At 50.2% G+C, this 70,652-nt stretch overlaps 1 protein-coding gene across 1 annotated transcript; it reads right to left on the bottom strand.

Annotated features, from left to right (window-relative positions):
• Positions 1–19,038: 19,038 nt before the first annotated feature.
• Positions 19,039–57,815, bottom strand: LOC103767752 (gamma-aminobutyric acid receptor subunit gamma-4). The gene is made up of 11 exons (XM_029959173.1): positions 57,807–57,815; positions 57,690–57,722; positions 54,808–55,271; positions 49,330–49,478; positions 49,057–49,124; positions 30,804–31,024; positions 30,136–30,218; positions 28,389–28,526; positions 26,768–26,920; positions 23,481–23,683; positions 19,039–22,337 (listed from the first exon to the last, which is right to left on the bottom strand). Exons 1-11 carry the CDS (start codon positions 57,813–57,815, stop codon positions 22,044–22,046), a joined length of 1,815 nt encoding a protein of 604 aa, XP_029815033.1. The 3' UTR covers positions 19,039–22,043.
• Between the last annotated feature and the right edge of the window lie 12,837 nt (positions 57,816–70,652).

Below are 70,652 nucleotides of genomic sequence, written 5' to 3'. Positions count from 1 at the left end.
AAAGGTGGCATCTAAGAGATGGTCATGGAGTGCCTGGGGGGGAAACCAGGCTTTAAACAGCTGCAAAGATGACCAAGGGCTGGGAGCCGAGCCCTGCTCCCTGTGTGTGTAGATCAGCATTGAATTAGACAGGGCATTGGCTTGTTTGCCTCTCTGAGCTGACGATACCAGATGACTCCTTGGCCCACTGCATCATCTGGAGGAAAACAGCTGAACAAATGGAGATGTGCAGGTGATCGGCAGTTCAGGGACTTGTTTTCTGTCTCGTGGTTTTTGGCAGGTTTTTTTATTTTGTTTTTCGCTGCTGAGCTCTGAGGAGATTTGGATGTTTGACTCTCCCCAGCCTGCTGGCCTTGGCGAGGAGGCTTCTCAGCACTCAATAAGGGAACTGTGAGAGTGCGAGTGTTTCAGGCTGCCTGGATGCAGAGCTGATTTATTACTCAATAGAGGCCATTGAGGAGCTAGAAATTGGATGTGATTTGTACTCAGGGCCAGTGCTGGCTTGCTGGGATGGATTCTGTTCAAGGCATCAAAGGCATCACCTGTGAGCGAAGCCTTCTCCCCCCTTCCCTTCCAGAGTGAGGGGTTTTACACAGTGATCTCCTCCTCCTCCCCTCTCCTCCCCCTCCGCAAGCCCGTCCAACAGTGGGATCCCCACTGCAGATCCCCACATTTTCTTCCCCCTGCCCACACAGGATTAGCCGGCCCAGATATAATCTCTTCATCCCTTCTGAACTGCTGAGAAATCCTGTGCCAGCTGTTTTTCAAAAAAAAAAAAAAAAAAAAAAAAAAAAAAAAAAAAGGCAGCTCTTTGCTAATTCACAAAACTTGGAGGGGGGTGAGGGGAATGTGGGGTGTGGAGGAACTAGGGAGAATAATTGGGCAATTCCCGACATCCTCGATGGCAGCTCTTAAGCAATTACGGGGACTCAGCAACACCCTTATCACAGCACGTTCTGGGAGATTAACCGGCTGCTCAGCTGGCAATTAGAGCCGGGTAAATGAGAAGCTGCCACTTAGCTTTGACTTTGTAGCGGCTGTTTTCCCTTCTCCAAGTCAGGCTCCAGGTACTGAAGGGAGGGGTGCGAGTATCTGTGGGGAGGATTAAGCGTGAGCAGCCTTTCCCGTGCTGGGAGAGAGGCTCGTGGACAGGGTGGCTGGAAGGGGATGAAAGCTGTGCTCTGTGTTCTTCTTCAGTGCCTCCCTGCTTTTTCTGTCAACCTGGAAAGCAAGGGCTGCTCCTGGTCCCGCGTTTCGTTCTGCTCTAACTTTCCCTCCATCTTTGGAAAACTTTGCTTGCTGATGGCATCAGTGAAAGCACCAGTGCTGTGCTGTGTGTTTGTGTGCTGGCTTCGTTTGCACGGGAAAAAACGCTCAGCTGAGACACAGGTTTGACTTTCTGTCTGGGCCACGGACCTCCTGTGAGATTCTGCTCAGGTCAGTAGGGTGCACTTTGTGGTTTCTTTGCTCCTGAGGAGGCTTATGGTATTCCTGCATCTCGTGCTGTGGTGCATCAGGGGACCTGAATGATGAAAAAAGGATAAAAAGTCCTTTAGCCTCAGTTGCTTTGGTGACTGCTGGTGTATTGCTTTCAGTGTAGACATGCTGGCCCAACTGAGAGGGTGGCAAGCCCTCATCTCTGGCCTTCACAGAGCTCTGTGAGGTTTAGCACTGCACTAAAGCAGTACAGAGACTCTCGCCCTGCTCCTTTGCTGGGGTTGAGAGTCTCAAATAATGTCCATGTAGGGAAAATGCTGGAGTAAAGAGGCAAAGACAAGTTCCTGCTGGTCTGCCTCAGCCCTGGTTGCATCCCACAAGGATGCAGAGGCGTGGCACGGCCCGGGTTGATGAGCCTGTGCTGCCAGCACAGTGCCTTGCAGATGGAACAGCTGCCCTGGTCCCACGAAACGGGTCCCCTGCTCATGGAGAAAACAACGTGTCCAGCTGCTTTTCCTTGGCTCCAAACCACCCCGTGTAAAGGGCTCTGGCAGCTGCCAGCCATGGCTGGGTGCTGGCCCCCTGAACGCCCAGGACTCACAGTGGGTGCTACAAGGTGCCTCTCTCCCGTGGGCTCAGCAGGAACTGCACACTTGGGAATTAGTTTTGGGGTTTTTTTTCCTTGCTGATTTATCTTTTGAGTTTTCTAGGCCAGCTGTCCTCCTTTATTATCCTCACACTACCTATTTATCTCATCTGCCCCCTCTTCCTCCCGCTCCCCTCCCCCTGGTTGCCTGGCCATTGCTGAGCTCTTGCCCGCCAGCAAAAACAATCCACAGTGGTGGAGCGTGACAGATCCTGCTGGAGACACATCAGGCCCGACAGCCGGGGCCGAGTCAGCAAAGCTGGTCCCTCTTGCTGTCCCCCAGCATCCATCCCACGTGTGGGAGGGAATGTCCAAGGTGCCCCGTGACCGTGAGCACCTCGATCCCTTTTGCCCGAGCTGCTCCTGCTCTGCCAGGGCAAACCCTGCCTGGAAGCTGCAGGGAGGAGGGCAGCTGCCATCCTCTCTACCTGTGTGGTGGGCTCAGCCCAGCTCCTTCCCTACCCCTCCTCTCACCCACACTCCCCCTGACAGCCCCAGGGGGACAGATTGAGGGGCAGATGCAGGGTGGTGCTGGCCAAAGAGACACTCACAGGCTGCAGATCATCCTCCCTGGAAGTCCTTGATTATGGTCTCTGGGCCTCCAGACGTGGCCTTGGTGGTGACAGTACAACCTGTTTGCACAAAACTTTAATAATAGAAAACTGCAGAATAGTAATATTCTGCAGTTTTATCTTCTGTTCTGGGCATCATTTTTTCAGAGAGACCAGCTGGAGGGGTGAGATTGAGGAGATGAAATTGTTTGTCTGACCCAGAGCGGCTGTGGATCCAAGGCAGAGTCCAGGAGCTGATCATCTGGCCAACCAACCAACCAACCAACCAAAAAAAGAGAAAAAATATCAATCCCCTGTAGCTGCAGATGCTATAAAAACAGCCTTTGCAGCACTCTGCTTTAACTTACCCCTTGCTTCTACTTTTGCTGACCTCCAGCCACCGTGCCCAGCCATGAACTGAACAGCAGGGACCCCTGAGTCAGAGAAGGACAGTGGAAGTGGGTGTAGGGAACCCTGCACCAAAATATCCTGTGTTTAGTTCTGCTCTTATCCCACACACCAGCTCTATCCCACAGCAGAGCTCTCATCTGAAGTCAGAGATGCTGAACAGAAATAGTCTGGTGCTTCAGAGATGTGCTTTCAGAGCCTGGAGAGGAGACTAACCCTTCGTTGCCCACAGCTGTAGGACACAGATGTGGCTCAGCCTGGCCCTTTCCAGACACATGTTGTGTCTGTGTTAGAGCTTTTGGGAAGCTTCAGGCTGGCACGTGTATTGTCTGCCAAGAGAAAACTCAGCACATGGAGGATCTGATCCCAGGGAAGGGCCAGAGGGCTGACTCAGGTAAACCTTGTGCTTTACCAGCTGATTTACAAGCTCCAGCCCTCTGGGGTGAACCTCCAGATGTTCAGAACATCATCAACCCCTCTGGCAAGAGCAGCAGGAACGACATTGAGACTGAACTGAACTTTCCCAGTCACACTGACTCCTTCTTTGTCATTCTGGCGCTGTCAAACTTTGTCAGGAACCTCCTGACAAGCTTTTTGGGGTAAAAGCAAGAAAAAGCAAGTAGTTAAATTTCTTTTAACTTCTGGAAGCAACAGGAAGGTGGCAGAGCCCTTGATGTCTTGTTCAGCTCAGCAGACAGAGCTGTTCCAAATGGCTCTGACTCAGCACAGCTGGAGCTCTGTATGAGCCACATCTGTGGTATTCAGTGGCCCCTTGATGGAGAGCATAAAGGGCTGTGTGCAGTGTCCCACCTGCCTGGAGTCTTAGAGGAGTAGATGAGGCTTAATCAGCATGAATCCCATTGGAAAAAAAAATAATCAACAAAGCTGTTTGGCAAAGACCTTGCCTGGTGGTGTGAAAATGCAGGTGCCTGCCTTGGATGGGCAGGGAGGGTGGGGGAACTCTTGAAGCATTTGGAGATACAAAATGTCCATCAATAAAAGGACAGACAAAGCCAAAAAGATCTGAAAGGGAAGTCGACCTCATTCTGCTGTACTTAAATTTGCAGGGCTGCTGGAATTAGAGATGTGCTAACTGTGCTCCTGCCTCCCAAACTAGAATTGAATTTGGGGTCTGGAGGTTCCCCTGGGAAAGAGAGCTGGAGAGGGATTTTTGACAAAGAATGACCTTGAGGTGGAGTATAGATGTAGATTAGATATTAGGAAGGAATTCTTTACTGTCAGGGTGGGGAGGCCCTGGCACAGGTTGCCCAGAGAAGCTGTGGCTGCTCCATCCCTGGAAGTGTTCAAGGCCACGCTGGATGGGCCTTGGAGCAACCTGGATTAATGAAAGGTGTCCCTGCCCATGGCAGGAGGGTTGGAGGTAGAGGAGCTTTATGGTCCCTTCCAACCCAAACCATTCAGTGGATCTGTAAATCCTTAAGTTAAATGGTTCACTGTAACTGCAGTGAACCATTCCACTGGGCAAACTATCCAGTGCTCCTGTGGGATCTGCTTTTGTCTGGGATGCTACACAGGAAAGGCAAAAGCTCAGGGGGAAAAAAGCCAACGAAAAGTGTCTCATGCAATACCGAAGGCAGGAGCTGGATCTTTGTGTTGATGGAGGAAGGTGCCTCCATCTGTGTTCTCAGGGCCTAGTTCCATCTCCAGAAAGGCTGAGTGCACCAAGGCAGACATCGTTTTGCAGGCCCCTTGCACATGATGGGCTGGGTCAACTACTGTTTTTAGGACAGCCAAACTTTTGCAGAGAGAGATGGCAGATTTTATTTTAGCAAGGCACTGCAGAGGCTGTGGGTGACTGCACTGCCTGATGCTATTGTGCTGGGCTCAGGGTTGGAAGGGGCTGGTAACCTTTTAGAAGGATTAGAGAGAACATGGAAAGGAAAACCCTGAGTTTGGATTAAAGATGTTTTAAAGTCTCTTGTATCAGCAAGCTCTTTTCTCTGGGAGAGATTAGGAGTGCAGCTTCTCTCGACTGTTCTGTTAATCTGGTCTCCATGGAAACAGGATGATGTTAGTGGTGACACACTCCCCTAAATGGCTTCTCAGCAGCCGTGTTAAGGGGAGAGACTGGCTTTAGTTTGTCACCCAAATGTGGTTAGCTCGTCCCCAGTCAGTCCCTGACAGCTGCTGCCGGGGGATTTTTGGCTGCTCATTCCGTGCTGGTGGAACCTGCACCAGTGCCCCTGTGCTGCAGGAATTTTTGCTGAAGAGTTCACAGACTCCAGCCTTCACACCTCGCTCGACCAGCCCAGAAAAAGCCCCGTACTTTCACACAATCCTGGTTTTAACTGGTGCTCCCAAAAAGGACAGGCTATGGCTGTTCTGCAAACGCCTCCCACCCTCCTGCACCCCCCAGGGTGACCGAGGTACCTCCTGATCATGAGACCAATATTCAGGAGGTCTCTGGGGTCTGCTGCAGTGACCACTCTTGGACTGATAGTGCCTGTGGGCAAGGCACTGAGCAAGAAGTCGGGAAACTTGCCTTGTCTTAAAGCAAATCCAGCCTTGCAACACCCAGCCAGCAGTAAACACCAGGGCAGACCCCACACAGCTTTGCTCTGTGCCTGTCTGTACTGGGGACAGAAGAAATGCCTGTCCCAGGGATTTGCCTTGAAATGTCAACTGGAGGTGCTAATGTGGCCATCCAGGCTGAGGGTGAAGCGGTGGGTGGCTTGTAAACGTTCCCTGCATCTTTCTAAATCCCTTTTCATCCTGAGTCACACGCAGAAGAGCGTGGGTGAGCGCGAGTAGGCAGAGGGAGAGGGGTGGTAGGGCTGCATGAATTTGGATATGCACATCAGCTATCAAACACAGTGCAAAATTGCTGTGAAAGCAATGAAAAAAAGATAAATTTCATGTCACAGTCTTCAGATGATGAGCTACTGCTGTTACTGCTTTCTGTGTTAGCAGAGTTAAAGTGGGACTTGGTTGTTGAGATTAGCAAGGAGTCTTCTGCACCTCTTATCTCCTCTTCCTAACTCTCCTCTCTTTTTCTCCCCACTGCTCCACAGTTGCATTTCCCAGTGGATCTCAGCCAGTTGTGTGGGACTGCTGCTGCCTCTAGCCCTTTCAGATTAGTCATAGGTTGGCTAAAAAAAGTTGAGCTCAACCCCAAGTCAGACCTCAGAGATTTTCATCCCAGAAGCTCCAGAGAGATCCAAGCTTCCCTTGCAGAGCAGCTCACTGACTTCCTGGGTCCATCTGGAATTGCACTGGAACAAGTGCTGGAGTGTTCCTGGTAAATCCCACTGCTTTTTCAGCCCCTGTGAAAGTTTTCACAGAAAGCATGTCTAGTCCAAACAGCCACTTCAGATTTAATGTGTGAGCAAAGACTTCAATAAATAACCAGCCACAGCAGCACAGTGTCACTGACACCAAGTAGCCTGTGAAAGAGGGGCCCAGCCCTGGTCTGGCTGTGAGTGAGAGACAGGGCTCTGCACACCTGCCCAGGTGGACCTTTCCCAGCTAGAGAGAGCCCTGTGAAAGGGTCCTGCAGCCTTATGTATCATTTAAAGAGTCATTCTGCTCTGGAAAGCAGGCAGCAGCTCCTGTGTGGACTATACCAGTGGTTGTAAATTGTGCCAGTTTATAAATAAGATGCTTTGCCTTGCCTGCCAGGTCCCAGTGACATCTACAAGGCAAGCTGTGATCTCCTTGGCCTGTGAATCATTGCTGATAATGGAGATCCTGCAGGCTGACCCCTGCTTTTGTCAGCTGTACAGCACCAGAGTTTGTGGATGCACCCAGAGAGAGCTGGCTGGCACTGTGGCAAGAGAAATGATCTCTTCCTTCTGCAGCACAGCCCGGGGGGAATCACCTGGGAGGGATGCTCTTATGGACAGAACAAGGCGGTACAGTTCACCTTTGCTGTCCCTGAAAGGTATTCCTACCTTTTCCAGCCTTTTCCTTCCTCTTCCTTCAGGTTCATGCCTTCTCCTAGCACAACAGCCAGGCAAAGTCTGAGCTTCCTCCCTCGGAACTGGTCACTGTCTGACCCCTGTGCAATAGTCTTGACCAATAAGGGGAAAATTTTGGCTGATTTTTTGGTCTCAACATCTACTTCTGCTTCTCCCTCTGGAGTATGAGCATTGTGGCCTCCATCTCCTGCTCGATTCAGAACCCAGGTGAGCCTTGGCTTAATCTGAGCATCAGTGTCCTCTCTACTGTGGTAATAAGAGCATCGCCCTTTATCAAAGAGAAGATGGTATCAAAAACTGTGGGGTTTAGTAGTGGACATGGGTAATGAACATTGGAGGGTGAGAGCATTTGTTGGGAAGAGCACTCAGGTGATCCTGGAGCCGGTGAGGTGTCTTGGGTCCTCTGCCTGCCTCAGTTACATCCGTCTGGAGCAGCTGAGGGTGTGTTATTTCCTCGCTCTGCATCTCCCTTCCAGCCAGGATAACAACACCTTTGGGGGTGAGAGTGGATGTTCATTGGCATTTGTCATCGACTCGGCTGCAAGCACCCTGGGGAGCCCTATAAATAAGTGAGGGGATGTGATTCAGCAGCCACTGGAGGAGAAGCAGCTGCCACTATGTCCATTTCATGATCACTTCAAAAGCCTGAACCCTTTACTTGGTTTGTGTTCTTGCATTAAATTTGCAAGAGGCCCCTCCACAAGTGGAGCAGGGGAGGGCAGCCTGCTGTGCCTCTGGGAAGGATGGTGTGGAAGGAACCACCGTGGAAACGATGCAGCCCCTGAGACTGATTGCAGGATCCACCACTGCACCCTCGGTCCTTATTGATGTGCACCTGCAACACCTTGTGTTTCTTGCTTCTGTTTGCTGTGGTGGGTTTTCCTGATGTCTGTTATTGCTGGGCAGAGAGAGGCAGTAAAAGAAAATGTTTAGGTCAGGCTTGTGGAGAAGCAGCCAGGTGTCTGGATGTGTTATCAAGGTAGCAGATGCTTTTGCATCCACAAACTCGGCGATGAGACTAATGTGAGACTGAGTGATCCGAGCAAAAAGCACAACTGTGTACACCTCGAGGCTCTGAGCAGCAAAACTGCAGCTTGGATTTAGGTTTGGATTGCCAAGTTCAGCTTTGCTCATTTAATTCACCCGGTGCTTTGGGACATTATTGACAGTCGTGCTTTTGTAAGGCTGTGTGGGCTTGCATCTGCTGAGACCTGCTGAAGTGAAGGTCCTTTTCTGTGTGCACATTGAGGGAAAAAGTGTCTGTGTGTGTAGGAACTTCTGTCTGTTCTCTGTAACATTTGTGTGGTCTGTCCTCTGCTAAAATAACCTTAGTGAAGACCTTGGCTTTGTCTCTGTTTGGGAGGAGGGATGTCTGTCTGTCCCTTGTGAAAGGTGTAAATGCCCCCACAGTTGGATGGGGTAAAGAGTGCTGAGCAGTTCACCATTTCCCCATTGATGAAGGTGGGAAGATGTTTTGTGGGAAGGGGAATCAGCCCTTCTGCTTTCGAGTCAGCAAATCACAAAAAAAAAAACAGGTAAAAAGAGGAGGAGAAAAAGACAGAATGATGTATTTTTGTGCACTCTCCCTTTCCTTCTTCATTCCTTTGAGCCATTTTTAACCCAAGCTAATTCAGCTGGAAATATTAATAACCCTATAAGGACACCACCTCCTTGTAATGAAGTGTAAAGGTCACTTCTGCTCAAATCACACAACTCTTTCATTTTGTTCTCTGCTAGGAACAGCTCCTCTCTTTAATTATTCAGTTTGCTTTTATATTGCAGTTGCTGGTCTCTTGTCTCTAATCTCTGACACTTCCCCCATTACACAAGACCCCAGGAGGCTGGGCAGTGTGGCCTGATGGGTCACAGAGGGGACCTGGATGTTGTGAGCAGCAGTCAGGATTTGCCTAGGGGATGAAGGAGAGGCTGGATGTAGAGAAGAAGAGTCGATTCTTGGGTTTCAGAGTTATTTCTTTGATGGTGTGAGTCTGCTGGTGTTTCTGCAGGGTGTGGGCATTGGAAAATATGTTAATTTTTTTGTTAAATCCCTATGCATGAGGTGCCACTTGATGTGATGGAAAGAAGTGGGGCTGGAGGGGACCTTTCCTCTGGGATCAGCTGATGGGTGGATGGAGGTGGGAGGCTGTGGCATGGGAAGTGAACTCTGTCGAGACACCCTCAGATGAAGCAAAACCTCTCACATCAGATCAAGGTCCTCAGTCCTCAGGTGCCTCTTGGCCCATGGTGTCCACAGCCAGGGAGAACAGAGGGAGAAATCCCAACTGCATGCTGTGAATGTGAGCACTCCTGGGACAGGCTGTGGGACTCACCAGAACAAAAAAAGGGGGATGAATTTAGGGAAAGCCATTCTCTAGGGATCAGTCTGGAGTCACATGCAAGTTCTTCCTGGAGAGATGCCCAAGAGAGGGCTGGAGAACAGGGCTAGCAGGAGCACCCCATAGATCCCCATTGCCCCCAGAGAGGCTTTGGTTTAGCAGGTCCCTTCCCACTCCATGCTGGCACCCAGAGTGTCTTCCCGGGAAAACTGCAGCATCCAAACCACCTGCTCCCTGCTACTGTCCCATGTGAGAGCAGCCCCCATTGCCCCCCACCCCGGGCCCTTGTTCATGTGTCTGGAGGGTGGGGGGCCCTGGCTGGGGTGGTCATTTCTCCCTGCTGGGACCACCAGCCTTCGCTTTCCCAAGGGTGCAGTGGGGACTCCCAGAGCACGGGCAGGGAGTCAAGGGACTGCACAGGAGTCTGTGAGGTCCTGTTGGATCTCCAGGGGAGGGAAGGGGATATTTTCTGTTGGAGCAAACACAGAGAAGGCTGTGAAGATGATGAGAGGGCTGGAGCACCTGTCCTGAGGCTGAGAGAGTTGGGATTGTTCAGCCTGGAGAAGAAAATGCTGCAGGGAGATCTTAGAGCCCCTTCCAGTGCCTGAAGAGCTGGAGAGGGACTTTGGACAAGGACATTTACAAATGGGACAAGGGGTAATGGCTTTGAACTGACAGAAAGCAGGTTTAGATCAGACCTTAGGAAGAAATTCTCCCCTGGAATGGGGGAGGCCCTGGAACAGGTTGCCCAGAGAAGCTGTGGCTGCTCCATCCCTGGAAGTGTCCAAGGCCAGGCTGGATGGGACTTTGAGCAACCTGGGCTAGTGGAAGGTGTCCCTGCCCATGGTAGTGGGGTTGGACTAGATGATCTTTAAGGTCCCTTCCAACCCAAATCATTCTGTGATTCTATGATTTCAGTGGCTGAGATGATTATAGCACTAATTATTACTGTAGCATCCTAAACAATTAATAACCATAATTAATTGTATGGACCCAAGAGAGCAGAAACAACTTTTGTGGTGGCCGTAACCCCTCCCTCCCTCGAGCACTGCTCACTCCAGAACCTCTCTGCAGTGTTTTATCTCCCTGAATGTTTAAATGACTTGAGCAATTTGGGGTTTCCTCTGTTTCCCCATGGGACTCCTCATTCTCTGTTCTAATTATAACACCACAGCAGCTGTTAATGCCCACAAACAAACACGGGTCCTCTGTAGCTGGAATGAGTTAAGGTTTATATAATCATGTGAAGATTTGAGAGCTGGAAAGCCTTTCACTGTGCGCTGCATTAATCATTTAAAAGGAGCCTGACTGATGATTTTTGCATGTGTGTGTGGTTGTTTTCTTTTTCCCCCACTCCCTGTGGAGTCCAGCTGTTGCTGGCTATACTTGGTGCACTCAGCACCAGCCAAGCCATTGCCAAAGCCAAAATGATTTCCCAAAAGTCATGTTCATATTCATCTGGTGGTGCACTCAGGCACGTCATGGGCTGTGCTGGTGGCAAAGAAACATAACCAGGACCTCTGATGAGGATGTGTGGAAGTTTTACTTGTTAAAGGTAAGACATTTTTTGTGGCAAACCCAGGTTGCTCTGGAGTGTCTCCTGCAGCTCCTGGGAGGTGTTGTTGGGGTATAAGAAGTCCTACACTGAAAGGACAGAACTGACAGGGTAATTTCCAATTATAGGTGAGGCAGCTGAGGCACAGGGACACAAAGCAACGCTGGCACAGACATGGGGAAGTCTAATCACAAGCATAGCACTGACCAGCTCTTTGGACAAGAATGGAGATGTCCTCTTCTAAGCTATGCTAGTCCCAGAGGTTTTCCCTCTCATTGCCCCTTTTGGGTGTGCTGTGGGAGCAGTGGCATCATGGTTAAGTCAAACTCCCAACTTGAATTTTGAATCTATTTTTTCTGGGCTTCAACAGCAGCCATCCTTCATACAACCAGCAGCAGAAGAAAGCTGTTGTCCGTAGCATGAGTTGTGTACCAGCATCATCCCTCACTCCTTTCCCTTCCCTGGCTGTTCCAGCAGACCATTAACAGCACTGCAATATGCAGGAGCACAGACCAGACTGGGGCACAGTTTGCTCTGTGCAGCTACAAATGTAGCTCTGTTCCAGCTGACAGGCTTATGCGACCTCATATCTATAAAACCTGATCTTAAACATGCACCAGTCATTCGTTTTAAAACCCCACACGGACATAAAACCCAGAGTCCAAAAGCTGCAACTTTTCAGAGACAGGGGAGGGGAAAAAATAGCTGTGAGTTTTTAGGTTAAAATCCAGAAACGCTGGACTGTGGTTTTGCAGATGCGATTTCCATGCTGCCACCATCAGTGGCAGGTGGAGTTCGACACCTCTGCTGCCACCATCCTCCTTCCAAGCCTCTAAGCATGGCTCAGGGTAATGAGATTTAAGGATATGAAACGTCCTGGAAGAGCTAAGGAAAGATAATCAGGGCTAGTGTGCTGACAAGGGGGGAAGAGGCTGAAAGGGGGGAGGCTGTGGACTGGGCGGCTGCAATTCCACTTCCCTGAGCCAACATTAAGGCAAATCCGGTCTTCTGGCTGCAGATGGGGACTGTTTCAATAATGAAAACATTTGAATTAGAAAGAGAAGCTGAGAAGACAAGGGGACTTGCTCAGGCCTATAGATAGCAATGCTCTGGGTAATTCATGTCCTAGACCTGTTTGTTTGAAAGCATCTCTGAAAGATATTGGCAGGTATTCCAAAGGTAGCTGCGTGTGCAGGTGCCTTCTGTCCCCAGCCAAAGGCACTGCAATTAAGGAAACAAATGTCAGCTTTTCTCCTGGCCTTTCTTAATCCCCCAGCTGTCTGGTGCAGTGCTGTCCTCTATGGTGGATGTCTGTGCTGCAGGGGGACAGCCCTCACCTGGGGGGAAGCACTAAGCTCTGGCATGCAGGGGCTGGCTTAGCTGTCTGTAACCCGGGGGAACAGATGGCACTGCCTGACAAACACAGACTGTCCCCCCACCCCCCTTCCCTGCTCCTTTCTTCTGGAAATTGAGGGCCTTAAAAAGGATTGATGGGGCCAACAACAACCTCATCTGGGCAGACTTTTGGGGGGATTAATGCCTGGTTGCTGGGGAAAGGTTTAATGGTCCAAAGAGATCAACAGCCTCAAGGCAGTTTATTAATCAGCTGGGGCTAAGGCCATTATCTCTTAAAGGCTCAGCCTGGGGGGGCACAGGAGGCAAGGGGTGACAGTGATCCATCTCTGCAGAGAACCAACCCAAAGCAAGTGAGGAGATCCCTGGAATCCAGCACACAAACTCACTGATCTCTCAGGGACTAAGATTTAGCAAGGAAATGCAAAGGGAAAAGGGAGTGATGGGCTTGTTTCATCTGCATCTGATACATCACAACCCCTCTCACTCCCTCCCGCCTGCAGCAGGTCCCAAACGAGCCCATGGGCTTCCAGCCAGCTTTTGTGCCTAGCAATGGCTACTGGACATCACCAAACCCTGTGCTGTGGCCTGGACAGCTGGGGACTACTGTAGGGAGAGGAGATTTATTTCTAACACCTTGTTCAGAGATCAGGTTTCTGCCCTGGAGCATGAAAACCGAGGTTCTTATTATTTTTATCACAGCAAGTCAAAGCACAGAAGCTATTCTTATTCATATAAGTGTCTAATCCTCCTCTGATTCCTTCTGAGCTGTTGCATTTGCTTTCATTACTTTTTCCAGTTTTGGCTAAAATAAATTTTGCAGTATAATAATCTGCCCTTACAATGAGCAGTCCCTGAGAGGAGGAGAGGAGGCACAGAGCAGGTCCTGCTATGGACCCTCTCCCACCTCAGGGCCCAGGAAAAGCTTGGCTGTGTCCTGGCTGCCCTGGAGAAGTTGGAGGCTGTTTGTATGGACGAAGGAAGGGGTTGATGCTGTTTTTGGACTACCTAACACGGGGTCTCAGTGACTCAGTTTTGTCATTTCCTCTCCAATCCAGACCCTTCAGGGGCCATCTATAGCAGGATGTCTGAATGCAGCAGAGGTACAAGGTCATCTCCTGGGGCCCTGTGTGGGTGAGCAGTAGGACTGCAGGGAAGGAGACCTGCTCCCAGGTACAGGAGGTCTCTGGAGAAAGTTTCAACTGCATCCATTGCAGTTGAAAATTGTTGGGTAGGAGCCACTGACTTATTCTGGCCAGGCTTGGGTCTGGGAAATATTACAGCAAACTGGTAGGGGTGGCTTGGGGTCAGGAGGCTTTTTAATTGCTTGAAAGCGAGGTCCCTGTGCTTTATCCTCACAGCCTGTTTTAAGTTGCCAACAAAGACTCTGATCTTCTGAGGAGAGTTCTGGCTTTGCTCTAGAATCTGATCACAGAGAGAAATTGTTTCTGTTCCAACACAGTTCTAGGTGGCCGAAAACCTATTTTATTTTTGGATTTCTTTTTTCCCCCCCATCCAAAGTCACGAACTACATGTGAGAGCAGGTGACTTACCTGCGTTCACCTGCCTCTTTGAGCAAAACTTCTAAACTCACACTCTGCTTTTCTTCTCTCTTCCTGTAAGTGCATGCCTCAGCCAAATGCATTTCTGCTCCCTTGGGACCCCAGTTCCTGGACAGCCTGGACCTCTGGCTGGCCCAAAATGGTAAAAGCCAGCAGGCCCCATACACTCCAACAAACAAACCTCTCTCCTTCTCACTTGGTGTTTTCAAGAGTCCCAGAGACAAACTCTCCCCTGGAGAGGAGCTGGGACAATCAGCAGGTGAAAGCTGTTGCTGCAGGAGGCAGCTGGTGTCAAAAAGAGTGTGTTTGTGTTTGTGTGTGTGTGGCTTAGGGAACAAACAGGGTGAGCAACCTCCTGTGTCTTTGGATGGTTTCTGCACATCACTTAACATAGATTTCCTGTTTGCAAGGGCAGTAGCCTTGATTTAATAAATCAGAGAGCAGAAAGAAGGCAGCAGACAGCAGGGACAGGCTGAGTTCACGGAGTTCTCTTTCTGGAGTGCCATGCCCGGACCTCACTGCTTCTTATCCATCTTTTCACAGGTGGGATGGCCTGTGTGGACTCAGTATTCTGTACTTTTGGATCCCAATGGTTCCAAACTAGATCTTTCTATTGCTTTAGCTAACACAGGATGGGGATCAATGTGTAGCATGCTGTGAGCTGTGATTCTGTAAGATCAATTAAAACTTGGTTATGCATCTTTGTAGCACGTAGGAGAACTTTATACCACTGCTTCAGCTGCAGAGGTGACAGTTCTTGGTGGTCTTGCTTTTTATGGCTATAGAGACTTTTTATGGCTACTGAGTCCCATAATGATGTTGGCAAGCCCACACATGGACCTACCACTGGAATTAATCAACATAGAATGTGCTGAAGGCCAAGGACTGTAATAACTGGGGGAGCTGTAGGAGCCAACAAGTAACTCCTTTACATGAGCCTGAAGTTTCTGTGCAGCAAATGGAAGTGAAAGAGTTTCCTCAGATTAGGTATGCTGGTCCTACTTGGATCTCCCCTTAAACTAAATTCAGAGGTTTCCTGGGAGATGAAGAACACAGTGAGAAAACCACATTAAAAATATGCTGAACTATGTTTCAACTTGCCAAGTTTTCCCCTAATATATACATATATACTGGTACTGAATTTAAATTCAGGTCCTAAACACTGTAGAAATGTTGGCTACCTATAGTCCACATGGAATGCTGACCCTATAACCCCTAAACCCAGCAACATTTATTAATGGCTTAACTGGAGTCTCTGTAGCAAACATTTCAGTCTCTTCAACCAGGGAGAAGTGGGTTACTTTGTGAATATCAATGCAGATCAAATAAAACTTATCTCAAGGACAAATGTATTTGTTCTGAAAATTTGGCCAAAGAAATCAGAAATGGTTCTTTAAAATGAATCAGCCTACAGCAAGTTTTAATTTTTTTTTTTTTTTTTTGAGCAGCAAAAGTTGGTGATCAAGCCATAATTTGAAATATGTGGTAGGATACAGCAAAATCAATGCCATTGAAAATGCCTCGTAGCTGGGGCAGGTGGATCTGAAGGTTTGACAAAAGCATGCTCTCTGTTCTACAGACATGAGACAATTTTTCTTTCATTTGATTTCTTATATATGTAGCCACCCTGGATTATTTTTCAACAACCAGCTGTTCTTGTGTTCTCTCTGACGAATCCCCTTGTTTGGTTTATTTTGTTTGGTTGTTGGTTTGGTGTTCTTTTTTTTGGGAGGGTGGGGCAGGAGGATTTTATTGGGAATGATGGTGGGTCTTTTGGGAAAGGACAGCTGTTTTATTTCATGCATTTGGCATATCTGGGCCATCAGTCTCAGAAGAGCATGTGCCAGGTGCTCAAAGTAGAGAGATACAAAGATGCCATTGCTGTTTTCTTCTGGCCATGTTTAAAAATCCTCTTTTCTCCCCTGGAATGAAGTGATTTGTGCCTGCAGCAGGAATAGGTACCTTCTGGTTCCAGGCCTCCTGGAACAATCCCGGGGCTGTCAGCAATGCTGCAAAGGGAGAGGGGAAGGAGGGAAGAGGATGACTCACAAGAAGTTTCCCTGTCATGATTTTGCTTTGTAGCTTTGTGTTCTCTGGATGATTTAGGGAGAGACGCTTTTCCCTAATCTCTAATTTGCTGCCAGATGAATATATTGAGTAGAAGAATATTGAGAAATCTTGGGAAACTAATGAGAAATGCCTGAATGAGCTCAGTGTGTTTCTCCACTCAGCTATTAGGCTTTAATATCCCGGTGGTGTTGGGCAGAGATGGTTCCCCAGGAGTTGTGTGGTTCCTTTTGCTTTTTGTGCCAAAATAAAGGCTTTAAATTAAAGGATGGTAGGTTCAGGTAGAAGCCCTATCCCTGGAAACCTCCAAGGTCAGTTTGGACTGGCCTTTGAGCAACCTGATTTAGTTGAAGATGTCCCTGTTCATTGCAGGAGGACTGGAGTAGATGGGCTTTAAAGGTCCCCTCCAACCCAAACTATTCTTCAATTCTATGATTCCACCTGCTTGGCCAAAGCACCAACATATGCACTTACAGAGATTCAGTCACCTAGCATTGTACATGTTATTTTGAGGTGTGATATTTCTAGCTTACTGAATTCTTACTGCAGTTTTTTCTTCTCACACGTTGTCTTGACTTAATTCCCTGAGCTCTGGCTCTCTGTTGGATGCTGTGAGGGGCTGACTGGAGCTCTGTGATAGAAGGGTTGGTTGGTGAAGGACATTTCCTGGAGAGGAGCAATAGAATATTCTCATGGCAATGACCACAGCAGGTATTTACCACCTTCAAGGTGCTGACTGTAAACTCCTGGGTAGGGATTTCTGTTTTTCTGCCCTGGTGAGTTTCTGCTGCTGTATATATATATATATATTTATAACATATATATATGTTCTTTGAGGCTGCTGGGAGTTTCTGGGGCTAAAATGGGAGAAGGGTATAGGCCCATCTGTATTTCAGATCTGCCTGCACCTGGTCCAGCTGTCCATATGGCAAAAGACTTTTTCCTTTGTGATGGGCACAGCTGAGAGCGTGGCTGCCAGCAGTCCTGAGCTGCGTGATCTTGAAAACCAGGTTGCAATATGTCTTTGATCAGACCTAATGTGCTTCTCCAGGAAGAGTGATGTACACAAGGAAACTAGTACTCCAGTCCCAGATGGGAAGCTGTGCCTTCAGCTCAGCTCTGATTCAGGTAGTGTTTTACCCTGTGGAGATGAAAACACCAAGAGAAGCAGAATAATGTGAGGGAGACATCTGTGTTTCACCATATATTTGGAAAGGGGAGGTGTCAGGTTGCCTTAGGAGGTTTGTCAGAGTCAGTAACACTTGAGAGATGCAGATCAGCCCAATGGCAGCCTGGCAATGACTCAACCTTTCCCTACAGCCTGTTTTACCTATGGGTGTGATAAAAAGCTGCTGCAAAGATGGGTTTCACTGTTATGGACTTTCCTTGGACCTTTCATGCAGCAAACTGATGAAGGGCAGGAAGTTTATGGCAATAGAATAAAAGTCATATCCTAGAAGCTGGAAAAGTCCCTGCCTTGTTTTTCCATGGAGTCTGTGTCTGACACCCATGGCTGCCCTCTCCTGTCCACAGTGTTTGCTTCTTCTTGGACCTCTACAGGCATGTTATGGCACATATGTCATCCAAAAACCTCACCTGAGGGCACCCAGCATAGTCCCTGTGGATTTCAGACCACGTGGAACTTGTATTGATAAGATGGGTCAGTGCCTTCAGCCCTGCTCCTGTACAGCTGGCCGGTGCATCTTGGACCTGCCAACCACGTGAGTCCAGCAAAGGGTGGTCTGGCCACAGGAGAAGTCCTCCAGTGCCATTCAGCAGATGACCAGGTGGCTCTGCCATCTGATTTCAAAGTTGTCTGCCTTGACATATGGTGTCCAGTGCCTTGTTTCAGGAAGTAGTCAAGAGGCCTGAACTCTCTCAGATAAATGGCTCAGCTTAGAGCACTGTGGCTTCGTGTTCCTGAAGCTGCTAATCCTAATTAACAGCTTTTCTGAGTCCCTTTTATACCACTCTAGCAGCCCAAGTGGGCTGTAAAGTGAATAGAAATGACCCCATGGAGAGCTCTCTCTGGAGATGTTGCTATGCCGACCTGTTTACAGCAGCTATTAAGGCTCCGGTCGATCTCTTCCATCCTGTGTTGTTGTTTTTGTCATATGGCCTCAGGTGGTGCCAGAGGTGTAGTTGGAACAGATAGGGCCTGGACTCTGTTATTTACTTTTCTGGAAGATGTGAGGAGAAGGGGAAAAAACAAGGATAGAGGGGTACAATCATGCCAGGCAGCAATGTGGAGGATCAACAACAGCAACAATAAAAAAAACCCAACCACCTGAGACTCCCCTGACAGAAAACTGAGTCAATGTGCTTTTGCCCAGTCCTTAAAAAAAAATCCAGAAAATAAAAAATCCATTTTTTTCCCCCAAACACACTTTGTTGAAGGTCTGCAGGCAACAGAATGTTTCCCTCGGGTACCTGGGTTTCTTCACCCAGTCCGGTGGGAACACTGGACAGGAGTGTTTATGTGCCCTGGAGTGCACAGCTTGAAAACATTTTTGGCCACACTCATCCCCCTTAAATTCAATCTCCCCAAGGCCTATAAATCTGAGGCATTAAGGGGAAGAAAAATTATAATGAAACGTATTTTAGGAATATAAAAAGTAACGACTTAATATAACTTTCTCTTCTCTCCCTCCCTCACCTCCCCATCCTTACCACCTCATGTTTTTAACATTTTTGGATCTGTCAAAGCTTGGGGGGATACATGGTGTGCCAGAGAGAGGCAAGAGGTGCTTCCTTTGTGGGCTGGTGTGATCTGTGTTTGCTGGGCACCTCTCCCCAAGCCAGGGGTCTCTATCCCAGGGCACTCAGGCCCATGTTTTTGGGCAGTGTCCCCTGGAGTGAACTAGTGAAAAGGTAAGAGCTGTCCTGGGCTGAAAGACACTGTGGGTACCATAACCCACTTCAGCAGGATGGCAGAAAGTACAGCATGCAGGGCAAGGCAGTCTAGGAGGGGCCAGTGGGGTCAATCCCCACTGCCATGCTGAGCAGGCAGCACATGGCTACTGGATGTCTCTGTGTGCTGGATTCCCTTCTGATAGCAGGGAAACCTTTTTTTCAGGAAACTGGAGCTTTGCACAGTAATTCCAAAAAATGGCAGATTTTTCTTTTTGGCTTTTCATAGCTTTCCTTTTTTTGAGATACTATAGAAACTTCAAAACATGATTGGATTTGTTCATGCCTTTATTTATTGCGCTATTTATGATGGGCACAGATTTCCCTAAGCCAAGAAGCCCCCTCCCTCCTCCTTCCCCAGCCTTAGTAATCAGCTCCCTTGTGCTGCAGCCCACGCTAGGCTATTTTCCTCTGTCAGATCCTCCATCATTGGTTAAATTACCTAGGTGTGTGTCGGCTTTATCTTTTTTTGGTGAAATCTTACAATCTTTCAAGTCTTCTTTGTCCGAGTCCCTGTCATCCTCTCAGGTTTCTTGCACACCCTGTTTCTCTCCTGGCTGATTCTGTTAAAGGTCTAATTTCAACAAGTTGCTGCTCTCAGGGTTGAAGCCTGTACTCCAGTGATAATCACCTGTGTCCATCAAGGCTCCCCAGAGCTTTGAAGTTACAGCAAACTGTAGATGTTTGGACTCCTTTGCGCTTGGCTGTTGAATTTTCCCTTCCACCCTGCCTTTCTCGGATGCTTCCGCGTTTCGCTGCCTGTGCTCACTGCAGCCCACATTGCCAGCACACCTTTCGAGCCACCATCCTGTTAATGAGCATATTTGGCCCGAGCCCTGGTTTGCCACGGGGTGTCCCCTCCCACGCACACCCCAACAGCTGCCTTCCGCAGCCTGGGGACAGGCTTCGCTCACAGCCTGCGCTCGGAGCCCGTCGTGTGAGCCAGTTTTAATCTAGGATGCTCTTTCCTTTTGGCTCCCGACAGAGATCACAGGACCCTGTTTAATCCAGCTCCCCGTTGGTGTAGGGCTGAGTCATAGGAGGTTTTTCTGTTGCTACATCTAATAACACTTTGCTATCGGGAGCAGAACATCAGCCCGCCCGGCTGGGAGTCGGCACTGTCACCCGGCAGCTCCCCTTGTCTGGAAGTTGTTTTGATTCTTTTCTTAGACTTCTCCCTCTCTGTGTCTGTCTCTCTAAAACATTAATTTCCTCTAATTAGAGCCTCCTTAACAATTCTTTTTTCCCCCCCTCTCCTCAGTTAATTTCCTCTAATTAGAACCTCCTTAATAATTCTTTTGCTAAATCAATTTCCTCAGTTAGAACCGCCCGCCATAATTTCTTTCCATCCTTTCAAAAGCTGTCGGAGCAGCTAAGCAAATTATGCTTCTGGGTAACCTTTATCTCTTACTTGGTATTTTAAAAGAAGAACTGTAACAGGTTAGACAGGCACAATTTCCCCTTTCAGAGCTCTGCTGGTCTGACCCCATTAGGTTATACTTAGCTGACTGTTGTACTATTGTATACTTAATAAGATGCTCTAGCTGCTCCTCTGGAACCAAGGTAAGGCTGTATTTATGAATGAATTAAACATGACACTTCATTATTCAGATCAGATTTAACAGTGTCAAAATCCGTCTTTAAACCAGATCAAATTGCTCTCCAAGAATATGTAAAACCTCCTGCCTCTGTTAGCTGTCCTGTGAGCCAGCCTCTCCCAACTTTTTCTCTGCAGCCATGCTGGCTTTCTTCTCATGACAAGCCTTTTAAGTACTAGTTTTTTTCTAAAACATGCTGTTTTTAAAAAAAGGTCTTCTTTGTTTCTAATTTACGCGGTAAGTAACTATTAATGGCCCATTGTTTTTCACAGTCATGGTGGGGGCTACATCAGCAGTTGGTATAACTGGGGAGGCAGCCAGTTTATACATTATGGACCTTGGGCCTGAGTTTCCTCTTCTACACTAGGCAGTTTCTTCCCAGTTGAAACTGCATTATGGATTTCTCTATCCCTTTGAGATGGATCAGAAGGAACCATCTCAATATGTCTGACCTTGAAATCTATCAGGGACAACTCACTCCTTTTCCTGATTTGGGGAGGAAAAGGGCCAGGTATTGATGGCAACTGGGAGGAGTCATACAGGCTTAGTGAAGGCTGTCATTTTATGTAATTATGAAAAAAAAAAAGAAATAATTAAAGGAACGCATCTGAGCTGCAGGAATGCTCTCTTCCCACCACCGGTGGGTGCAGCAGACCTGATAGTTTCGACAAGTGTTGCTGTGCAGGAGAGCACTGCCCTTGTGTGCTGCATGGCACAGGAGGGCCCAGCTCACGTGAGACAGGCCTAAGAAAACCTCATATCAGGCTCAGGAGACTTCTGGCCTTTGTAGCACGAGGACTTTCACCCTCTTTTGGTGATGCCCAACGTGAGCTGCAGAGCCCGCTCCAAATCCCGATCACAAAGCAAAGAATGTCACTGTGGGCCCTGAAGAGTCTGCTCCGGGGAGGCAGACGGGCCCTGCAAACTTGTGAAGTGCTTTTTGCCACCATCTGACGAGAATCAGCAACGCCTCCGTGGGTGGATGTCTCGGGTGCCACTTGGCACAACAAGCGGAGCGATCCATGAGGAATGCTTCCTAGATGTTCTGCAGGGAGCTGGTGGAGGCTTGCAGCTGCTTCATCCTTGTCAGTGCCACTGTCAGATGTCTGGGCAGGTTCAAAACATTTTAGCCAAGCCCAGCTACTGTGGGAAGCTGTACTGCTGCCCTTTTCCACACCATTTCCTTCTGACCTTTCCAAGCTTCTAGCACTCCACAAAGTCTGTTCTGGTGGAAGTAGTGCAGAAGCTGTAAGATCTCCTTTATTTCCTTTGCAGTCTTAACAACTCTGCAGAAAATTCCATTTGCCCTCATTTCCCGTGGAATTTTGGAGTAGGATTGGATGGAAAAGTGAAAAGCATTAAGGTTTTTGGTTTTGACAAAATCCCTAATGCTTGAGATGGGAATAGGATGTTTTTGGGCAATCTTACAAGGAGTACAGTGCTGGTGGTGTTGGAGATGAGGCTGTTTGGGAAGGGTAGATTCTCTAAAAAGATATGTTAGAAGGCTAAAAAAAAGCTGTTTGGTTCTTCTCAGAAGAGATGAGAGAGCAGGAAGAGGGAATCACCAGGTTGGATTGTTCCGACTGACAGCTGACTACAACAGAAGAGATGCTGTTCTCTATGCTCCTTGAGAAGCCCACCTTGCTGGTCTCCAGTCCATTCCAGCAGAGGACAAAGAAGGGCTAGAGATAGAGATAGGCAATCCAGTAGACAATGTTGAAGAGCAGGAAGGCAGTGGGGAAGAAGACGCGAGAGTAGGAGTCCAGGCGGGAGATGTGGATGCGGACCCTCCCCTCCCGCCACATCCCTGTCTGACAGTCCTCAATGCAGCAGAAGAACCTCTCACACTCCTTTCCTTCCAAGCACGGCGAGCCAGGATCATCATCGTCATCCTCCTCTATCTCTGGGGGCCAGTGCATGATGTGGTTGATGTTGATGGTGGTGAAGGTTGGCATCACCTGTGCACCGGCAGGTGGCTGTAATGGGGAGAGGGAGGCAGATTAAAGGGAAGGAAAAGGCAAGAAAATGTGATCTAGACACCAAACCCCACCCAACTGGCAATAGATGAGTTCAGAGCATAGGTGAAGTTCAGTGGAGAGGGATGACTGATCATCCTTCATCTCTGCACCTGGTTGTAAACCACCACACTGTCACGGTGTGGGAATTGGCAGCTCCCTGCATGGCTGTGAGTGTCCTCCCTGGCACCCCAGAGCCAAAGTCAGCAAAGATCTAATTGCTCTGATTCCCAGTCTCTACCACTAATCGTCAGTGCAGAAGCAGGACCTGTCTGATTTCAGCTGTGCAGCCTCTTCCCTCATTCCCCTGAGCTCAGCTATTTCTGAAGGCACAGCACACAGTCCAAATGTGTCTCCTGGTTGCTGGCAGGTACTGGAGGAAAGCTGAGGAAAGGCTATGTGTGACTCATAACTTCTTGGCCCAGGAGGAGGCATATCATCAGCCTCATGGAAGAGCTCTATCCGCCCTGGGATATGAGGGATATGCTGGGGATATGCTGGGAAATGAGCCTGGCACAGAAGAGATCTGTCTTTTTTGCTTTCATTTCTCTCCCAGTTCAGAGGCCTGTTTCAGCTGATGTGTCAGAAGTACCTGACATGAGCTTGGGCAGATCTCATGATGGATGATGAGAATGATGACCACCCTGTGTTCCCTCTTCCCACATTCAGCAGGTCTTTTGATGGACAGACCACAAAAGAAGGTAGGTTTCTGCATCTCTGTGACCTAAGATACCTCTGTGATCCACAGAGGTCAAACTGATACAGGTGGAAGAACGGGTCTTAAAGTGAACATTTACACTCATGTGAGTGTAAACTAAATTAAACTACAAACTGTACTGATAAGCTCTCCATCAGTTTTGAAGAGAGCACAGGGTGCCTGGGTCTGACAGAGGCTTCTTTTTTTTTATTTCAGCTGCTTTTTCTGGTTGTGTCCCACCTTCCAGGTGCTCAGACCCAGCACACAGAGTGGTCAGAAGCCTTTATGAGTGAATATGGGTCAGGCACTAAACCCCATCAGCAATTTCCAATGCAGGCTCAGGAGGGATATTTCTAAATAGCTCGGGTTTTCAGCAGCATCCACCTCTGCTGGCCCCTTTGACCTACCAGCCTGGCTTTCCTGTTGTTGTGCTCCAGTGGTTTCTTGTTCCCCACCAGGTAGTTGAGCGTGGCATACTCCATGAGAGCCGCGAACACGAAGATGAAGCACACGGAGACGAAGAGGTCCATGGCTGTGATGTAGGAAACACGGGGCAGGTGCTTGCGGGAGATGGTGCTCAGGGTGGTCATCGTGAGCACAGTCGTGATTCCTGAGAGCGAAAAGAGTGGTTTAAGTAACGAAGAGGAGCACTTCTGCCTTCCAAATGCATCCAGCCCCCAAAACACCCCCATTTCCTCTCTATTCTGGAACAGAAATTCCTCTGGCTGTGTGGTCCCATTTTTGCTCTGCTCAGCCAGACTCTGGTCTGGAGATGTCCTCTGACAACGCTCTCTGAAAGAGAAATGTCACACAGGCCATCAGTGAGGACTGGGAAAGGAGTGGGGAACTTAGATTCTACTTAAGCTTAAATCTACTTAAGATTTGTCCTTGGTGAAGCTGTGCTGGCTCTGTTGAATCACCTCCTGTCCTCCATGTGCCTTAGCAGAGCTTCAGAAGGATCTGTTCCATGATCCTCGCAGGCACAGAGGGGAGGCTGACAGGTCTGTAGTTCCCAGGGTCCTCTTTTCTACCCTTTGAAAAAATGGGTGCAATGTTTCCCTTTTTCTGTCACTGCCATGACTTTTCAAGCATCGTGGAGGGTGGCTTGGCAACTACATCAGTCAATTCCCTCAGACTCTGGGATGCACCTTGTCAGGTCCCATACACTTATGTATGTTCAGGTTCCTCAGGTGGTATGAAACCTGATCTTCTCTTGCAGTGAGAGGGACTTTGCTGGCCCAGTCCCTGTCCTGCAGTCCCTCCACTCAAGGGATGTGGAGAGAGAGGTTGTCAGTGAAGGCTGAGGCAAAAAAAGTACCTCAGCAGGTTTCTTGTCTGTTGTTACCAGTTTTCCAGTCATATCCATTGGGGAGGGCACTTTCTTTGACCTTCCTTTTCTGGCTGACACACCTGTAGAAGCCCTTGTTAGTATTCTTTGCACCCACCCACACCCTGGCCTTCCTGACCCCACCCCTACACAAACTGAGCAGTGTTCCTGTTCTCCTCCCTGGATACCTGTCCCACCTCTACTGCCTGTGCAGTGCTTCTTGCTCTTTTGTTTGACCAGAAGGTCTTGACTCATCCATGCTGGTCTCTTCCTTTCCTGATTTCTTACACCTGAGGATTGAGAGCTTTCTATGGAAAGTGTCCTTAAAATCTGCCAGCGCTGTTCTCTCTTGTCTCTGAGGGCAGGCCCCCGAGGGGTCCTATTGACTAACTCCTTGAAAACTTGGAGGTTTGCTTTTCTTTTTTTGCTCACTTGCTTTGGTGATCATCAGGTCCACTACCACATATCCCTCTGGTCAGGCTGTCCATTCCCTGGCTTAGGAATTTATGCCCAGTGCACTCCAAGAGTCTCCTGGATGGCCCACAGCTTGTCTTGGTGCTTCCCCAGCAGATTCTGGGGAATCTGGTTGAAGTCCCCCACCAGGAAAAGAGCCTGTGAGCACAACTCCTCCCTTAGCCAGAGCAGGAAGGCTTTGTCAATAGCCTCTCCTTGATTAGGCAGCCTGAAGTAGACACCAGTCACAGGGTTCCCTTTGTTTCCTAGGTCTCTGATTCTTACCCATAAGCTTTCAATCTGCTCGTGGCTGTTCTTCAGAGACAGCTCCACAATCTATCCATTTCTTGACGCAGAGGGCAAGTGGGTAGGAGGTGATAAGGAATTTCTTTTGACTTGAATGGGGCTTGGAATTGTTTTTGCAGCAGCAGTAATGCTCACAGACCTGTGATAAAGTGTCAGGAGCCAACAAAGGATTAGCTGCAGGAGTTGGTATTGTGATCTCATCCCCTGCTTTTTAGGATGTGGGGAAGAAGCAAGAACTCCACATGTTCCTCCTTCTCTAGCACTCCTCTAAATCCCCCTGCCACCCTTTCCTGGGGTCACCCCAGTGGCTCTGGGTACAAGCATGGCAAAACATTTTCATGTTTTCCTGCTGTATTTGCATCAGCAGATGTGATGTACTTCCCATACATCTGAAGTGCCAGTGGAACTGGTCCAGTTTACATTTCCCTAATGTAGCCTGGCGGGCTTGAAATGTACTGGGGATCATTTGTATTAAGTACAAACAGGGGCTGTGGAGAGAATACATTTTTCTTCATGTGCTGAGGTCCCTTCCCACAGAGAGGGGCCCCTCTCCTGGGGAACCTTGCCTTGTTTTTTGAGGCAGCCACCACGGCCGTGTCAACTGTGCAGAACATTTTGCCTCTTGCTGTTCATTTTTTACCAGCCAAGGACTGTGGCATTCCCTCACCTCCATTGGAAACGACACCCTCCTCCTTCTCCTCTCTCCACGGGCACAAAAGAAATCAATTTTGCTGGGGGGGAGGTTGGGGAGACATGGTCAGCATGGATGGGCTCTGAATAGCTGATGGCCCCTCCTCTCCATCCCCACAGAGAACCTGCAGGCAGGGCTGGGAACGCTACCTCCAATTAAAGGGAGAGTCAGCAGGGCTGATGGGGAGGACAGCGCTGGGAATCAGAGCTTGCTGCAAAATGCAGATACAGCCAAAGTGTACTAAAGGTTTGCAAAGGCCTCTCCAGCACCTATCAGAGCAGCACTCAATCAACAGAAGCTTTTTTTCTGCCTCAAAGAGCCACTGCAGTTTGCTGAGAAAATCTAAACAATGGGCAGAACTGTTGCCACGTCCTCTGTCCTGGGTCCTGTGGGGTGACTGACAGGAAAAGGTTGTACCTACAGGGCTTCCACCTCCTGCCAGAGCCTGGGGCTTTGTGGATACAGCTGAGCAACTTTGCCCATTAACCCTACAACCTTCCTGTCACTGGTCCTACACTGAGGCCTTGAGAAGTCAGGAGGAAATGTGGAATACACATGACAAGAGCCCTTTGGGCAGCAGTGCAATGACACAGCTCACCCCTTCCCTCTCCCTTTCAGTGCATGAAAATATCCCCTTGTCAACCTGGAAAAGGCTGTGTTCAGGTCTCAGATCAAGACATGAGAGTGTTGTGCTATCCTAAAATAATCCAGTAGTCCAAGCCAGCACAGCTGGAGATTTGGTTGAGCTTGAGAATAGTGTTACCAACAGGAAGCTGGAGGAGTGGACTATTCTCCAGTAAATTAAAAAATGCCAGAAAATGGCAAAGCTCTTTAGGAAATTTTGTACTCCAGCACTGCCAGTCTGCCAGCCTGGCAGAGTCTGACAAGCATCAGACATGCATCATCCTGTCTCTTACCCAGAGATGTCCTGGCTGGTGTAGAGTCTCTCTTGATCCAGAAGGAGACCCAGGAAAGCACAACAGTCAGGATGCAGGGAATGTAGGTCTGAATGGCAAAATAACCCATACGTCTACTTAGGTCAAAAGAAACTGTCATCACCATGTACTCCCCTGGGAAAAAGCAACAGAGACAGTGGAATCAGAACACGGGGCTTCCTCAGACACAAAAATCACCAAAGCTACTAAATTCAGGGTGTTTCTGATGAGGTTTTCTTGTTGTTTTAAGTGCCTGGCCCTCTGGTTTTGTAGCTGCCCAGATTGGTATCTTCATGTGGCTGGCTGAGTAGGCTTGGTGACTCGCTGGTTTGGTGGCCAGTGGGTTCTGTGGTTACCTGGCTGGCTCTGTAGCTGTCTGACTTAATGTCTGTGTGACTACTTTAAGAGCTGACTTGCTGGTTACCCAGCTGGCTACTTGCCTGGCTGTCTATGTGGCCACCAGGCTGCATTTATACCTGCCTGGCTGTGCCTCTAAGGACACTGAAAAGCACATAGTTTTGAAAAGTTTCAGGGAAGAAACTGTAGCGAGCATTCATCTTCAGCTGATTGCTGCCAGGGTTTCTTTTCTATAGAAGCTATTGGGCTATAACAGGCTACATGGCCTGGCTGGCTAACGAACTACCTGAGCCCTGACAAAAGAGGTGTCCTTCAATCACTTCCATTGAGACTCTGGTTCTGACCCTGGAAAAGGCATGTGGTGCTGTACAGCCTAATTGCTCATTTGACAACTTACTGCAGAGGTTCTTTCTCTTTTCTGGGGCTCCCAGGGAGTATTGGAAGAAAGCCACCTGACAGCTCTAGGGTTAAGATGTAAGATGAAGCTTGCAAGCAATTACCAAAAAAAAAGAGAATTACAAACATCAAAAGGCCACCGGGTGCATTCAAGACACTTTCACTTCTTGTCCCCATTTGTGCTGCCTTTCTACCCCAGTTAGAGGCTGGCTGCCACTGTGGACAGCGGCAGCTTTGTGCAGAGTGGGAGAAGTACTACTCCTTGCTGTTCCAGAGGGCTTTAAAGTACCTCAGCCCACCTTCAGGAATCCAGAGGCTTTCCGCAGTTTTCTGCGGGAAGGAAAGGGGATGTGAGCTATTATGAGGAGGAGAGGGAGTTGAAGGGCTTCCATTTCTTAGTTTCTTTACACATGCAGCCTTACCCCTGTCTCTTAAAGCACAATTCAGGTGTTTGTCAGCCTGACACAAGTTTACAGAAGGAAAGATTGAGACCTGCAAGTTCTGACTTCCCCACCCCTGCTCCAATCCTAAGCATCACCTGGAGATCACATAATATGCACCTACTGCAGCAAGAGAGGATCTGAGCTCTCCCTCTTAATCCTTCAATTAGGGATTGTCTCATCCACATCAGCATTGTCACCCCACAGCTCACAGATGTCAGTGGTTCTGGCCTAATCCCACTTTCATCTTCCCCTCACCCTTCATCTCCATCCCTTCTGCTCCCTCTAGCCAAGGTCCATTGTTGTGACCTTCCTTCCCCCCCAACTCCGGAGCTGTCTGACCACTCCCTTGCCTCCCCTCAGGTCTCCAGCACACTGGTGTTTCCGTGGGCTGCCTCCCTTCGCCTCACCTGCCCCAGTCCTGAGAACTTCCGAGGTGTTCCTGAGCCCCGTGAAGTCAAACTGGTAGAGCCTCCAGGTGCGCTGGTCAGAGACCTCGATGGAGTAGCGCCTCCAGCGATAGACAATCTCCTCCCGAGGGTATCCATCTGGGAAAAGGGGCACGGGCATCAGTGGAAGAGTGTGGCACCTGCCTCTACCTCAGTCACCACCCTGACCACAGGAGCATCTCCCCTGAGCTGTTTGGCAAACATGAGGCTTTCAGGCAGGTATTTCTGATGCCTCTTGTTTAGATTCCCTCAGACATTCCCACATGCAGTGGGAGTAGGGACTGCATCTCCCCTCATGGGCTGCTTCAGATAGGGATGGGAAAAGCAATGCCAGGAGCAGAGCCTTTCTAAGGACTGCACTGGTGGGAATGAGACATGAGTTGGTGTAAGAGGATTCTCTTGGTTTGAGAAAGAACTTCTCTGAGGGTGGCTGGAATAAGCTGCCCAGGGCGGTTGTGGAGTCTCCCTCCCAATGATTCTGGAGTCAAAACTCTGGATTCCAAACCCACCTGGATGCATTCCTGTGTAGCCTGCTCTTGTCAGGGGGGTTGTACTAGATGATCTCCAGAGGTCCCTTCTAACCCCAGCTATTCTCTGATCCTGTGACTCCACCAGCCTGAAATGTTTAAGGGTTTTAGCTCCCTGGAGCAGCATGGTGCCTCATGACTACCTTCCATCCCAGGCATGAGTACGCTGTAATACAAAGCTGCCAACATGGGAGGTAGCACAGCTCTGGCTGCTCTGTGTGCTCCCTGTACCTCTTGGTCTGGGAGCTGATCTATGGAAAAGAAGGAATGCATTCTCCATGGAGAAGAAGACCTGGTCCTGCAGGCTGCAGCTTCTGCTGCCTCTGGCTTTCTTGACAAAGAAACAAGCCTGCTGTGAAGCAGGGACCTACAAGAGAGTTCCTCAGAGGAGGATGGAGTGAGAGTTGGCAGCTAACTAACAGTGTGTTTCTAATTATCAAATGCGTACGGCGTGTACTGTTAATTAGCAGGGAATGAGGGATGGTGGGAGACGAGGGGATGATATCTCCTCAGCATGCTGCCTCCTCTGAAGCACCTCAGAGCTCTGTGAGTTGTATCTCTTCAGTGGCAGGGGAAGCAGGAGAGGCGAGCCCGAGCTCGGATGATTAAGTCAGATTTCCCACCCACGCAGGAGGACAGGGATCTCTTGGTGCAGAAAGGCTCCCTGCAGAATTACCAGTGGAGATGTGCTAACATCAGCAGCCCTCTCTGCTGAAGAGTCTGGACAAGCGGTGACTGAGAGGGGAGGTCTGAGTAACCCTCCTTCCTCCTTTGCAATGGCCTTGGGTGCAGGATGTTTCCAGACCTCACTCTGGGCTGTCTGGAAAGCCAGGCTGCCCCCTCAGAGAGTGGGAGAAGAGGGAAAATACAAGGAAGGACAGCTGCTGTTTGTCTACCAGAATATATCCATGTTCCATCTAGAGTGACTAGAAGGTCAGTGAAATAATCTCCTCCAACAACTCATCCAAATTAAGGAGAAACTCAGAGGTGCTGTGAATCTGTCCCTTATGACCTCTGCTAACCCAGGAGAGGGAGGATGCTTCAGGGCTCATGAAGAAAGTCACAGAGATTAGGTGAAAAAACATAGCTAAAAGGGAGGATGGTCTCCCCAGACAAGTACTACTCCACTGAAGTTTCTCTACTTGCCTTCTAAAACATATTTTAAAAATATGTGTACTCACAACTGGAAAAAACCAAAGGGCAGGAGTGAGTGTCCATTGGGAAATTCTGAAGCTGGAGCAGACATTCAGCCTCAATTGTCAGCCTGAGACAGGAAGAGAGAGAGAAGGAGATTTTGTGTTGGTGAAGGTGGTTTGATTCCAGCACCACAATGTGACAGAGGGATTCTCGCTTCCTTGACAACTAATTTGTTGAAGATCAGTCTGTTTGCAGGAACATTCCAAACCAGCAGAAAACCAAAATATATGTTTGGACATTTTCAAAGTGAAGAAAACCATCTAATTTTCACATTCAAAAAGCCTTTTTGTTTAGTCAACTTTTCAGATTCATTTATGGAAGTGAGAATTTGTGGGAACAAAAGCCAAATGTTTATTAGCAGAATGAAATAGCTGGACTGAACAACATAACATTAATCCTTTAAAAAGGATTTTGGTTTAGGAAACCATTTGTAGTTTTGACTTTTTTTTGAGGTGTACAGGGTAAAATGGTTTGATTTTTTTGGAAGCTTTCGTCCTAGGAAGAGGAAGCCCATTCTGCAAGCGTGTGTGCTTCCATCAGCGCTGGGAGGCATCTCCACTACCCTGTCCCAGGGCACCTGGAACCTCCCCTGCCTTGACCATCTCCTTGTTCCCTCACCTCAGCAGCCAGCTGCGGTGCCTGCTGGATGTACCTGAGTGTGTAGAGCACTTTCCCATCGTTCCAGATGCGGAGGAGCTGGTTGGGAGTGGTTATCCAGTGGGAATCAGCCCGCTTGGAGTTCCTGAAGAAGGTGTCTGGGATCCAGATGCGGCTCACCATGTTGGTGTTCAGCGTGAGGGCCTTCAAGGTGCTGTTGAACCGCAGGCGCCGGTCGTACCACGTCTGAGCAAAGAAGATATCAATGGTGTACTCCTGTGGAACAGAAGGAAGAACAGGTCTTCCTGAGAGGGAATTCAGGCAAAGCAGAGCCCTGTCCCCTCGTCTGCAGGCCCCTGCTTTGGAGTCACAGCCATAACATTTGTTTCCTAAGTCCAAGAGCGGGTGTTGGTGAGCACTGACACCTTTCCAGGATCACCTTTAGCCCACGGTCAGGACATCCGTGGCACGCTTAGGAAGAGCCAAAGACTTTGTGTTTGCTGCTGGACTGAGCTGTACCATGTTTGACCTGACCCATGCCTGGAAAACCAGGACCATACAAACAAGGGCTTGGGCTTCCTCTTGGCAGACACCTCAACACTCCTGTTAAGCACGGGCATGATGTGGATGTTGCCTGAATCCAGTCCTAAGTTTAGCTACACCTTTTAACACAGGCAGGGAAAGCTGCTCACCAGCTTATCAGAGAAAGCAAGCAGACAGCTCTTTCTGTTATTTATTAGGATACAGCCCAGCTGTGCTCCACACTCCTAATTTGTACATACAGCAATAATAGTGTTGTGCATAAATCTAGTGAGAATCCATCCCTTGCTGCAGGACTCACCCTGTAAATGGTTTATATGAAAACTCAGGGCAGTCTGGGTCCCTGGGCAGATACCCCTTGCTGCAGATCAGAAAAGGAAGCTGGAGCAGGGGCTGTTATGCTCCAAGTTCTTGGTGCAACCAGTTAAAATCTTGAGTCTTTTGCAGACAGAAAAGAGAGTTTCCACCAAAGTAAGGGCCTTCAGTTTTGGTGAGAGTGTGTCCTAGCTCACTGATAACTGGAACTTCTGGGAGGCAGCTCCTGTCTGGGTTGGGCTGGCAGTAGTCACACCATTAGCCCACCGTTCTGCTGCTGGCTGCTGCAAGCCAATTTGCTCCTTAACCTCTTTTTCAGCCTGCCTGAGAAGGTGCTAATTAGTGCCATGCAGGAACATGTCTGGCACTCAGTAGCTGTCTGAACCAGACCCCAAATCCAGTTCCAGCAGTCCATACTGTAGACGGTCACCTGCTCCTGATAACTTGACCCTTGCTCCCTTTCACTCCTGTTGAACCCCCATGACCACTGGGGCATTGTCTCCCTCTCTCTTGTGGGCAGGGACAAACAATGCCTGACTTTGCCATCTCTCCCTCTCCTTCTCCTCCTCCCTCTATTGATTTATCTCGGTGGAATTTTTATGACTGCAGCACATCCTCCCTCCGCTGCCCTCGCTGCTGGTTCCGGGCTGGCTCCTCGAACCACGCTGTTAAAATAGAATGCAGCTCTCCCTGGGACGGCGTGTCCTGCCGGGGGCGGGCAGAGCAGGGCAGAGCACGGCTCCCCACTTCATCTTCCTCGCCCTCGCTCCGCTGTCAGCCAGCCGGGGATGAGTGATTGGCCCCAAAAACGTCCCTCGCATAGGAATGAGATCATGGGAAAGGAGCACTTGCTGTCAGATGGGACCTGGATGGGCGAGTCACTCTCCGGGCTGGTGCTTCACCCCCGTGACACACAGGGATGAGCAAAGGTGACAGGGACGAGGTCCTAATGGGTGTCTAAATGGGGAAACAGGGGCAGATGCAGCACGTTCAAAGTGATGGTGTTGCCTCTACAGTTCACTCAAAACAGATGTGAGGAGGCACAGAGCAAGGACAGCAGCAGCCCTCCAAGCCAAGTGCACAGGCACAGCCACTGCCCCAGACCAGGAGGCTGGGAGAGCCCTTTCCAGCACCTGAGTGCTCTGGATCACACTGGGTACTGAGTGGAAATGGGGTATGTGGTGATGAAGACGTGGATCAGGCTGTGACACAGTGAAATAGAACCCACAGGTGGGCAAAGAAGCCTTGGCACAGCAGGGGCAAGATGGGCAGCCCGAGAAAGCAACAACATATAAGGGCAGAGCTGACTTTATTCTGCTTGGGGCCATTTTCTTTTTCTTGTCAGCCACTGGGGCCAAAATAGCACAACATTTGACATATTCTCCTCCACCCCTGTACACCTTGTTTGAGTTAGTTAGTATGAGTTTACATTTCTCCTCCTGAGCAGTATCTCTGATGTAGGAGAAAGCAAACAAAAATGCAGTGATAAATCCATGTTTGACGCTACTATCAGTTTCTGACTCCTAACTGGAGTCACTGGTGAGATCTTGCTTCTGGGCTGGCTGCTCAGTTAGATGTCCTGCTGTAAAGTTCAGCATTCAGGTCTGCTATAACCAGTGCTAACACTTTTGGAAGAGTGGAAGGTCAGCTATCCTGGGGGTTTAGTATTTGTTGTCAAGCCCAGATTTTCAGGAGGGATCAGCATTAAAGAGCCCCTCCTGTGCCATTCATAGCCAGCTTTTGCAAAAGGTGTAGTGCACAAGTCATTCAGTCCTGAAAAATCTGAGCTGTTATTGTCACTGTCCTGTAGTTTGATCTAATTTCAGTGGTTATTATTAGCACAGCTATTCACAAGGAAGAACTTGGTAGCTGAGCTGGCTCTACATAGGGAGCCCATTGGGAGATTTTGGCATTTACAAATGTATTTTCTTTCAGAATTATCCGAGGTAACATTTATACAAAAACACTGTGGACATTGGGAGGACTTTTACCCTTCCAATTTTCTCCCTCCTCCTGCTGCGAGGAAGAGAGTGAGCAGCTGTGTGTGGCTGAGTTGCAGGCTGGGGCTGAACCACAGCAGTTCCTTCAGCACCTGTTTCTGATCAGCAGCAGGACACTGCTTAGACCCTTCCCTGGGCATTGATGAGATCCCACTTAGCTGTAGGCATCTGACCAAGGTGATTAAGACAGGAGGTGTGTGACCATGGGTTTCCTACAGTCACTGGAGAGGGGTAGGCAGTTCTGGGGGGAGGTCTCAGTATGAAACAATCCAGGTTGTCTTCTGAAAATACCTCACACTCTTACTGACCTTGGAAGAGTCCAGGCTGATCAAGGCTGAACAGCTGAAGTTTGGCTAAAGCTGAAGATGGGCTCAGCCCCTAAAACTTTGGGCACTGTTTCTTGGTCTCCTGCACCCCTGTAGTTTCTCTCTGCCCCTGACTCATTCTCAACCATCAGAAAGAGACTTCTCAATGCCTCCATTTCCCCATGTGGAAAAAAGGTTATTGTAAAATACGCCTCCACCCTCACTGTACCATCTGCTGTGCAGCACATGGAGGTTGTTAACTTCTCTGTGAAAGCACAGGCATTTTTAGTGTTTTCAGCAGAAGGAGCTAACAAAATAAGAGGAATTGCTCTAACAGTTAGGCCACGCCATTTGGATCACACGTGGGGTGGCACACACATGTTGGCACGCATGCAATATCACATCAAATTTCAGTCATAAAATAATAACTCAAACTGCTCATAAGGCAAACCCTGAGGGCTGCCTGCCCTAAACACTATCACATGAGTTTATCCAATGCTAAGGGATGCCCTGCAGCGTTGCTGCTGCTAGCTGGGTGTACTCCTGTCCAACCCAGCCTTTCAGCATGTCCCTGCTGGCCCTCAGTCACTGTCATCACCTGGCACTGCTGCACATCACTGATCAGTCCTCGTTTTCCTCATGTGGGCAGCACAGATGCTGGTGGAAACACAGTTCCAGAGAACGGTATAATCCCAAAACATTTAATGGAAAAAATCGTGTTCTGTAAGAAGAACATTTGTGGGAAATAAGAGGATGGGGAGTTGACAGGAATGTTTCATATTGAAAGAAAAAAAAAATGGAATAAGAACAAAAAGATTTTATTGCACTCCCAAACCCTTTCATTTTAAAAGGTATCACTTAAGTCAAAAGCTAGGGGATTTCTGTGTGAAAAGTAATTTCAAAGAAAGCCCCAAAATTTTCAATTCAAAAGAAAATAGGTTCAGAAATCAGCCTGTGCCCAGCACAAGACAGTTGGGAGCTGGCCGCTGTTCTCCTTGTGTGCTACCCTGTCATCCCAGCCTCTGCTGCTCTGCCCTCACAGATGGGGAATCAGCCCATATTTTCAGTCAGGTTTGGCTCCAGGAACTCTAGACTAAGTTCCACCCTGAGTTCAGAGCAGATATGAGTTGGAGCTGCTTGATTTCAGGTAACAACTTAAACTCACAGTGTTGGCATGACACACCTCGAAATCAAAAGGGTGTGTTTTCAGGTTACCTTATACACCAAATAAACACAGTTGGGCCCTCTCAAAACATCCTTTTCAAAAGGCTCCAAGCAAGTTTGTGTGTTCAGTTCAGCTGATCCCTTTCAAGGGTGCATTTAGCGGTTTACAGAGGAGCTGGTACCCTGTGGTTCCTCTGTTCCACCTATGAGCTTCTTTCTCTGTGTTCTCTAGGAGCTCAGCTTTCTGCCAAGTGCCAAAGAGAGGAGCAAAGCCATGAGATGAATATGTCTTGGATAGTTTCCTTAATTAGGATCAAATGAAGGATTTAAATGTGCAACTTCACTTGTATTCCACAGCAACAAGAAAACCTCCAAACAGAAGGGTCAGAGACCTGTAAACACATTCTTCCGTTTTCCTCTGCTGGAGAGATAGGTTAGAAAAATCCTAAATAACAGTGAGGCTGAGAGATTAATATCCTAGACAGTCACATTCTAGCTTTTATTGTTCTGATATTTGTTTTTACTCATAGAGCTCCCTTCCCTCTGCACCTCCAAGCAAATCCCTCACTGCAGTCCAGTAAAGCAGGCTGCTTTCCTGGGAAGCATGGACACCATTTCAGGTGGTCTGATGTGAATATCGTGGGTCCATGCTGTCAGTCAGAGAGCCAAGCAAGGGAAATATTGCAGGCAAACTCTTAGGGAGGCTGCAATTCAGGAAAATGTCAGAAGTTGTTGGAGGAGACCCAGGCTTTGGGTGTTCAGCATGTCCACACCCCCCCAGCCTTGCACAGGTGAGCATTTTCCTCTCCATGACACTCCACTCACGCTCCAACCTGCAAAGATCTCTGACAAACCCTGGGTTGCACCCAGAAGCTGGCACCATGTCCCAGGGAACATCACAATGGTGAAAGGTCTGGAGACACTCTCAAGGCTAAGTAAATAAACTAAATAAAAAAATAACAGGCTTTTAGAATAATCTTGACATCTGAATGCACAATGTCTTGCCCCCACAGCTTGTGGGCTGGCATGTGCTTCTAAGATGACATGTGCAAGCACTCTCCAAAGGCAGCAAGCAGAGATGTACCAGCTAGTGCCTGGCACCAACCACTTCAGCAACTGGCTGGGCAGCATCAGGCTTCTCCCAGCTCTCCCACTCGTAGTGTGAGACACCTCGTTCGTGGCTGACTCTGTGTCCCTGCTCTGGGTGAGTTTTGTCTCTCCAACACAAAAGAGCAAAAGAATGAGAATATAAGTTTCATTCTGTTTCCAAGGCCCCCCTCTCTCCAAATCAGACCCCTGAGAGCTTTCTGGGCGTGATGCTGGAGTGGCTAGGGGAGCTCACAAGGACAAGGGGAACAGAGCTCTGATGATCTGTGGTTTCAAGGTGACACACTGAACTTCCCATCTGTCTCACTTCTGCAGCGACACCGGCAGCGCTGTCCTTGTCGGAATGTCTTTCGCCTCTGCCCAGGGAATCTCAGTTGAAACAGCTTTCTTTTTATAATACAAACTTGCTATTAAAAACCATCTCCATGTCCTGTGCTCGTGCCAGGAGCTGTCAAACAAGACATGCTATTCCTGCTGCTCTGTCCATTGCAAACTCCCCAATCCCAGCTCGCTCGCCCTTGGACTCTGCAGATGGGAACTGGGCAGGGCTTTTGAAACTCTGATGGTGTCTGAGATCTCTACCTGCCCCTTCCCACACACCCCTGCTCGTGCCTGATCCTGTGAAGGTGCAAGTGGGGACATCTAAAAGGTAGGTTTTTATACTCATGACAGCCAACCATCCCAGACTTACTTTCCCCTCAAACCCTCTCTTCTGAGATGTTCCCTTGTGCCACCACGTCCTCTATTTCAGAGATGTTATCTCCTCCCACACAACCCCAAGGTGGCTGTTGATTGCTGTGGTGCCCGTTCCATGGGAGCATGGGCTGGCACATGGAGTCTGTCACCGTGAGCCCGAGGGGCACACGACCCAGATGTGTGTGTTCCAGCATCTGTTAACAGTCACTACCCCAAGGATCAAGGAAAGTCCTTGAGTCGAGACATGACATCAGCCAGACTCTGGTTTATAGAGGCACAGTCTGTCTGCACTGTCCTTGATGAGGCTATTACTGAAAAGGCAGAGATGTGGACACGGGATGCTATATGATGATGGGGCAGAATTAATTAAAGGGGAAGGTACCGAAAACTTGAATGAAGTATTATGAAAGGCACCACGGGGAAGGAGCCTCCATTTAGCCTGGGTTTTTTTGTTCACTCTCAGGAGAGGACATGGGTGCAAGGTCACGTGTAAGCACCTTCTAATGCAAGCAAAGATGCAGCCCAGTTACCACGAGCTCCAGAAGATGCCTGGGGTGCTTGCAGAGCAAAGCCACACTTGTCCAAAGCCTTGTTTGCACGTCACACCTCGCTGCTAAATGCTTAAATGTTCCCCATGACGTTGGGACAGAAGGAAGAAGGAAGGAGGTGGGGGAAGAGAAGCTCATAGGATAACTGGAAGAGAATGCTTAGCACTTTGGACAGGTGCTCTTGTTTGTTTGTCCTTTAGGCTCATGGGGTGTTTGACGAGACAAGGAAAAATTTCCTTTGAAAGGGCTGGAAGACAAACCTTCTCACTGCATACAATTAACTCCCCAAGATCACTCCTCCAGGATGGCTTGACAAGATGCAGATGAGAAGCTGGAATTCCTTTAATTGCACTTCCCATTCCCATGCCACCCACTGTGATTAAAATGAAACACTGGGATGGGCAATATTAGACTGGGAAAGCAGCTGCTCCTGCTCCCCTGGACCAGGCAAAGGAAGGTAGGAGGTCCCATGGATTCCCCAAGGTGTCCAGTTCCAAACACTCCTGGGCTGTCTGGGATGGTCAGCTTGTCTCCACAGAGCCTACTTTTGCCTGGAAATATCTTCTGTTTCTCCAGCTTGGACGTGCTCCTTGCCCTGTCTCTCTGTCCTTACAAACTCACTGTCCCAGGTTGCTCTGTTCCTACAAGGCTGCCTACAGGATCCTATTTAGTTCTGGAGCTGGACACTGTAGCCTCACTGCCTCTTCCCTAGGGTGGAGGTGGTACCTAAGAGAGAGGCTCTCCTCCCACACCCTGATGCTACTCTGTCCTCCTCCCACAGAAACAGGTCTGAGAAAGTGCAGTGCAGGCGAGTTCCTGGGATGTCATCCATTGTATGGAAATGCCTGTGCTGGCCAGAAGGAAAAACACCTTATGCCTGTACAAATCCCTTTCTAATCCTCATCCTCAAGATAAGAGAAAATTCTGCTTTCACAAAAGGGGAGGGGTTTGTCCCCTCTGCAGAGATCCTCATTCCTGACCCTGTTCTCCCTTGGCCCCAGATGAAGGAGGAGATGGGAACAGTGTGCTCTGCTCCACCGACTCTTTCAAGGAAACCTGTTTCATGTTGTCTCTCATGCCCCCTTGCTGTTCTCACCAGCTCTCTCTTCCTGCCCTGTCACTTCCTTGATGTAGCTCCTTCTCCCAGCTTCATTTTGTTTTTCCTCTCGGAGTTCTTCTTTTCAAGCCACCACAAAATCAAAGCCCAGCCCTGACGAGATTTCAAGGGAGCACCGGGCTAAGGAAAGGAAAGCAGCTGGGAGAAGACTAACCAGTTTACAGGGAAAGAACAATTTCTTTCTGCCTCCCCTGCTGGGTATTCAAAGGGCAAAACAAGCTGGAGTGCAGTTACAGAAGAGTTACCAGGCCAGCTGATTCTCCTGTCCAGGCAGACATCCACACTTCAGGCCAAGTGTGGAGGTCATTTGCTTGTCCAGCCACTGGACAAGCAGGACCTGCCAAACTCTGCTCCTGTGGGCTGCTTACTTCCCATGGCACCTGCTGGCTGCAAAAGACTCTCCTCAGAAATGAGAGTCTAGTATTCCCAGCCTTTTTTTTCCAGCTCCCAACTGTTTTGTAGAGACTCTGCCTGCTGCAGATGCCTCCTTTAAAACACAACCACTCTACCTTCCTCAGCTCCCCTGGATGACTTTAGGACATCCCTGGGGAGTGGTGAAAGAGATGAAGGCTCAGTTTTCTACACAGTGGTATAAGGGATACACTGACAGAGCTTGTGTCTCCCAGAATCAAACATAGAAAGAAACCAAACACTTTTGGCTCTTAAGCTTAGCCCAGAGTTCCCAGGATCTGGGCAGCACATCCTCTGCTGTTCCTTACCAAATCCCAGCACTTGGACTTGCTTTCTGCTTTTTGTCATTGCAGCAACGCTGAGGTATTTTCATCCCCCCTCTTGCTGATCCAGTGAGAGAGGAGCAGTATCTAAGCAGCCCTTGGCCTCACTGCTGCAGAACTGGACTGAAGCTTGCAGCCAGTTCCTCAGGAAGCTGCACCCAGAGCCATGAGCACCGGGAAGGGAGCTTGGCTCCACACAAAGGCTCACTCCCCCTTGGAATGCAAACTGACATCCCCATTCCCAGAGCTCCTTCCATCCCCCTCCTTCTCTGCAGAGACCCTTCCTTCCCACACCTCCTGGTGAGATTTACTCTGCCAATCCCTCTGGCAATCTGCTCCAAGCCATGTCACCACTGTGGCTCTTTGTTGTGTTGGGGAGAACTGGAGTTCATTGCCCCTTCTCACAAGGTGCAGATTCCTCTGACAAACTAAGGCTGCAAGCTCTGGGCAGGTCTGTCAGTCTGACACTGCCAGATCATGAAAGGAAATGGTTGTCTTGAATATATCACAGGTTTATCTGCCTTCAGCTTTTCTTTTCAAGGACAAAATGAAGAGAAGATCAGCCAGTTATTATCCTAACTTCACCCTCCTCCCCCCCTGTGGCTGTAGGAACAACCAACCTAACTCCCACAAGTTTTTCCCACTTCTCTACCCTGCTGCTTCACATCCTCTCCTTGTCCTCTTTCCACTGTTAAGATGGCTTTGGGTGTCTGTGTAAGGAGAATGACAAAGGGCCACAGGTGAGGTGTTGGAGGTGTCACAGGTACACTGGCAAGGCTGGAGGGAGAGAGAAGCAGATCCAGGGGGACTGTCAGAAACAAGGTTTCCAACATTTGCAGAGTCCCTGCTCTAACCTCCCGAGTTCCCCTGCCACATGGAGACAAGGTGTTCCATCACCCACACTCCAGATGTGTTTTGGTTCACACATCCCCTGTGCCTCTGCCTGGGAGGAGCCACTGTCACCGTTGGCAATTCTCCTGTTGAGCAGAGGGTTAGAGCCATTCCTGGCAGGTCAGAGACCAAAACCACAAATTCCCCCACTCCAGTGCCCCCTACAGTCAGCATGATCCCTCTGGGGCTTTGAGGAGCTGCTGCTTTGGGAGTTGGTGGGAAATGGCTGCAGAATCCACCTGCCCACTCAGTGGTGACTGTAAGATAAGACCATATCTCCTACAAAAGACACCAGGCTGGAGACACAGAGGCACCAAGGAACTGCCTGGAGGCACACAGGAGATGTGAGGGGTTGCAGGGAGGAGAAGCAAAGCCACAGGAAGGCTCAGGCTGGCAGTATCACTGCTCCACTGCTGCTCACTTGCAATTTGTATCATGGGCAATTAAATCCTTCCTGTGCACAGAGATGGGATGCAACAGTCTGAATATTCAGCCTTTATCACTGAGGCATGAAGAGGTCTGTGAAGCATATTGACTGGGGTCACCCACAGCCACAGAATTCTGAGAAATGGTCTCCATTTTGTAACACATTTATAGCATGCAGATTCCACACCAGCCTTTTAGGGGAAATGGTAGGACAGCTTCATCTGGGGATGAAGGAAATAAACAGAACTGATTTCTACTGGAAAAAAATGAAGTTTTGTTGAAAATAAATTAAACTAGTCAACACCTAAAATGAATTACCTCTACCTTACAATTTCATTCAGAAACTTCTCTTTCTTTAGTAAGCTAACAAAGTATTTTGTTTTGCCCTTATCTATTTGATGTACTTCACTTTGACGTTTATTTTCAAGTACTCATTTTCATGCTTTACTTACAGGACAGAATTTATCACCATATGAAAAGCAAATCAAAACAATCTGGCGATATTAAATATAAATGTTTTGATCGTCCCTAAACCCATTTTTCCTCAGAAACGCTGAAGAATTTTGGCTCTTTTTCCCAAGAGGGAGGGGAGAATGAGGCCTCCTCCTCTTCAGTGCTGGCTGTTCACCCTAGACCAGAAACCATGGCCTCTGACCAGCTCTTTGACTTGGTTCTCACACACCTGAAATATCCCCATCCTCTCCTGCAGAGACATCCAAAGCCTTCAGTTCACATAAATCAGCTCTGCCTTAAAAATAATTCAGCCCACTGAGTGACAACTATTGGTACAGCTCAGAGTCTATATCTTTCAAATTTGACACAACGGCGCTTTCCCTTTGACTTGGAAGAATCAATTTAATGAGGTTCAGAGCACAGACCAGTGACTGCGTCACACACGTGTTTCCTGGCCTGTCCATGAGCACACATGGAGAAGCAGGACTGTTGGGGATCTGCAGAGCAGCTCCAATAGCAGAGGGGGTGGTGGGGGTGAAGGTTCAGTGCCCCTGTGCCCAGCTCACCACCCTCCGGAATTTTGGGTGAAGCCCAAGCAGAACTGGCCAAGCTCATTCTGCTTACCCACCATAACTCCCCTCCAACAAGTTAAGTTTAGGTTGGACATCGGGAAGAAGTTCTTTACAGAGAGAGTGATGAGACATTGGAATGGGCTGCCCAGGGAGGGGGTGAAGTCACCGTCCCTGGAGGTGTCTAAGCAGAGCCTGGACGTGGCATCAGTGCCATGGTCTGGGTGACAAGGTGGGGTTGGGGCAAAGATTGGACTCGATGATCTCAGAGGTTGTTTCCAACCCGGTTCATTCTGTGAGTGCTGTGGTTGTGGTGGAACCAGCTGCAGCCACGCTTCACTTTGTGAAATGCAGCTCCAGCAGCTCCAAGCCCACATCTCCCAGGCACATCCCCACCATGCCATGGGCAAGGCTGCATTCCCACCATCCAGCAAATGCAGCCTGCGGATCATGGCAAAGCCCCTTGTAGTGCCCTGTCAACCTGTGAGCAACCCTGGTAGCTGCCAGGGTGCCCTGGGACATCCCTCCAGTCTGGTCAGGGCCCCAGTAAGGAGAGTTCCCTGGTTACTGGAAAAAGATCATCATAGCCTATTAACACACAAGAAGCCCGACTGCTGGCAGACACCTCTGGAAAGGGAGACCAGATGCAGCTGCTGCAGTCCCAAACTGTGTTAGGAAGGTTTTCTGGGGGTAAGGGTGGGGAATTACAGGTTGCAATGCTCTCAGGTCAGGTACAGTGAGCACATCTGCTCCTTGGGAAGCACCTACAGTAAGCAGCCTTTCCAGGCTGCCTGCAGGAGTTCAGGGCAAACAAAACACCCTCTGCATTCAGCCCAGCTGAAGAAATCTGAGTTTTTTCCAAAGGCTGGCACAAAATGAATGAGGGATTGAGCCATTCCTGCCAGCAAAAGGCCGGAAATCAGATCTGTGAAGGAATTTACAAGAGCTGCTTACTTCTTTACCAATGTTGATTTATCCCACGTTGCCCGAGGGCCAGAGGCTGCCCGAGCTGTGGCTGTGGGAAGCACCTGAATGCCAGGAGTGAAGCTGCAGTTAAAAAACCCTTCAGTGCAGCCACATTCTGCCTCCTCCGAGCACGGATGTTAATTAACTTTGGGGCTTTGCTCTCCAGAGATGTCTCTGAGGAAAAAGCACATTCTCTGCCCCCAGGAGGCCACTGTCCGGATTTTCATATTTTATTTAGCTCCAAGTTTTCAAGGCAAACCCCCAGCTTTTCCCTGATATCTGACTCCTCGTGTTTTCTGCACAGCCTGCAAATAAAATACCGACGTGGATGTCACACAGAAAATATCTGGAGGGGATTACTCTATGTTCTGGATAGTAAAAGGAGCTGGTTGAATTATTCATAGTGAATAAATCAGCCCTTTTCCATTTTGGAAGCAAACTTTGACCCTTCTGGAAGCTCTTGGGTTCAGGATGGGAGTAACTTATTCATTTCATTAGACTTTTTGTTGCAGTCCATGATTTGTCCCACAAGTCACACGTGGTTGGTGTGATTCCTCAGTGGCCTCATGGGGTTTTTTTTGTAAGGCACTGACAAGTACTGGCTACAGGACAGCCTCTGCCCTTCCCCGTGTTCCTGACCTCACTGCTGTGCAAACACAATTATCTACGTGATGAACAGTCCCTCTCCCAGCACTTGGACGCACAGGAATGGGCTCAGGTGACCATTCCTGAACGTCAAGGAATCAAGAGCTGTGAGAACTCTCCAAGCACATGAGTATTTGTGAAGACGTTATAAATGCACCACCAGCTCCTGCGGCACGGAGCCATCACTCAGGCACGGAAAATAACAGCCTGAAAAAGCACTGGGGCCCTCAGTGAGCAATACCCATTTCCCAGCACTTTAAATTTCTATGATACACATCTTTATCGGGGACCAAAACCCGACTTAGCTCATTACATGAGCGTGTCCTGTGAAACCTCACCAGATTTATGCTGATGCCCAACTCTCACTGCACACAGGGCAGGCCAAGGAGAGCACACTATCCTTGGCAGAGCATTGCAGCGTGCTTCAGGCACTGCAATCTACCCTAGAAGTGGGTGCATCTGGGCTATTGCCTCCTAGACAGATGATTTGTGAAGCATTTTTAAGTCCTTTCAGTTGAGAAGTGCTGTGCAACCGCTGGAGTCTATTATTATCAGGGAAGAAGGGGGGAGGTAGCAAATTTGCTTTACCTATAGGCTTATCTTGTGCTCCAGAGGAACATAGTCAAGCATTTTAAGCAGTGTGCCATTTTCAATTCATTTCCTTCCTACTTATTCCAGAGCAGCCAAAGCTAAGTATAATCAAGACTTAAGTGTTCCTCAGAGCCAGACAATTATTACCGGTCTTGGTTTCCCCGTCTATTAAGGAGAAACCAAGATATTAACCCAAGCCTTGCAGTGGGACACCAGGGCTGTAGCCCTGCAGCTCTCACACCGACTGCCTTCCAACAAAGCACAGCCTCCACTCCTCGGGATGTGGCTTCTCTTCCGATGCCTCCAGCTGGCTCAGGGCTCTCTGCAAGGGTGGCTTAGCCCTGCCTGCCCAGCTCCTCTCTTGGGGATCTCTGCCCCTGCTGCTGGGGTAGCTCAGCTGTTCACAAGCAGCTGCTGCCTCACTGCACATCCTGATAACGTGGCATCGACAGGGGTTTCACTCCAAGAGCCACCACTAAACAGCTCGGCCACCCGCGGCTCTGAGTGGGGAGAAGCAACCCCTGGAAGAGGGCTGTGCAGACAGCCACGGCCTCTCTGCCCCACTGAGGCTCCCCATGAGCAAAGACAAAATGCCCCAGGTTCCCAGGGTGGCTTTGCCACATCAGCCCCCTTCCTAACCACTGCTCCTTGCCAGCTTTAACTTTGACAGCCAAACCTCCCTCCCTGCCTCCTCGGGATTTACATGAAAGCAGTCAGTGGGGAGTTCTCTTCATTCATGCTGGGGCTTATACTTCTAAATTATAAAGTGTGTCAAATGAGGATTTAATTTATATTTAACAAGACAATGTTTGTAAATTAATTATTCATCAGCTGATAAGGAATAAACATTTCCCTCTTCCCTCCCTCCCCCTTTTTCACAGTGTGTTCACAAATGCACCATACATGCAAATCTATTAAATCACTTCTGCAGTACTCCAGATGTGGGAAAATATGTTCTTCGTCCTCAATTTCATTAGTGTGTTGCATGGTAACTAATGTAGCCAGGCACAGCACTAGGAATTCAATAATGAGAAGCATCTCCTTCCTAAAGAGGTAAGGGGGAAATAGTCAACACTTGTGTTTGGACACATCACCCTCTTCAGGTTCCAGCCCCCCACTCATAGGCAGAGATAAGAAAATAATTTGCTGTAATAATTGAGACGGGAGCTCAGCCCTACCCCTGTAAATCACAGGCACTTCAGAGGCAGCAGAATCCCGACCCTGGTGAATAATGGAGACCAATTTTGCTCTTTCCATCTTTATTATCATTAAGTAATGAGATTGAGGTGGTGTACAACCCCAGCAGACGAGCTGTCATCGTGTTTTGCTACAGAATTTGGCACACAAGAGCATCTCCTCACATGTACCAAAGAGAGGAATCTCCAGCATCTAAACTAGCCCTTGCTGCACTGCCTCTGGTCCCAGATGCCTGAAGCAGGTAACCAAGGCAGGCCCCTGGATGAGTGGCATGTCCCCACTCACTTTGGCCAGGAGGCTACCAGTGTTTGGGCTGTGTTCTCAGTGTCCAGCTCCTCGAGCCTCACGCTTGGTTTTGGGCAAGAAAGGAAGAAAAGGACATTGAGCTCTGACCTCTGGGAGGAATCTGAAAAGCTCTGGGCAGGATTTGCTCCATCCCCAAGCCCAGAACAGAAGCACTTTCTCACCCATGCTGGCTCTCATGGACACTTCACGGACATCCTCAGGACTGAAAGACACTCAGCCCCAATAGCTGGCACCTGCTTTACTACTACAGCATCATTTCCTGAGAGTTAAGCATCCCTAAAGGAAGGTGATCCAGAGCTCTAGGTGCCCTTGACACCAGTTAAAGCTATAATCTATAGCAATAAAGCCATTACAAAACAAAACCAGGAGCAAATCCCTCCAGCAAACAACCAGTCAGCGAAAAATTTGAACCCAAAGTCTCCTCCTTCGGTCCACGTTGCCACAGCCCTCCCTGGCATCTCTTCCCACAAACATGCTCGGAGAACCAAGGTGGGGCTTTGCACCAGGCTCAGCTTAGTGATAAACCAAGGACACCTAAACACTGTCCATGTTAATGGGAATCTAATTGGGCATCCAGGTCCATGACACAGCTTGGAAAGCTGCAGCACTGTGGGTGATAACTCATTTGGCTGGAGGGGCTGCTGGCCGGCTCTCAGTGGCAGCCAGCAGCTCTGGAAGGGCTTGTGGCCGAGTGCATCCTTTCCCTGATGGTGTAAACACAGCTTCCCACCACCCTGAGAGCCACCACGTGAGTCAGTCCCACCCAAAGACAGGTTCACAGGGCTGGGGAGGAAATCCCAGTCCATGCATGGACTGGAGTAAACAGCCGTGGGACCTGATGGTCCCACCTCTCCCCCTCAGCCCATTCTCTTTCAAACAAACCCTGCCCCACTTCTTATCATTCAACCATCTTCTAGCTCTCTTTCTGGTTACTGCCACATTTTGGCTGGCAGAACACAGAGGGTCTTTTCCCCAGGGAGGAGAAAATGCAAAATTTGCTCAGCTACCTAAATGAGAAACAAGACTGCCGCTCTCGTCTACAAAAGATACCAGGAAATCACTTTACATTTCTTCCCGCTCCAAACCTACCCACCTTCTGCTGACTCCTGAATGTTAATGTTATTTATGACAAATGATTGATGAGGGAGATGCAGAATTCACACCCAGCACAGGGCATTTTCGAATCACCTATTCATTTTTAAGGACCGGAATCAGTTTTGTATCCTGACGTGATTTATCATTTGGAGGTTGAGCAGCGGCGACGCAGGGCCAGCTTCCAAGCCCTGACAGAGCATCACCAGGATGAAGACAGCAGTAAGTCATTAACCCTTTGAGGTGTGAGCAGAAGATCACTGGAGACCAGTATTCAAACTATGTTGCTGAAGCTGGAGCCTTCTATTCCACCAGTGTGCCAGGCCATCCTAGAGCCTTCAGCTTCACATGCACGGACCACGCTGGTCCAAGCTAATAGCCACAGCAATGCTGTTGTATTTCTTAAAAGCAGAACTAAGCTTTTGTCTTCTACACAGCCTGTCTACATGAGAGAGGAATATTTATGCAAGACACTGTCATTGCAATGCACCTAAAAGAGATCAGTGGGACATTTCCCCTCCAGTGGACCTCCCAGCCTACACAAGCCTCTGTATCTGTGGCAGAGAGAAATGTCACCATGGGCTCAACAGAGATCTAGCTCTGAGACAAATTCTGATTCCCTTCCCTTGGAAATGTGCATTTCCTCAGGTTGCTTATGGGAAAAAGGCAAGATGAGGCACATGGGATGGGCCTGACAGCTGGGAGAAAGCAGAGCTTCTCAGGCTGGGAGAAGCTGTGTCAAAAGGGGCAAAGTGGGAGTGACATGTCCCCAGCAAAGACAGTCTATCATGTTTGATGCCAGCCTGAAGCTCCTGTACCTGAAGCCATATATGGTTGGTATTAGCCCAGTGGATCCAAAATACTGAAAGATTGGGATGGATGGACGTACGTTCTCACATACCTATCACCATGGCATAAGCTGTGTTTCTTAGGAAACCAGCCTAGCAGCAGTGCCTGGTATCCCTGTTTAGAAGGAAAAATGCACTCTGGATGCAGACTGGATTTTATAAACCACTCTCTACTGCTACCACCTGCGTGGCTATGCAGTGTTCCTGTGACAGCGAGGAGAGCAGAGCGGAGCTTCCAGCAGGGAGGAGAAGGGGTAAAGATGAGGGGGAAAGAGAAGGGAATGAGGGGGATGTACACTGTGGTTTTCCCTGGTTTTCTTGGCATATCCTTGGGCAGTGCAAAGCAGGTGGAACAGCCACCTCTAACACGACTCTCATGCTCTCCCTGCAGGCAGAGCAGTGGCTGGGGAGGTGAGTACACCCTGCCCCTGCACTGCTGCTCTCGCTTCACCGCAGCTCCGTGTCCACACACCCACGTGGGATGGAGGAGCTCGTGGTACCTGCTGGCAGCCAGGGATGACATCCACACAGCTCGGGGTGTGGTTCTTCTCCTGGAGACCGGGCACACTGGCACAAAGCAAGGAAATTTTCAGCCTTGGGGCCGCCCCTGCTGGGCCTCCTGATGGTGCCCTCGCCGTGTGAGCGAGCGCCCAGCCAGGTGCCCATCTGGTGGCTCGTGAGCAGCTGCTTCAAAATGCTCTTTGGAGTAGAAGTGGTGCTGCAGCTACAGTGCCATTCCTCCATCCCCAGAGGGGTTTGTTCAGTGGAAATTTTGTACTTCGGAAACTAAAAATAACACGCCCATCTTGGGAACTTTTTTTTTTTTTTCAGTTTAAGGGGGCTGGTTTTGTTCCTGCTTTGTTTTGCATTGAGGGGGACAAGAAAAGCCTAATTGTCCTCTCCTTGTCCTTTCCACCCCACTGCCCAGTGGACCAAAGAAGTCTTTCAAAACCTGACAGCAGTAAGTTTTTTTCCTTGCTGAAAAAGAGAAAAAACCCAACCTCTCAGGGAAAATAAAAATAATAATAATAACAACATTAATAATGTAAGTTTCCTGTGAAAAATAAATAATCAACAGTTGATCTCCAGTGCATGGCCTGAAGGCTCTCCAGATCAAAGACTGTCTCTGTTAAGTGTTTCCACAGCTGCCAGTACAGCTGGTCCTGAGCCATGAGGAGAAATCGTCACAGTTTTGGTGGTATCGCTCTAAGGTGCTACATTACAAAGAGGAGACACTGGACCTGAGGCACTCTGCTTTCTCCTTCCCCAGCACCACATGCCAGGCCTGGGCACCCAAGTTTCATACCACCAGACCACTGCCATGGAAACCATCTCCAGGTACCTATCTCAGTCCTCCTGGAAGCACACTGCCCCTTCTTCTGCCACCACTGCCCTGGCTCAACCAGGGTGGCACAACTTGCCCCGAGTATCCTGGTGCCCACACACTTCCCAGGGAGCAGATGGCAAAGCCAGCAGGCAGAGATGTCTGTCAACACAGTGCCAGGGGAGATCAAAGAGCATCATCATCCTTCTCCCTGAACTCATGAGCATGGTATAAGGTTGCTGAGCTCACCGAGGACCCTCAAAGACTTTGCTCCTAACCAGTGAGAGTGGTTAAGTCTTTTTGGCCACCAGTGGGTCACAACACCTCTTCCCAAGGGAGGGGAAACCTCTTCTCATGACAACAGCACCTTCACACCACATCTGGCCAGCACAACACAACCAACAGGGTTGGGCCAGCCCCCTGCCACACTCAGCTGTGGTGACACCACGACCCTGCAGCGACGCGAGCACTCACCATCTGGATGACAGACACCGGCCCGATGCTGTTCACATATATATCCACATCAATGAACGTGGGCTTGACTGCAAAGAAAATAAAATAGGGCTGAGTGTGAGCTGGGGCCAGGATCATTTGCAGAGGGCTGAGGACAAGGGGAGCATCTGGGACCAGCACGGCTCTACTGCCCCGAAAATCACAACTACAGCAGTCACAAAAGCACAGGAAACACAAGACACAGCCAAGCCAGGTCACCACCCCTGGCCACAGGGAACCTCAGGGGACACTTACTGCCAATGTCGGGCCTCAGCTTGTTGTCATAGTTCTTCAGCAGCGAGTTGAGAATCTGTGTGGCATCAGTCTCCTGTGCCTTGGGGGTGAGGACCCAGGTTTTATTGATGCTGAGGTAATCGTAATCATATTCCTCTGTGCTCTCACACCTGGAGTGGAGATACAAAGGGACAGAGACGTGGCTGTGGCAGCTCCCTGGTGCTCTGTGGGAGCAGAGGCACAGCTGTGTTTTGGAGATACTAAGGGAGAAGGATGCAGGGCAGCTAAAAGGCAGAGCATAAGGAGCTCAGGGATCTCCTCTTGGGCACACTTGCTAAGACACAACTCACCTGGCACCTTTGCTCACTTTGAGGTCCCCAGACATGCAGGGGCCTTATCACCAGTGGTAAAGACTAGCAGGCATGGGGTGCTCCACATCCTCCTTGGCTTTCTTTGGAGACACACTGCTCAGCCCTGAGGTGTGGGAACCAGTCCCTGCTCTTCTCTGCCTTCCTGCTCATCCCATTCCTGTCCCTTCTCTGCTGCCAGCAGCTCCTGCTCCTGGAGCTGCCTGTTAACCCTGAATACCTGAGCTGCTCTGCCTGCTGCTGACACCTGAAGCAGGCTTCCTCTGAGGAAGAAGACAGTGACAAAACAGTGCTTTTGGGGAGCAAGGCATTGACAATAAAAGCATTTCAGGGAAAAGGAGGTCCTAAAACTACCAAGCAGGCAGCATGTATATCTGGCATGCCAGGAACCCAGCCATCTGCCCTGCACAGATCCTCAGAAATTAAAGCCTTATGCAAACTCCTCTGCCTTCAGGCCAAGACCTGCCACAACCCATTGCCTGCCCTCACCAACCCTTCCTCCCCAGCCTTTGCCGTGAGCTCCCATTTAAAGATGTTCCATCTTCCCCATCTTCCAGTTCCAAGCCAGGCAAGGAAAGCTTGTATCCTCCTTTGGACATGATCCACTTAGCAAGAGCTTCTCTCACTGCCTTTCAAATCTGCCCCTTCTAAACCTTTCTCACTCCTCCCTTTTCCTTAAGGAGTTTTCCTAACCGTCTAATTAGATTAGGTCCACATGGTCACCCGGGAAATTCTAACCACCTGCCGCTGCTCTGGGCAGCTCATTCACAAGATTATCTCTGGAATGACACAGCCATATGTGGGAGAGGATGCCGAGCGATCCCACGCCCGGCACACCCCCCTCGACGTCTGCCATGCCAGCGTGTCACCTGCTCCAGCGCCAGAAAGGCTCTCGCAGCGGGAGCTGCCACTGTGTTGACACTTCCCAGCTGGAGCCTCGCAGCTCCGAGGTGCGATGAGGCACCGCGGATTCACATCTCGGATACACATCTCCCTCCAGCGCCTGGGGAGGCACAGCCTGCCAAAGGCACTTGGAGGGGGGGAAGCATCAAATTGACATGTTGCGGCCAATTTATCAGATGCTCCTCTTTTAAAGCCCCAGACGAAACCTGCTTTCACAATCACTTTAAAAGTCTTTGCATCTCCCCAGCTTGCAGGCGCCGGGATGCGTCCCCCGACGAGGGCTGGGCTGCGCGCAGCTGGCTGCCTGCCGCCGCACATTAGGTGTTGGTACATCAGCTCCTTGTTTCCTGTCTGATTGCGCTGCACTTTCTAACGATGCTTAAGGAGTGTTAAGCAACGCTGTCAGGATGCGCTTCCCCATCCGAGCAGCGGCAGCGAGGGCTCGCCTGGCTCTCTCTCTGGAGCGCTTCCTCCAAAACGCAGCCGAGCAGAGGAGCTCCGAGGCTCCAGCAGTTGCAGGAGGAACAGGGGACCACGCTGCGATCACCCAAAAGCTGCGCGGAGCTGGAGTGTGCGGCTGGCCCCGCTCCTGCGGGAAGCAAAGAGGGAGACGAGCCCACAGCGCGGCTCAGGGCAGGGGAGAGCAATGCTGACTGCTCTCCCTTGCTGCCCGTGTTTTCGGGTGATGGAGGCTGCCCCTGGCAAAGTGGGAACAGCTACACCAAAACCTTGTGTCACTGGTGCCTTGACCCTACCTGAAGTCAGCCCAGTCACCTGCTGGCACTGAACACTGCGTGTCCCACTGCTCTGCCGAAAATGCAGCTCCTCCAAGACATAAGGCTAAAGTAGAGTCCAAAACATCCCTTTTGAGGCTGAACAAGCCCAGGTTGCTTACTCTGCCCTCAGTCTCCTGGCTTCCCCCCATTTAGTGTCACTGATTAACATCCTAAGGCTTGGGCTAGCATTTCCAGGGAGCCATATCTCTATTACAGATGCAGTGACACTACCAAAAATATGCTTTTTGCTAATGCAGCTAATCCTGGTCGACTAAACCATACTAAGCCATCTTAGCATAAGCAAGCCAGCTTTTTCTGGAGAAAATATGCTTTTGCTGTCTGTGCACCCATAGGCACACACCAGCCCTTGTTGGTCAAAAGTGTGACTCTCCTGCCACTGCCTCCTCCCCAGTCTTTCTTCCTGGTGGCCCCACTTTAAATTGAGACAGGAAGAGTCCAAGATCTGTTGCAGAGGAGAGGTATTAAGGTGGCATGTGCATCCCCCCTCCAGCTGCTAATGGAAATGTCACAGTGCAGACCTGCAGTGATCCCCAGCGTGCTGTGAACACTTGCTGGCCTGGCGGCTCCATCTCCAGGCACAAAGTGACTGGCTTGGTGACAGGGGACAGCCAGTTCTCATATGTCTCTGTGCAGCCAGGAGGAAAGGCAGAGCCATCTTTCCTCACCTCTGCTTATTAAAATGTCAAAACGCCCTCCTCACAGCCCTCCTGTGGGGGCCCTGGGGATGGGGCACAGCCAGAGTGTGGGCAGGAGCTGGGCTGGGGGGGGTGACAGCAGGGCAGAACTGGGGACCTTGTGAGGAAATCCCTGGTCTGACAGATGCAGTTGGGGCTGTGGCAGCTCCTGCTGGTGCCCAGAGCAGGAGGCTTGCACGGCAGGGAGTTGTCCTCTCGGATGTGCTCACATAAATGGATGGGGTTGGACAACCCTCCTTGGGCAACCCGTGGCGTTACAGCAGGACAGTGCTCTGCATTGCCTCCCTGAGCCTGTTTTACTCCAGCAGACACCTGTTTTGCTGAGGTTTCCCAACACACTCTTGGTCAAAGCCACTTGAAGAGCTGGTGGCTGGCTCCCTACCCCAGTGCCTGAGCTGTCTGACAAGGTTTCCCTTGTCAGGCAGGAGGAGGGGAAGAGCAACATGTGCCATGAGCCCCTGAAGGCACTTCTGCTCCTTGCCTGGTAGGACGGCTGGTGGTGCTTGTCTAGGATGCACACCCACTACTATTTGCAAGCCCTGAGGCAGGAGCCTCCCAGGGAAGATGCAGATCCCAGGGCTGTATCCAGCCCCTCTGCAAACAGAGCTGAAAGTCTCCCCTGCTCCCGAGGAACAGACAGCAGCAAAATGCAAGAACAACATTTCCCTTGGTTGAAAAGCACTGGTCAATTCTAATTACCACATACTAATGTGTCCTTCTAGTCACCCATCCCAATGCCTCCTAGGGTTGTAGGCACAGGGACATTCAGGCAGACTACTCTGAATTAGAAGAGGGCAGAGGATCAAAGGACAGGGGGCTCACTAAACAGTCCCCTACCAAAATTTCACGTCTTTGTACCTCTCCTTTTACAGTACATTCCATGAAGCCCCAATGGTCAAGTCTGCACAGTTTCAACCACCTGCCAAGCCCAGCTTTCCTGTGGTGTGATGCTGTGCAGGGATCCTGCCTGCAGGGTTCAAAGTTGAGTGCCCTGATCCCAGCCCAGGCAGTGCCCTGGGAAACACTGAATTAGGCTCTGTGCTGGGGGGACTGTCTGGGGAGTGCTGAATCACCTGGCACAAAGTATCCAGCCCGCTCCAGTGCCAGGAGATGGATCTTGCTGCTTTTACCAGGAGAAGATCTCTCACACATACCACCTGAACCGTGCTCCTCACCCCAGCACCTACCAAAATGTGTAGGGCAGAGGAGATTCACCCTCCACAAACTGCATACAGGAAAAATGCAGTGAATGCAGAACAAGATCCTTGCTCCTTTTCTCCTTCTCTCACAGGATTCCTCTCCCACTCCACCATGCCCCCCCCACCCCCCAACTGCTCCTGGTAAAGCAGGGGCCAGGGAAGAGGCAGACATGAAGGACTGGGCAGAAGGGAAGCTGGGCCAGATGTGGGGTGAACCTTCCTGCTCAAGGGTACGTGAATACAGGACTTAATTGCTCCTCCATGTGATCCTGCAGCTTACCAGTCACCCTCTCAAAATGCAGGGCTCATGGCAAGGCACTGCGGGGACTGTAGGACACAGGGACCGGGACCACCATGGATCCATCCCCCTCTCAGCTCTCAAATGCCCCCCAGCACCCCCACGCTGCCGGGAGGCTTTGTGTCCATGCACAGGAGAGCCTGGGTGTCAGGGCATGAGCTGTGGGGCAGCTCTTGCTGCCCCGACTCTGGGAAGGCCAAGCCCTGGAGGACTGTGGCAGCGATGGAATTTCTGCCTGCACCCAGGGTCGGGAAGCCTTGGCAGAGCAGACCATTAGTAGCAGGATTCATGCTCCCGGTCCCTGACTGCATCTGTAATGGGATTTGATCGGCTTTAAGGCGGCTTATTCTGCCAATTAGCTTCAGCCAGTAAAATCCCTCTTCCCCCAAGCCCTGGGGGTAACAATCTGCTGACAACATGTTCTTTCCCCATCTAGCCATTAAACTCATCAGCAGGGCTAGGAATTGTAAAAAAAAGAAAAAAAAAAACAGAAAAAAAAGGAAAAAGAAACTTGAAAACCCCTTGTGCGTGGGCCCTTTCATCGCTGTTTACAGAACAGCGCTACGAACCGCTGGCCCTGGAGAGAATGCCACCTGCCGGGCCTCCTCCGCTCAGCACCTCCTCGCCCCAGCGCACGGGGGGGCATCGGGGTGGCTCCCGGCCGGCCACCCAGAGCTGGGACCCGCGGCCAACCTGTAGAGCAAGGCAGGAGCCCGCGCTGCCCCCTCCTCCTGCCAGGCTGCAAGCCCTGCGGGGGCTTCGGGGTGCCAGGGGATGGAGCGCGGGGAAGGGGACGCAAGCTCCTTCCCACCCTGCTCGACTGCACGTGGAAATGTCCCGGTGACGGATGGAGCTCCCAGGAGGTGCCGAGCTCCCTCTGGTCCTGCTCTGGACACCCTCAGAAGGGGCTCAGCCCCCGGCAGGATTCAGCCAGCGAGGTGATGGCGGCGTGGAAAACGGGATGCCCTCTCGATTCCGGCATGCCAAGGGGAGCCCGGAGTGCAAAGGACATGCAGGCATTAGGTGCTGTCGCGACCGGACCCGATCCTGCCTCGAGGCCGCCTGGAAGGAACCGCTGGGGGCACGGAGGTGCCCAAACCCCCGTTGAAGCCGGAGTGGGGTGGGGGGACACGGGGAGAGGTGCCGCGACTCAGCCCTCTCCCCTCCCGCTGCCCGACGGGTAAAGCCGAGGCGGGGAGGGGGCGTCCCGGCCGGACGGGGAGGCGTGGGGGCTCACACCTGGCGCGCAGGAACCCGGCCCAGGGCCAGGCAAGAGCAGCAGCAAAACCGTCCCCGGGCAATCTCGGCGAGGCGAGGGGCGGCCCGGGGCGGCGGCGGCGGCGGTGCGGCCCGCCCGGCGGGGCTTCAGCGCGGGGCGGGCCGGGGCGGCCGCGGGGCCCCCCGCTGCCCGATTGCGCCAGCGCCTCCCGGCCCCGCCGCCGCCCGCGGCGGCCCCGCGCTCCGCGCCCCGCTCCGCGCCGCCGGGCACCCGAGCGGAAGTTTGGGCATCTCTTCTCCGGTCCAGCGCGGGGGAGGGGCTCCGAGCGGGGTCCGACCCCCGCGCAAAGGGGCCAGGCCTCCCCCGCACCCCCGGGGCTGGGCGCCGGCGGGGGGGAGCACCGAGAGGCACCCGCGCATCTGCCGGAGCCGCGCTGCCGGGGAGCGAGCACCGTCAGCTGGTGCGAGGAGCGCTCGCTCCCCCTCTGCGTAACAAGGCGTTTGATTTCTCTTAATACTCGCTTTCTTTCGTCTTTTCTTTTTTTTTTTTTCTTTCTTTTTTTTTTCCCGTGCACAACTGTTGGGGTGTTTGTCTAAAAAAAGAAAGAGTGGGTAATTATCGCTAAAATACGCGAGGCGTCAGGCCCCGGTGGGCTGAGCTGCCAGGGAGATGCAGCCGGGGAGAGGGTCCTTTCCCACCTGTTGGGGCTGCTGTCCCGAAAAAACAGCCGGGAGGGTGCGTGGGCAGGAGCTGGGGGGTCGTGAGTGGGCTGTGGGCTTCCAGCCTGTCACTCTCTGCCTTTACAGTTTGCCAAGCTGCACTCGGGCATTTCTTTTCACTGCCAGCATCCGTTTGGGGTGAGAGCTGATCGGAACAAACTTTGTTAGATTTACATGAGGTACCAATAATTGTCTTTTGTTATGTGGTTATAGGCTGAGTTGCAGGAGATGGTCCCCAGAGGGGCCTGGTCCTGCATCTCCCAGAGGTCTGGCAGCATCCATGACAAATGGGAATTTGGTGCCTTGGAGTGCTCCAGGAGTACAAGTGATCAATAACAGCAGCACAGCTGGGTGGGTTTTCTAGGCTCTCTCCCTTGCTGATTCCTGTTATGATCACCTTTAGCCTTCAAGCATGAGATCCGAGCAGCCCCAAAGCCACAGGAGCCAGCTGCAGGCACCAAGGCTCTGAGATGGCATTTCCCTCTGATGGAGCAACTGCAGATTATGTTTCCTTTACTGCATGCAAAGAAGCCGGCTCTGGGATGGCAGAATGTACCGGGAGCACATGTCAAAAGAGTAAATAATGAATATCAAAGCAACGGTGAAGGTGGAAAAAGCTCTTTAAGCTTCAAAGCAAACCACTGGATTGCTCCAGAAGTTCTTGAGGGATCCAGATGAAGCTGAAGTTGGGAAAGGTGCAAGAGTAGCTGCAGGGAGGATGTAGCTGTCAAGGATTCTGGTCATGAGCAGATCACAGAAAACCCAAGGGTTCATATATGTGCTCTCAGCTCCCCCTCAAGACGCAGGATGTGAAGTGGTGTGTGGGGAAATTCATGGGATTGATTTCTTTTGACCACCCCTACAGCTACCTGAGAACTGAGAGGTCTGGGGAGGACTGGCACTCGAGGAGATGGAGATGGTCTGAGCAGTGTTAGGGAATCACAGTGTCCCCTTATGATGCTGTTTTGAGGGCACCTTCCAGGCAGGGGTATGCACTAGGACCATCCAAACAGCTGCCCTCCCTGGTCTTCTCCTTCATCTATGGTGGTTTCTTTTTGTAACTGGTACCGAGTCTTTTCCTTGGACCAAGGGTAAGAATGAAGCGTGTTGATGGTGCTGGAGGGAAGAGAGAGCACTGCTTTTCAAGCAAGCACATTATTTATCAGCAGCACAGGCTCAGCCAGTGAGAAACCCATTTCAAATTCATGGTGACTGATTTTGACCAGGAAAAACCACCCTCAGCCCACATGCTGAGGAGGACAAAATGTCCTGCACTAGTGTTTTGGGAGGAAGCAGCCCCTTATTTTCCACTTTGAAGAGACATTTGTTTTGAGGTCTACTGTCATGGGATTCCAAACTTAAACAGGAGATGCAATGTTTTATTCAAGATGCTTTTTATCCCTTCTGGTATTTCAGTTTAACCGGCAAACTAATAAAACCTATTATTTACAGAGTCCTCATGAGCCCAGAGCCTGGGGGGCCAAGCTGCCACAGCAAATGAGGGTTTCATCGTGCAGCCCTCACTGCAGGATTTAGCTCTGGAAGACAAGGAGACAATTCCAGCCCTGGCTCAGGATCCCAAACCTTGCGAGGACGGCAGTGCTTTAAGAAGGATGAGTCTGGGCACATCCACAGCCTGTCCAAATCTCCCCGTGCTGTCCCAAAACCCCTCTGCAGGGGTTGTGCTGCCTGCTCCCACAACGGGGGGGAAGGGGGAGGTGTGTGTGTGTGACTGCAGGCTGGAGCAGCAGGGGAAGGCAGGAGGCAGTTCTCTCCCTGCCTCTTCCCTGTGAAAAGGGCTGGTCACTCCTTGCCTCAGGCAATGCCAAAGACGAGGAGTGTCTCTCTCCAAGGAGACTGTTCTTCTGGGCCACATCAGAGGGAAAACAGATGCAAGTGGAGAAAGGTGTTATCCCAAGGTGTTCAGGAGCTCATTTCTGAGAAAACGCAGGCGTTTGCAAAATCTGCCTCAGACAGATCTCTCTCCAAGTGTGGAGGAGCAGGACTGGGGGACCCCAGGCAGACACAGATCCCACGGAGCTCTGCAGGGAGAGGTCAGGCTTGAGAGCACTGCTGGCAGAGCTGGGCACGCCAGGACAAGGAGCTGCCAGGGCGTTCTCAGGCAGCTACTGCCAGGACCATGCAGCAGACAGCTCTGAAGGGCTGCATGGAGGTGAACTTGCCTTCCGCTCCTCCCATCGCTGCTCGTCACAGGTCTGAGGACAGAGCACAGTTAGAGCCGCTGTCCTTGGTGCTCATTCTCCTCCTGATAATGAACTGGGGCTCCAGCTGTCACCTACCCAGTGCATCCTCTGGGAGCAGCGCAGGTTCCAAGGCCAAGGCTTCCCATGGATGTCCTCTCCATGCCCAGAGCTGTGTGCTCTGGCAGAAGGCAGAGGCTGGTAGGGCTGTGAGTGTCCTACAGCAGCATCCCTGAGGCTGAGTGTGCTGACAGACCTGGCATGAGAGTGGGGAAGGACATCTGAGGAGAAGCTGATTACAGGGTCCCTATGGGAAACTTGGAGGATGAAAACCCCTGTATAAGCCTTGACCCTTTTCTCCAAGTTGGGGCATGTCCTGCACAGTAGAAACATTTGTTTACTCTATCAGGGCATTTGTTCAACATAACCGAGGTTTTGTCTTTTTCAGGCTCACCAGGCACAGCAGCAGATGCTGCATCTGGGCTCACATGACATCAATAACCACTTCAGCTGGGCTCTGCCTTCCCACCTTTCTGGGCAGCGATGATAGATGAAGCAGACAGGACACAGTGTGGTTTTTAGGTGCTGGAGTGAACTTGCAGTGCTGACAGATTAAAAAAATGTGTTTGGAGTCTGAACAAATGTGACGTGTGTGTTTTCCAAGGAGAATGAAGGGTGTGGGAGGACAGCCCAGGCCGTAGCAGGAGCTGGTGCAAGGTGTCCCAGAGGGTGACAAGAGCATTGACAGGAGTGAGAACTTTACTTTCATCCTCTGCTGCTACGTCAGGCCTGAAGGAGCCTCTGGAGTTCCTTCCACTGTGGACAGTCCCTCTTCAAAATGAGTTGCTTAGTGGAAAGAGATCACCAAATGCTAGGTGATCTGATCCTGTGTGTCAGCATGGCTCCTGCTGTCACCCTGGGGATGGGAAAGATGCCGTTTCCTGCGCTTTTATGGCTCTGCCTTTCTGAACCCCTCCCCAGCTCAGGGTTGAATGTGTTACATCCCTCCCAGGGATCGAAACGTAAAAAGAGAAAACGCACATGGGAAAGGCTGGGAAGGGGAAGAGAATTGGCAGCATTGGACAAAAAAGGGAAAAATCTCATCAAATTGAGCACCAGGTGTTTCAATACTTTTTCAAATAGAATTTGCAGCTATGCCATCCCTGCATCTGACCTTGTATGTCCAGCACAGGGCTGTGAGCTGGTAGTTTAGCCCCCAGAATAACTCCCAGCAGAACATCATTATTTTAAATTCTGTGCAACTGCTGATACAAACTTTGGGGACATGCAGCTGCAGGAACAGGAGTAGCTGCTTCTCTTCACTGTAGAAATGTGTCTGCTTCTGGATGGAGATACACTAGCTCCTTGTCAACCTGTGCCACAGCAGTTCAGGGTAGGGGAAAAGGAGCCAGGGAGGTCATGGAGGCAACAAAAACTGTCACTGGGATGCAAACTGTATTTCACAGAGTGATTCCTCCCAGAGTTGCTCAATAGCTGGGAAAAACCTGATCTTAGGGCTCTCCAGAGGACACACTGGGACTGAGAGCAGAGCCAAGACATGCAGAAGGTGGTGCTCACCACCAAAACCCCATGGCCAGCAGTGACCCTGCCTGACCCTTTCCGTACTGCAGCCCTGAAGGCAGAGCCGAGGGCACCTCATCCCCTGCTGGCCCCCCGGTGAGATCTGAGAGGGGGAGAGAGGGAGGCAGAGTTGCCTTTTATTGTTAATACCCTCAGGCATTTCTATCCAGGGACGCGGGGATTTCAATGACTTCTCTCTCCGCTGTCTCGGGAATGTTTATACACCAGTAAATAATGGGAACTGCTCATCTGTGGCTGAGTGTAGCTGTTCAATTACAGCCATCTCCAGCAGCTGATCCGAGCCCTGCACTCCGCTCTCCCCCTCGCCCCAGCGCTGTGGTTTGCCTGGCAGCTTGACATTTTGTCAGCCCGAGGATAAGGCAGGACGGTTGACAAGTGGAGAAAACAGCGCAAGAAGCTTTTCCTCCCAGAGCACAGTCCCTCCTGTTGCAGGTACCACCTGAGCTGGGGTCACACAAGCTGCGTTTCTTGCTCCCTGTCGTGGGCCTGGCTCTGAAGCTGCAGGAGGGATGCCAGCAGCGAGCCCATTTTCTCACACCTCTTTACTTCTTGGGAGCTATTAGACATTCCCAAGGCCTGTTTAAATTTCCTCCAGTGTGAAGGGCCAGTGTTTCCCCCGGGACATGCTCTTCTCTCCCAAGTGCCTGAGCTCAAGGGACACACTGTGGAGGTTTTTGTTGTGTTTTTTTAGAGAGGCAGTGCTTGGGACTGTGGCACTGCAGCCCATGGTGCCAACCCAGCAGGGCTGCATCAGCAAGAGCTCACCAGGGAGGTGACCAGCTGAGAACAGGCTTGGCACACCTTGATGCATTTTGCCCATCCAGCATGTGGGATCCCCAGCACACGCCTGCTCAGGGCAGGGGCAGTGTCTGCTCCTTCCCTGGAGCAGCTTGACAGACCCTCTTCCACCTCTGCCCCAAAGCATCATTCATGCAGGGGAGCAAAACCATCTGATGTGCTGCTATTACCCATTCCCAGATGGGGGAGGCAATGGCACTGCCTCTCCTTCCATGTCCTCTTGGCCCAGGTGGGATGCAGGAGCACAGTTAACCCCCACAGCAGCCCTGAGAGCCTGCCATGGTCGTGCCTCCAGGGTGTTGTTCCCGAGTGTATGGCAGAGCAGAGCTGCTCTCCCAGTCCAGACCCCATCCAGCTGTTCTCCACTGCTGGCACTGCCATTTGCACCCTTTCCACCTCCCCACCCTTGTGAGTGTCTGCAATTCTCCTCAGCCCGTGCTCGCATGGAGAAATGCCAGCACTGCTCTATTCCTTAGCTCTGGATCTCCCGTGAAATACTGACCTAGATCAACCCAGAGCTGCACACGAGCCCGGGCTGTGCTGCTGTGGCTGCCAGGCATGGTGAGCCCCTCTTGGGTACCCCTGCTCTGGGATTTTACTTCCCAACCCAACAGTCCTCACCCCTCATCGTGCAGAAATCCAGACCCCGTCTGGCCAACACAGCCAGTGCCATTGTGTCCAGCACCCACCTTGCCTCTCCTCTCTGGTTTTCTCCCCCTCCATCCCAACCCCTCTGGCTGCCCAAAGCAATCAGTGGCAGCTGAAGTGCAAAGGAGCAGACACCGTGAGCTGCAGCTCTCGCGCTCGGTGCCCTCCAGCTCTGCACTCCCAGAGCCATCGGAGCAGAAACGCCTGCACACGTAGTGCCTCTCCAAAAGAGAGATGCTGGCACTAGGGTCTGGTAATTGCCAGCACGTCAGGAATGAGAGATCTTCTCCTAATACTTTCTAAGCTCCAATCTTAATCTTGTTCATTGCTGTTAAGTCTCAGAGAAATCGGGCCGATGCGTTGAAAGGAGGCAAAATAAAAAGATTTGAGAGGAGGCTGAAGTCTCTTCAGAAAACTGAAGGGAAATAATCTTCAAAGGTTCCCGTGAGCCTGCGCTCCCCAGCCTGGAAAAGCAGAACAGATCAACACTGAGCCTTGCTGGAGCTGTTTTTCAGCCTGGTATTTTGTGGGAGGAGACAGAAGAGTTAAGGCTGGAATATTCGAAAGCAGTCACAGGATCTCAGCACCCAGCCCCTGGGACCCCGTCCCTGGGATCACTGCTGCCTGGCAGGTTCAGATCCACAAGGCAAAGCCCAGTTCTCATTTCCCCATGGGGCTGGGGACAAGCCAGAGCAGCAGCATATGAGGGGCTGGATGGTTTTCCCTGGGTGAGGAACCCCAGGAGGGTCTGCAGGCCCTTCTCACTGCCCTACCTGTGAGGGGGATCCAGCCAGGTGGAAAGACCTGCAGAGAAATTACCTGTACTGGGAGGATGGAAGGAGTTACCTCGGGAAGGAGTTGCCCAGGAAGGGTGTTTGCTGCCCATCATCCCAGGCTCTCATGGCAAGGAGCCAGGGCAGCATAGCACCCTGCTCCCACCACCCTGCCTGGGGCTGCCTCACCCCTCTGTATCCCATTGCCTTGCACCATCCCTGCAGACAGTGCTGTGCCAGCACCCTCTCATCCTCAGCCAAGGCACATCCATGGAGGGATCTTCTCTCTCCTTGCATCTTCCCCTAAGGCCTGGGAGGTTCCTACAGTGGAAGCTGCTTCCAGACTATGGACTTGTCATTGCCGGCTGAGCTGCTGCTGAATCCCTTCCTTGGCTCACAGGTACTTTCAGCCTCCCTGGCAGCCCAAGGTAACACGTGCTGCCATTGGAAAAGGCCCTGCTGGGCAAGGTGCTGCCCTTTCACCTTGCAAAAAATGTGTGTGTGGAGGAGACCACAGGTCATCCAGGGCATGCTCCAAACGCACCCCATCGTGGCACAGCAAGCACACACAGCTCTGTCCCACACTCTGCAGAGGGACGTGCCCAGCCCTGGGTGTTTGCAGGAGGGGTTGCAGTGCAGAGATGAAGATAAGCTGAGCCAGATCGTGTCTGTGCAAGCAGAGTGGGATCTGATGAGGGTCCTGTGACCTGGGGGACGCTCTGTCTGCAGGCTCTTGGCAGAGCATTGACTCCACGGGCAGCTCTGCCAGCTCGCAGCAAATTTTGCTTTGCAGCAAATTTTGTCTTTGTCATTGCCCGTGTGTCTGGTGGACAGGGGACTCCTGTCTTCTAGGAGACTGTTAGAAAATGCCTTTCAACTGCAGTCAAATTCACCCCCCTCAAAAAAAAAAAATAAAATAAAGAGCAAGCCATAATTACACCCACACAGCTCTCCACATCGTGCTAAGCTTCACCCCCCTTCCCAGAAATGCACCCGCACCTATAGAGTGGATATGTTGATTAAAAGTCCCCCAAAATGAATAGATCAAGAGAAATCCGCCATACCCCTGCAGCAAGGGTGAAGTGCTTTTTAATTAAGGACAAAGAGATGCAAATGTCCTGAATCATCACAAGCAAATAGCAAAATAGCACCTGTCAGAATATTAAAAAACAAGCACTCAGCATTCCCTTGTGATCAGCTTGAAGGAGGCCTTGAGTTAAAAAAAAAAATTCCACAGAGAGTTGAAAAACCTAATAGACTGGGAGTGAGCGAAGAAAATGGCTCAATATAGACCAGTGGGGATTACTTGGTGGTGATTTTGGCATGTGAATGTGTCAGGGTGGCCACCAGGAGGGTCTGGAGCACCTCTGACCCCAGCACAGCCTGTGCTGGACCCACTGGGAGTGTGGGATGAGTGACATGGAGAACTGCTGACCTGCCCAGCGCCAGCCAAGCTCTGCCCCTCCCAGGTGCTGGTTCCCTGCTGCCACCCTGCAAAGTCCCTCACCATGAGCACTCAAATAACCCCAGTCAGCTGGGAGAACACAACTTAATGCATGCTGAAGTGTTTGCTGGAGGACCAGCCCCGGGGTCTGCTCCAGTGAGGTCCCCTCACCTCTGTCAGACCTGCCCGTGCTGAAGGAGAGAGGATTTAAGTCGTTCTGGGTAATGAAGGTGACAGGCCTGCTGCATTCCTGAGCCCTGTGACAGGACCCCATGAGCTGTTCTCCTTGCTGTGCATTTGGTTGTGAGGCAGCCCAGGAATGAGCAGGAAGGGCTTTGGACGTGTCCAGAGCCTTTATTATTAGGATGGATTACAGGAGAAACTGGCTGGAACAGGTACCTGGATCCTGGTGCTGCTGGGGAGAGCAGGCAGGTGCCCTCAACCTGATCGGGGCAGGCAATTATTTTCCTAGAAGAGAAGGGTTAAACAAGGAGGTTGGGGGAATTCTTTTGCATTTTGGGTGTTTTCATTGCTATTGTTGCTTGCCTTCATCTAAACCCCCGTGTGTTCAGGTTAGAACCCCAAATGTGGGGAGATGTGGTGCTGTGAGGAGCACCCTACACACACAGCTGCCCCTCTGGTCTCCAGCTGCTGGGCTGCACCTCAAAAAGGTGGCCTTGAGCACCACTTGGCTTAATGACACGGTCAAGGCCACTGCTGTCCCCAGGGCTGTACCAGAGCCAGGAGGGACGAGGAGTGGGAAAGGCAATGAAAGGATCAAGTGTTGGGAAGGACAGCGAGAGCCAGCACAGCCCAGAAACAGTGACAAAGGACCGGGGCTGTGAAGGGAAGGCAGAGTGAAAGGGAAATGCCTGGAATAATAAGTGACGGACGGATGCCTTTGAAGGGGACTTGGATATCTTGGGTCTCCCGCCTGACCTACTTAAAACTGGCGTAATCTGATGAAGGAGCAACCTCCAGCTCTAAATATAAACTTCTCTCCTCTTTATTTAAATTCCTTCCCTCTGCCACCCAGGGGGAGGGCTGTGGTTGGTAACCGGGTGGAAGGCACTGTGTGTATTCCATAGGTCCCGCAGGAGCGCCCGGGAACCCCAGGAGGGCTAGGCACCTTTCCTGGTGGAAGGGGCTGGTGCAGCAGCAGAGGCACCAGCACAGAGCCCAGAGGGGACAGCACTGGCATCACGTGCTTTTCAAGCAGCCAGTTTATTAACAGGAGCAGAACTGCTCTCCATCAGGCACTGCCCATAGGGAGTGACGGGGTGCACTGCTCCCAGGTAGCCGCTCCGGGCACTACCTGCAAGAAAGCTGCACATCACGACCCAGAAGCCAGGGAGCTCTCATTAGCTCCTTGTACACACATGATTTGCAATCAAAGATTTTTCATTTTAAATGAACCACAAATCTGGTGCACAACGGAGTCCTGAGGCAGCAAGATAATTGGCAAATATAGGCAGAATTTGGCAATTAGCTTAAACGAGAAGAAAAACAAACAAAACCACAGTCCAAGAAAAAACAGCTGCGACGAGAGCACTTTTTTCCAACCTGTTTTGAAATAAAATGTTTTGCTTAAGAATGCCAAAATGTTTCATCGATCCATGTTCTAAATTAAATGTTTCAAGGTTTTCCACTTCAGCACACTGATGTTCATTTAAAACCTGACTTTCTTTAAATAAAAGGGTAGAAAAAGAACCACTGTTTAGGTTTGAACAACATACTGAGATGACAAGATGAATTTTTTTCATTTTTCCTGTTTCACTGGAAAGCCATATTAAAAAAAATAAAAATAAAAGATTTGATTCAATATGAACCAAATTTAATCCATTCCTCACTTTGCTCCAGAGCAATTTCCTTATCTGCAATGTATATTGCAGGGCATGCCAGGTCTTTCCATTGCCATGTGGGGAGCAAGGTGGGTTTGGTGGGAATTCCCAACAGATCAGAGCAAGACTCATAATATTGTTTTATCAAGGGCTTTCGTCAGCCCTTACAGCTCCCTAAGGACATAAAATTTCCAGCTCATAGACTCTGGGACTGAATTAGCTATTCAGGAACCTTCATGTGCTTTATTCAACCTCCTTGCTAAAAGGCAAAAAATGTATGTGGGAATAGGAAGAAAAAACAAATTAAAAAAGTCATTACAGAAAGCCAGCAAGCTGCACATCTCTCAGTGCCACTATCAGGATGAGATGAGTTTTTTCCCTTTGTGGAGATAGGCCCCGTTAATTTTCTTGGCAGGATCTCCCATGTTAAAGCAACAAGGCAAATGTTTCCTTTGACTTTTCAGCACTGTTTGTGAACCCTGTGGGGGGGTAAAAATAAAAAAAAATAAAAGGAAAAAAGAGAGAGAGAAATTCTCTTAATCTGAAATGCTCTACACGTTAATTTTTGCAAAGCTCAGATTTAGGGTCAAATTCAAACTGACAGAGTCTCCTTGAAGGAGGAGGAGGGGCGGGAGATAATATTGGGTAAAGAGGAGAGAAAGATGAGACAGGCAAAGTGGATTTTTTTAAGCTTGCAGGGAGATACTAAGCTCAATAATCAGACAAGAAAGGCAACGAGCAGCTATCAAAGCAGCAGCCTTTTTAAGAGCTGTACTCATCTGAAAGCAACTCTTAGTTCTTGTGAAAACTGCCGCCTTAACAGCTGTCCCAATTAGAGCCAGCCGGAAATTTCCCAATAAACCCACGTTTTTGTCAGAAAATAATTCGCTGAGTCTGAAATGCTCCAAGTTGGCTGAACTTTTGTTGAATGGAAAAGCAGGGCTCCAACTGGGTCCGGAGCTCAGCTGCCAGGTTTGCGCTCCGAGCGGCAGCGCTGACGGAAAAGTCAATTTTGCTGAGCAACTGCAGGCACCAGGAAGCGCCTGGTTCCCATAATTTATGTTTGGGATTTGGTTGGAGTTGAAGGGAGGGAGGTAAAAAAATAAAAAAAAAAGATAAAAAGGCGACTGAGTTCCTTATAAATTTGAGCTGGAGCCAGCCGAATTTGCTCATGCCACGATCCCATATGCCTGACCCGTTTTAGGATCTTGGCGGCTGGATCTGCGAGGGAGAGAAAAAAAATAAATCAACCCCAGAGTGCTGTGGGGAGGCCGATGCTGGAAGTGGCAGCACTTCTGACGTGTCTCTGCCAGGAGAGAAGGTTCATGGCTGTGCCCATGGCTGCGTGACAATGAGGGCAGCGGGTCTCCCGGGCTCTGTCCCTCCCCTGGTGTGGCCTTAGCAGAGACATCCTGATGCCACCTTCCTTCTCTTTGCTTTATTTTTCGTTTTTCAACCGTAGTAAAAGCAGTCGTGTTTTTTTCAGCTACATCTTTGAAAACTGATTTATTGCCACGGGATGCATCACCAGATTTACTTTTTTTCCCAGCTGTTTCACTGCGTCAGAAACTTATTTAAAGAAAGAAAAAGTCAACAAGACTTAGACTAGGAGAGCCTGTGCAACTTTTCTCATGGAGAGAAGTTAGCTACCTCTATTTAAATTATATTCAAAAAGAAAAATTACCAGGCAGGACCATTCAGACTTCTCACAACCACCTTCCAAGGGTCCGTGAGGCTCTGAGGCAGTTGTCAGGGCCAGAGGAGGCCCTGAGTCAAACTGGATCTGTGTTTGCAGGGGGGAAAAAAAAAGCTGTTAATGCTCCTTGTGACTCCTGACCAGCAGGGAAAAGCCCTTCTGTGAGTGGTGATGATTAATTACTAATGATAATTAACCTACAACAACAGTGGCACTCAGAAACTAGAGCAAAGGCACACGTCCCATCATGTGCAGCTCTGAATGAAAACAGAGCCTCTGCCCCAAAGGGATTTCTTTTTAAAAATGCCTAGAAATGATGACTGACATAACTGGAGCTTTTCCTCATCCAAGCACTCCCCAGGGCGCTGTGCAGAGCCCGTGTGTAGGTAGCACTCTCCCTTCCCATGCTGCTGGCTGTTGCTCATGGAGGGGCTCTGCTGCTTCACTGGGCAGCTCCAGGGGCATTCCTGGGGTCTCCAGTGCACCAAACCTACCTGTGACACAATAACAAGCGATTCATCAGGGCCCCGGTGCCTGGCCATCAGCAGCCCCCTCTGGTGTCCATCACTCCCTGGTCCCATCACCACGCAGGAGCAACACCAACACTGCCCATCATGCTGCCACTTAGATCCACAGCAGAGTAGGGGTGTGGGGCTGGGGGTTGAGATCATTCCCCCTTTGGGCCATTAAAGGAATGCTAAGGGCCCTCTGAAGCTAGGGGAAAAAAAAAAAAAGCATCTGCCACACTCTTCATTTCATCTCGCAAGCTGTGAGCTCCCACCCCTCTCACTGCCTATCCCCGCTGACAGCCGTGCTTCCTACAGAGCAAATGGGCTCGAAACTCTGTGATCAAAGTCATTTGCATTGACTTCCATGGCCTGGTTTCTCTGCCTGGATTCTTCTTCCCATCGTTGTAGCCGCCCTGCCCCTCTCTGAAGAGGGAGCACCAGTTTCTTGCCTCTTTTAGGGGTTCACTGCATCCCTGGTTCCTCCCCAGAGGGAGAAAACAAAATGCTGGTGCTGGGTGTCAGTGTTCACCTGCAGGTTTAGCAGCACACACACACTGAGCTGCTTTGGCTTGACCCAGTCTTATGGCAGAGGTGGATGTTTCCATGCACACCATTTCCCAGCCAGTTTTCCCTCTTTGCTCCCTCACAGGTCACGTTGACAGCTGACCCCTCCTCAGGCTGTTTCCTACCAGACAGGCTCACTCAGCAGCCCCTTAAAACATCTCAGGCAAAGAGCTCAATCCCCAGTGGGCTTTGCCATGGGGCCAGTTGCCCCAGTGGGTGGAAGCTGGTGGCCCCAGCCCAGTCAGTCCCAGAAGGGCTGCCTCTGCTCTCTGTCCTGCTCAGAAAAGGACTGCAGCAGCATCTCTCACTCTGGGAAAGAAGAAGGTCTCCATGGCAGCTAGGAACAGCACAAGCACAACAGTAAGGCTGTGCAAGAAGAAACTTGATTTTTTTTTTTCCTTACAGAAAAGGCTTCTATTTTTGACAAAAGGCCTTTTTGAGGTATGAAACCTCTTATGAAACTTCTCCCACATCAGTGCTTTACATAAACTATTTTGCTGTGGTTGTGTTATTCATTGCACGCATCTTACACCAGCATGAACTAGTTTATCTCCAGAGGGTGGAAAGGGGAGCCTGGCTGTGGGACAGGACATCCTGGGTGTCACATCCTCTGCAGGTCACCTCGCCCAGGCAACGAACAACACTCCAGCCTGGTGTGACTCCTCCGAGCAGGGAAGAGCTGCCACCACAGGGGAGAAAAGGGTCTCACAGCATGAGCATCACCTTTAGCCATGCAGGAAGAGACTGCTAACGGGCCAGGAACCACACACAGGGCACTCTGAGTCACAGCCTCTGCAAGGGGAACGGCACTGATGTGCTCCCGAAGAGCCCATGGTGACAGTGGCCAGTTACACCCTCATAAAGATTCACAGGGCAGAGAGTCCATTCATTACATTGGTATCATGGACTTATTTTTTTTTCCTCTGAGCCTGAGATGTCAGGGCTGATAGCAGATAGTTTGTTTCACAGCGAATGTACAGTGATAGGTCAGGGGAACAAGTGAAAATGCCACCTTTGAGGGGAATTAGATCATTAAAATGTCACAGTAGTATCTTGGGAAGCCAACTGGAGATTCCAGCTGCAGTTTCTTGCTCCCTCTGCTAGAAAAAATAAATAACACCTGCCAAGGGAGACCAGGCCTTTGTTTTCTAGAGATTACCATTTTTCATATCCCCATTGTTTCACACTACTCTGCCAGCAAGAGAGTAATGATCTCATTTTCCATTGACACTAAGTCTGATTTTGGGGAAGTAAAAGCCTTCCTCCAAGCCTGGGCTGCAGAATAAATGGAGTGCTCTGAGAACAGCAACACAGAAGGAAAACCTATGGACCACCCAGTTTACCATCACACCTAACAAACCTTAAATTAGTGGCAGCAACTTGGCTCTGTGGGTCTCTGTTTCCATTCCCCCATCCACACTGCTACTGCTCGCCATCCAGGTGCCCTAGGGATTTCCAGACTCTCATCCCATCATGAAAAGAAGCATTTTCCATTGAGAAATACCGTGGTCTGGGGCTGCTTGCAGCTCTGAACTGCCTTGATTGGAGCCTGCGGGGGATTTCTCAGTGCTCAGCTCCCCAGCCGAGTAATGGAAGAAATAATCCTTATCTCCAGCATGTGCCCTCAGCGCCGAGGAATGCTGAGCTGCTCCCACCAGCCACTGTCCTCCTTAGGAATTTTCTTCCAGAGTACGAGCAGCTGGAGATCTGCACAGTAACAGCACATTTTAGAAGCAGTCACAGTGGGTAAAACCAGGTTCTCACCGTGCCCCTTGTCCCATCTTGCTGCAGCTGCTCAGAGCAGATGCCAAGGAGAGGGGCAGGTATATGGACAGTTCCTCCCTCTCCAGGACCCTCCATCATTCAGCAAGTCATCTCTAACGAGTTATCCTTGTCCTGCTGTCTATTTGCTTTCCCAGGTTTTCTCTCCCCCCCTCTCCCTTGGCAGGGCTGGGAATTGCTTCCCACACCAGCTCAGGATGGAGAAGGGGAGCCAAAAAAGCCTTTGCTGTCAGGTTCCTTTATCTAGGCAGCCAGTCACAGGACAGCTGATGGCAGCAGCCAGCACCACTCCTGGTTGCCTGCATTTCTCTCCTGCTTCATCTCCAGAGGACCAGCTCCACCAGCAGCCAAAGCTTCCCAGAACTCAGAGCACTCCAGCCCTCGAAGCAGCGACCCCTCAGCTCTCCCCTTGCACTGAGCCTCACCACCTAATTGTTGTAATAGTTCTTCAGACACTTAATTCATCTTCTGCCATGATTCAGGTCTTTGTTCCGCGCTGTGGCACAGAGGGAATAAAGCAGAGCAAGGACAGTGGGACAGCAGGCACCAAGGGGCAGGTGGCTGCTTCCCTTTGCCTCTGCACACACAGAAAATGAAAGCTACGTGTGGGGAGGTTTTTGTTTGTCAACACCAATGTGGTCCAGGCGAGATAATAACCACAAATGCACGGGGTTGGAGTGCACAGGACAGGGAGGGAGCAGCTATTGTGGCTGCCTGAATGGTTTGACTGCTGGCAAAGCAAAGCCTTTTGTCCACTGATTTTTTCTTTTTTTCCTTGCACATTTACTTGGCTGGTTACCTTTTGTGTTTTCCCTCTCTCCCCAACATCATATTACTACGTTTGGAGGATATTTCCAGAACTTCAGGCAAGGCCAGGAAAGTGCAATTCAAAGCAAGGGCTTTGCTGACCTGAACCTCTACTTCTAAAGGGGACATGAACTCTGCACTGGGGTCTGACTGTGTTGGTTGAATTCTCCCTGGCAAATTTTTAGCTCTTTGCCTGATACTTTTGATGAGCCATTTTCAGCCTGTCGGGCACAAATGAACCATCGGGTTCATCTGTCTGCAAAGTGATCTCTGTGCCACAGGGCGAGCCAGCTAAACCCCAGATAGACCTTTCCTGTCTTGGACTGGATGATGGGATGATTTTTTAATCAGAAGAATCACAGATGGCAGATAAATGAAAAGCTTCAAAAAACCAAATTAATATTTATTTATGCTAGAATTCACTGTCCCTTCGGTTTTCAACATATTTGTGCATCGAGGGGTTATTATTGTTTTGAACTTC

Source organism: Manacus vitellinus, unplaced genomic scaffold, assembly GCF_001715985.3.
Source record: "Manacus vitellinus isolate BGI_N305 unplaced genomic scaffold, ASM171598v3 scaffold_19_pilon, whole genome shotgun sequence".
Lineage (NCBI taxonomy): Eukaryota > Metazoa > Chordata > Aves > Passeriformes > Pipridae > Manacus > Manacus vitellinus.
Note: the sequence above shows the minus strand (reverse complement) of the source record. Positions and strands in the feature narration are given on the sequence as shown.

Excerpts from the sequence above, each read along its gene's own strand:
- LOC103767752 (XM_029959173.1), bottom strand. Across the intron at positions 49,479-54,807 it reads GCCGGGTTCCTGCGCGCCAG|GTGTGAGAGCACAGAGGAAT; the intron begins GTGTGAGCCCCC and ends TCTCCACTCCAG. Across the intron at positions 31,025-49,056 it reads CGGTGTCTGTCATCCAGATG|GAGTACACCATTGATATCTT; the intron begins GTGAGTGCTCGC and ends TCTGTTCCACAG.